General features: G+C 48.1%; 1 protein-coding gene and 1 long non-coding RNA gene across 2 annotated transcripts; both read left to right on the top strand.

Annotated features, from left to right (window-relative positions):
* The first annotated feature begins 3,545 nt into the window (after nt 1–3,545).
* On the top strand, nt 3,546–5,617 carry LOC144489284 (uncharacterized). Its single transcript, XR_013496963.1, has 2 exons — nt 3,546–3,662; nt 5,327–5,617. It is a non-coding gene; the product is annotated as an uncharacterized LOC144489284 (long non-coding RNA).
* A 10,758-nt stretch (nt 5,618–16,375) lies between these two features.
* LOC144489285 (beta-2-syntrophin-like) lies at nt 16,376–58,533 on the top strand. The gene is made up of 7 exons (XM_078207151.1): nt 16,376–16,912; nt 31,776–31,980; nt 36,291–36,486; nt 38,955–39,097; nt 40,631–40,827; nt 46,933–47,123; nt 57,053–58,533. Exons 1-7 carry the CDS (start codon nt 16,378–16,380, stop codon nt 57,143–57,145), a joined length of 1,560 nt encoding a protein of 519 aa, XP_078063277.1. The 5' UTR covers nt 16,376–16,377; the 3' UTR covers nt 57,146–58,533.
* Nucleotides 58,534–64,938: the final 6,405 nt, after the last annotated feature.

Below are 64,938 nucleotides of genomic sequence, written 5' to 3'. Positions count from 1 at the left end.
CCTCCCCCCTAACCTCTCCCCCTCCCCCCTACCCTCTCCCCCCTCCCCCTCCCCCTCTCCCCCCGCTCTCCACCCTCTTCCCCCCCCTCTCCCCTCACCCCCCTCCCCTTCTCCCCCTCCCACCTTCTCCTCCCTCCCGATTCTCCTCCCGCCCCCCCCTCTCCTCCCCCTCCTCCCCCGCCCCCCCCCTCCTCCCCCGCCCCCCCTCTCCTCCCCCGCCCCCCCTCTCCTCCCCCGCCCCCCCTCTCCTCCCCCGCCCCCCCCTCTCCTCCCCCGCCCCCCTCTCCTCCCCCGCCCCCCCTCTCCTCCCCCGCCCACCCTCTCCTCCCCCGCCCACCCTCTCCTCCCCCGCCCACCCTCTCCTCCCCCGCCCACCCTCTCCTCCCCCGCCCACCCTCTCCTCCCCCGCCCACCCTCTCCTCCCCGCCCACCCTCTCCTCCCCCGCCCACCCTCTCCTCCCCCGCCCACCCTCTCCTCCCCCGCCCACCCTCTCCTCCCCCGCCCACCCTCTCCTCCCCCGCCCACCCTCTCCTCCCCCGCCCACCCTCTCCTCCCCCGCCCCACCCTCTCCTCCCCCGCCCACCCTCTCCTCCCCCGCCCACCCTCTCCTCCCCCGCCCACCCTCTCCTCCCCCGCCCACCCTCTCCTCCCCCGCCCACCCTCTCCTCCCCCGCCCACCCTCTCCTCCCCCGCCCCACCCTCTCCTCCCCCGCCCACCCTCTCCTCCCCCGCCCCACCCTCTCCTCCCCCGCCCCACCCTCTCCTCCCCCGCCCCACCCTCTCCTCCCCCGCCCCACCCTCTCCTCCCCCGCCCCACCCTCTCCTCCCCCCCCCTTACCCACCCTCTCCTCCCCCGCCCCACCCTCTCCTCCCCCGCCCCACCCTCTCCTCCCCCGCCCCACCCTCTCCTCCCCCGCCCCACCCTCTCCTCCCCCGCCCCACCCTCTCCTCCCCCGCCCCACCCTCTCCTCCCCCGCCCCACCCTCTCCTCCCCCGCCCCACCCTCCTCTCCCCCGCCCCACCCTCTCCTCCCCCGCCCCACCCTCTCCTCCCCCGCCCCACCCTCTCCTCCCCCGCCCCACCCTCTCCTCCCCCGCCCCACCCTCTCCTCCCCCGCCCCACCCTCTCCTCCCCCGCCCCACCCTCTCCTCCCCCGCCCCACCCTCTCCTCCCCCGCCCCACCCTCTCCTCCCCCGCCCACCCTCTCCTCCCCCGCCCCACCCTCTCCTCCCCCGCCCCACCCTCTCCTCCCCCGCCCCACCCTCTCCTCCCCCGCCCCACCCTCTCCTCCCCCGCCCCACCCTCTCCTCCCCCGCCCCACCCTCTCCTCCCCCGCCCCACCCTCTCCTCCCCCGCCCCACCCTCTCCTCCCCCGCCCCACCCTCTCCTCCCCCGCCCCACCCTCTCCTCCCCCGCCCCACCCTCTCCTCCCCCGCCCCACCCTCTCCTCCCCGCCCACCCTCTCCTCCCCCCGCCCCACCCTCTCCTCCCCCGCCCCACCCTCTCCTCCCCCGCCCCACCCTCTCCTCCCCCGCCCCACCCTCTCCTCCCCCGCCCCACCCTCTCCTCCCCCGCCCCACCCTCTCCTCCCCCGCCCCACCCTCTCCTCCCCCGCCCCACCCTCTCCTCCCCCGCCCCACCCTCTCCTCCCCCGCCCCACCCTCTCCTCCCCCGCCCCACCCTCTCCTCCCCCGCCCCACCCTCTCCTCCCCCGCCCCACCCTCTCCTCCCCCGCCCCACCCTCTCCTCCCCCGCCCCACCCTCTCCTCCCCCGCCCCACCCTCTCCTCCCCCGCCCCACCCTCTCCTCCCCCGCCCCACCCTCTCCTCCCCCGCCCCACCCTCTCCTCCCCCGCCCCACCCTCTCCTCCCCCGCCCCACCCTCTCCTCCCCCGCCCCACCCTCTCCTCCCCCGCCCCACCCTCTCCTCCCCCGCCCCACCCTCTCCTCCCCCGCCCCACCCTCTCCTCCCCCGCCCACCCTCTCCTCCCCCGCCCCACCCTCTCCTCCCCCGCCCCACCCTCTCCTCCCCCGCCCCACCCTCTCCTCCCCCGCCCCACCCTCTCCTCCCCCGCCCCACCCTCTCCTCCCCCGCCCCACCCTCTCCTCCCCCGCCCCACCCTCTCCTCCCCCGCCCCACCCTCTCCTCCCCCGCCCCACCCTCTCCTCCCCCGCCCCACCCTCTCCTCCCCCGCCCCACCCTCTCCTCCCCCGCCCCACCCTCTCCTCCCCCGCCCCACCCTCTCCTCCCCCGCCCCACCCTCTCCTCCCCCGCCCCACCCTCTCCTCCCCCGCCCCACCCTCTCCTCCCCCGCCCCACCCTCTCCTCCCCCGCCCCACCCTCTCCTCCCCCGCCCCACCCTCTCCTCCCCCGCCCCACCCTCTCCTCCCCCGCCCCACCCTCTCCTCCCCCGCCCCACCCTCTCCTCCCCCGCCCCACCCTCTCCTCCCCCGCCCCACCCTCTCCTCCCCCGCCCCACCCTCTCCTCCCCCGCCCCACCCTCTCCTCCCCCGCCCCACCCTCTCCTCCCCCGCCCCACCCTCTCCTCCCCCGCCCCACCCTCTCCTCCCCCGCCCCACCCTCTCCTCCCCCGCCCCACCCTCTCCTCCCCCGCCCCACCCTCTCCTCCCCCGCCCCACCCTCTCCTCCCCCGCCCCACCCTCTCCTCCCCCGCCCCACCCTCTCCTCCCCCGCCCCACCCTCTCCTCCCCCGCCCCACCCTCTCCTCCCCCGCCCCACCCTCTCCTCCCCCGCCCCACCCTCTCCTCCCCCGCCCCACCCTCTCCTCCCCCGCCCCCCCTCTCCTCCCCCGCCCCCCCCTCTCCTCCCCCGCCCCCCCCTCTCCTCCCCCGCCCCCCCCTCTCCTCCCCCGCCCCCCCTCTCCTCCCCCGCCCCCCCCTCTCCTCCCCCGCCCCCCCCTCTCCTCCCCCGCCCCCCCCTCTCCTCCCCCGCCCCCCCCTCTCCTCCCCCGCCCCCCCTCTCCTCCCCCGCCCCCCCTCTCCTCCCCCGCCCCCCCTCTCCTCCCCCGCCCCCCTCTCCTCCCCCGCCCCCCTCTCCTCCCCCGCCCCCCCTCTCCTCCCCCGCCCCCCTCTCCTCCCCCGCCCCCCTCTCCTCCCCCGCCCCCACTCTCCTCCCCGCCCCCACTCTCCTCCCACGCTCCCCACTCTCCTCCCACACCCCCCCTCTCCTCCCCCGACCCCCCTTCTCCTCCCCCGACCCCCCTTCTCCTCCCCCGACCCCCCTTCTCCTCCCCCGACCCCCCTTCTCCTCCCACGACCCCCCTTCTCCTCCCACGACCCCCCTTCTCCTCCCCCGACCCCCCTTCTCCTCCCCCGACCCCCCTTCTCCTCCCCCGACCCCCCTTCTCCTCCCCCGACCCCCCTTCTCCTCCCCCGACCCCCCTCTCCTCCCACGCCCCCCCTCCTCCTCCCACCGCGCCCCCCCCCTTCCCGCCGCCCCCCCTCGCACCTCGCCTCCTCCCCCCTCCACCATATCACCATACTTTGAAGTATTTCTGCTCGATATGACTTTTTGGGATTTTTCTTTCCAGCGTTTTCCGACCGAACCCTCCAAACTCTATAACCAGGCGTTACTGAGAGGTTTGTCTGGACAAGCTCGCCAGGTGGAGCAGCATGCGTTCAAAATCTGTAAGAAATTCAAGGTGAGATTGTGGAAATTGTACAACATTCCTCTGTGCATTTAGGTCAACAGTCCCAGCTGCTGGAGATTGAATAAACTGGGATTGTTTTCCCTGGAGGCTGAGGGGTGACTTGATAGGAGTTTATAAAATTATGAGGGGTGAACAGTTGGAAGCTTTTTCCCCCGGGCAGAAATGACACTTACAAGGGGCACAAGTTCAGGATAAGGGGGGAAAGGTTCAGGGGAGATGTGCGGGGGAAGTTTTTTTACACAGAGGGTGGTGGGGGCCTGGAATGCGCTGCCAAGTGAGGTGGTTGAGGCAGTTACGTTAGCCACATTTAAGACTTATCTTGATAGGCTCATGAACAAACATGAGGGATACAGGCGGTTGGTCTAGATAGGACAACGTGATCGGCGCAAGCTTTGTGGGCCGTAGGGCCTGTTCCTGTGCTGTACTGTTCTTTGTTCTCCAGTCCCTCATTCCTGGTACATTTCTAATCCATCTCCTTGGCATCTCTCCAGGGTGTTGATATCCTTCCTGGACTGTAATGCCGAGAATTGGACACAATACTTCAGCTGAGGACTCTGCATCAGGGTTCGGCGCAGCATCCAGAGCCCGGCGCACTGACCAGGACGTGTCCGGGGCCCGGCGCACTGACCAGGACGCATCCGGGGCCCGGCGCACTGACCAGGACGCGTCCGGGGCCCGGCGCACTGACCGGGATGCGTCCAGGGCCCGGCGCACTGTCCGGGACGCGTCCGGGGTCCGGCGCACTGACCGGGACGCGTCCGGGGCCCGGCGCACTGACCGGGACGCGTCCGGGGCCCGGCGCACTGACCGGGACGCGTCCAGGGCCCGGCGCACTGTCCGGGACGCGTCCGGGGCCCGACGCACTGTCCGGGGCCCGGTGCACTGTCCGGGACGCGTCCGGGGCCCGGCGCACGCCCCCGGGGCCCGGCGCACTGACCGGGACGCGTCCGGGGCCCGGCGCACTGACCGGGACGCCTCCGGGGCCCGGCGCACTGACCAGGACGCGTCCGGGGCCCGGCGCACTGACCGGGACGCGTCCGGGGCCCGGCGCACTGACCGGGACGCGTCCGGGGCCCGGCGCACTGACCGGGACGCGTCCGGGGCCCGGCGCACTGACCGGGACGCGTCCGGGGCCCGGCGCACTGACCGGGACGCGTCCGGGGCCCGGCGCACTGACCGGGACACGTCCGGGGCCCGGCGCACTGACCGGGACGCGTCCGGGGCCCGGCGCACTGACCGGGACGCGTCCGGGGCCCGGCGCACTGACCGGGATGCGTCCGGGGCCCGGCGCACTGACCGGGACGCGTCCGGGGCCCGGCGCACTGACCGGGACGCCTCCGGGGCCCGGCGCACTGACCGGGACGCGTCCGGGGCCCGGCGCACTGACCGGGACGCGTCCGGGGCCCGGCGCACTGACCGGGACACGTCCGGGGCCCGGCGCACTGACCGGGACGCGTCCGGGGCCCGGCGCACTGACCGGGACGCGTCCGGGGCCCGGCGCACTGACCGGGACGCACAGACAAGCGAAGGAATGAGGCTTTTATCTGTTTTGTGTTGCGCTGAGGCTGTTTTCCTGTTAAATTCCTTCCTCAATGAGCTGTCAATGTGTTCCACATATCGTCAGATTCCCTGAACTTTCCTCTATCTCTCTGCAGCCTCTGCTGTATGTTGAACTCCTCTGTGACGGTTGTCTCGTGGTAGTGGAACGTCCTGTGATGGAGATTAATGCACATCTGCCTGCACCCATCCGACAGAAGAAATTTGCCACGTAACTGAATCGTGTGGCCGAGTTAGTGCTGGTTCCGATCGTTATTCCTTTACCTTCAAGGTCTTTCTGTTTGCTCACTGAGCTGTTCTTATAAATTCCATTGGAGCTACGAACTTGTAATATTTTATATGGAATAATTTTATATGGAATATATGTATTAAACTCCCGCTGCACCTATTGTCCAGTATAACCCCTTTATTCTCCCCACTTCCACAAATGGTCTACATCTCGTCTCAGGGGGCAAAGGTCACTGAATTGAACCTGACCTTTCATCGTTGCCATGAAATCCTCCCCAAGGAACCTGCTGCATTTGGGGATTTTGTGGAGTCACTGCCATGGAGAGCCTTAACTCCTCCTGTTCCCAAGTTGGCTGTTCCATTATACTGACCTATGAGTCTTTCAGTGGCTAACCTCCAATGTGATATGTCCATCACAGGATGATGTATATACAGCCTGGTTACACTTCTGCACAGCACCAATATTAAGGATGCAAAATCTGGGATCTGCGTTCCCTCAGATCATTATATAACAAAACTGAGCTTGTGGGGTGCAACAGCTGAGCCATGGTGTGACCCAGTGAGATTGGGAATTGCAAATTGTATCTAGACTGTCTAGAATCATAGAGGTCACAGGGTCATAGAGGTCAATGAGTCTAAGATGAACAACATTTAGCTGTTAAAATGAGAAGTCAGGTTGGGAATGGTTTAGGATAATGCGACTGAAAAGGGCTGCTGAGGGTGGAATTGGGGGAGGGGGTGTGATAGCTGGAATACAACTTGGGGCTGAATGTGGATAATGAGGTAGGGGTGTACCGGCTATTGTGATCTGCTGGGTACTGGAGGGAATGACCTGATAGACCAGTATAATAGAACATAGAACATTACAGCGCAGTACAGGCCCTTCGGCCCTCGATGTTGCGCCGACCAGTGGTACCAATCTAAAGCCCCTCAAATCTACACTATTCCAATATCATCCATATGTTTATCCAATAACCATTTGAATGCTCTTAATGTTGACGAGTCCACTACTGCTGCAGACAGGGCATTCCACGCCCTTACTACTCTCTGAGTAAAGAACCTACCTCTAACATCTGTCCTATATCTATCACCCCTCAATTTAAAGCTATGTCCCCTCGTGCTAGCCATCACCATCCGAGGAAAAAGGCTCTCACTATCCACCCTATCTAATCCTCTGATCATCTTGTATGCCTCTATTGAGTCACCTCTTAACTTTCTTCTAACGAAAACAACCTCAAGCCCCTCAGCCTTTCCTCATACGATTTTCCCACCATACCAGGCAACATCCTGGTAAATCTCCTCTGCGCCCTTTCCAACACTTCCACATCTTTCCTATAATACGGCAACCAGAACTGTACACAATACTCCAAATGCGGCCGCACCAGAGTTTTGTACAGTTGCAGCATGACCTCCTGGCTCCGAAACTCAATCCCTCTACCAATAAAAGCTAACACACCGTATGCCTTCTTAACAACCCTATCAACCTGGGTGCCAACTTTCAGGGGATCTATGCACATGGACACCCAGAACCCTCTGTTCATCCACACTACCAAGTATCTTACCATTAGCCCAGTACTCTGTAATCCTGTTACTCCTTCCAAAGTGAATCACCTCACACTTTTCCACATTAAACTCCATTTGCCACCTCTCAGCCCAGCTCTGCAGCTTATCTATGTCCCTCTGTAACCTGCCACTTCCCTCCGCACTGTCTACACCTCCACCGACTTTAGTGTCATCCGCAAATTTACTAATCCATCCTTCCACGCCCTCATCCAGGTCATTAATAAAAATGACAAACAGCAGTGGCCCCAAAACAGATCCTTGCGGTACACCACTAGTAACTGAACTCCAGAATGAATATTTCCCATCAACCACCACCCTTTGTTTTCTTACAGCTAGCCAATTCCTGATCCAAACCACTAAATCACCCTCAATCCCATGTGTCCGTATTTTCTGCAAAAGCTTACCATGGGGAACCTTATCAAACGCTTTGCTGAAATCCATATACACCACATCAACCGCTTTACCCTCATCCACCTCTTTGGTCACCTTCTCAAAGAACTGGATGCATTACATTAACAGGGAGCCAGGAAGAAAGAATGAGATTGCAGCATTGATGATGGACATTACCATTTTGGACAGACTGCACTCCAAAGGGCAGGACTGCTTACGTCATAGAGTCATTGTCATTACTGCACAGAAAGAGGCCATTCGGCCCATTGAGTTCATGTCAGTTCTCTGCAGAATAATCCACTGCGTTCCATTCCCCTGTTCTCTCCCATAGCTCTTCAAGCTTATTTCCTTCATGTACCCATCCAATTTCCTAAATCATTCATCACCTCCAATTCCATTACCCTCGTAGGCAGTGAGTTCCAGGTCAGTACCACTCCCTGCATTAAAAATGTTGTTCCTTACATTCCTGCTGTATCTCTTACCCAAAAATCTTACATCTGTATCTCATTAGTCCTTGTACCGTACTATCAGCTTTACTTTATCAGCCTTATCTAAAACAGTCATAATCTTGTACACATTTATCAAATTCCTCCTCGACTCCTTTCTGCTTCCTGAATGATCCCAACTTCTCCAACCTAACCTTGGAGCTAAAATACCCAATCCCTGGAACCATTCTGGTGAATTTCTGCACCTTCGAACCATAGAACCATAGAAAATTACAGCTCAGAAACAGGCCTTTTGGCCCTTCTTGTCTGTGCCGAACCATTTTTTGCCTCGTCCCACTGACCTGCACTTGGACCATATCCCTCCACACCCCTCTCATCCATGAACCCGTCCAAGTTTTTCTTAAATGTTAAAAGTGACCCCGCATTTACCACTTTATCCGGCAGCTCATTCCACACTCCCACCACTCTGCGTGAAGAAGCCCCCCCTAATATTCCCTTTAAACTTTTCTCCTTTCACCCTTAACCCATGCCCTCTGGTTTTTTTCTCCCCTAGCCTCAGCGGAAAAAGCCTGCTTGCATTCACTCTATCTATACCCATCAAAATCTTATACACCTCTATCAAATCTCCCCATAATCTTCTACGCTCCAGGGAATAAAGTCCCAACCTATTCAATCTCTCTCTGTAACTCAGCTTCTCAAGTCCCGGCAACATCCTTGTGAACCTTCTCTGCACTCTTTCAACCTTATTTACATCCTTCCTGTAACTAGGTGACCAAAACTGTACACAATACTCCAAATTCGGCCTCACCAATGCCTTATATAACCTTACCATAACACTCCAACTTTTATAGTCAATACTCCGATTTATAAAGGCCAATGTACCAAAGGCACTCTTTACGACCCTATCCACCTGTGACGTCACTTTTAGGGAATTCTGTACCTGTATTCCCAGATCCCTCTGTTCAACTGCACTCTTCAGAGTCCTACCATTTACCCTGTACGTTCTTCTTTGATTTGTCCTTCCAAAGTGCAATATCTCACACTTGTCTGCGTTAAATCCCATTTGCCATTTTTCAGCCCATTTTTCTAGTTGGTCCAAATCCCTCTGCAAGCTTTGAAAACCTTCCTCACTGTCCACTACACCTCCAATCTTTGTATCATCAGCAAACTTGCTGATCCAATTGACCACATTATCATCCAGATCATTGATATAGATGACAAACAACAATGGACCCAACACTGATCCCTGCGGCACACCACTAGTCACAGGCCTCCACTCAGAGAAGCAATCCTCCACAACCACTCTCTGGCTTCTTCCATTGAGCCAGTGTCTAATCCAATTTCCTACCACCCCATGTATACCTAGCGACTGAACCTTCCTAACTAACCTCCCATGAGGGACCTTGTCAAAGGCCTTGCTGAAATCCAGGTAGACAACATCCACCGCCTTCCCTTCATCCACTTTCCTGGTAACCTCCTCGAAAAACTCTAATAGATTGGTCAAACATGACCTACCACGCACAAAGCCATGTTGACTCTCCCTAATAAGTCCCAGTCTATCCAAATATTTGTAGATCCTATCCCTTATCACACCTTCCAATATCTTGCCCACCACCGACGTCAAACTTACTGGCCGATAATTTCCCGGATTTCTTTTGGAACCTTTTTTAAACAACGGAACAACATGAGCCACCCTCCAATCATCCGGCACCTCCCCCGTGAATACTGACATTTTAAATATGTCTGCCAGGGCCCCTGCAAGTTCAGCACTAGCTTCCCTCAAGCTCCGTGGGAATACCCTGTCCGGTCCTGGGGATTTATCCACTCTGATTTGCCTCAAGACAGCGAGCACCTCCTCCCCTTTAATCTGTAATGGTTCTATGGTTCTATATAGGACAGATGTTAGAGGTAGGTTCTTTACTCAGAGAGTAGTAAGGGCGTGGAATGCCCTGTCTGCAGCAGTAGTGGACTCGTCAACATTAAGAGCATTCAAATGGTTATTGGATAAACATATGGATGATATTGGAATAGTGTAGATTAGAGGGGCTTTAGATTGGTATCACTGGTCGGCGCAACATCGAGGGCCGAAGGGCCTGTACTGCGCTGTAATGTTCTATGTTCTATTATACTGGTCTATCAGGTCATTCCCTCCAGTACCCAGCAGATCACAATAGCCGGTACACCCCTACCTCATTATCCTTCCAAGGACCTTCTCAAGGACTCTCACATTCTTCCTAAAATATGGTGGCAAGAAATGGATACAATACTCTAGTTGTAACCTAACTAGAGCTTTATAAAGAATCAGCCTAAACACCCTGCTTTTCTATTCAATACTCTAAGTTATGGAGCCCAAAATTCCATTTGCTTTGCTAAACGCACTATCCTACCATGTTCAAGGATCAGTGCACATGATTCCCAAGGTCCCTTGTTCCTCCGCACACTTTAGAATTGTAGCATTCAACCTATATTGCACCTCCCTATTCTGCCACTCCTCTGCATTAAATTCCATGGCCAGGACTTTACAGCCCCTCCTGCCCGGTGGGATATTACGGTCCCACTGCATATGCCACGGTGGGGGGGGATGGGGATGCATGCTGTGGCAGGGCCATAAAAACCTAACCCATCTGTGACTTGCCTGCCTATTCTGCCAGCCCATCTTTGTCCTACTGCTTGATTGGTATTATCCTCTGTGCCATCAGCAATGTTTGAAATTCTATATATTCCCATATGCAAGTTATTTATGTATATCAAAGAACAGTGATCCAAGCATGGATCCTAGGAACTCCACCATCTAGCGAATTGCAAAATGACCATTTAGTACAAATCGCTGTTTTGATTTGTCCTTGAGCCAATTTTGTACTGTAAAGAAAATTATCATTTTTCCCACTATTACTGGAGGGTTCTGTGTAAATGTTTGTGTGTGAATAAGTTAATGAGGTAGAAGACAGTCAGAATGCAATGTGTAAATCATCAGAGTAAAGTGTAACCCCAGCAGGCTATTTGAAATGGAGATGAGCAAAGTTAAAATGGGATACAAGTAAATACAATATGGATGGAAATTTACATGAGGAGATAAAGAATCTTTGCGTTCACTTGGTGAATTTCTAAAGAGAAACAAAAGGAAGGTTTAAAACTGGCAAAGATCATAAATTAACAAAACAATGATATTTAGTTCCCAAAAGTAGTGGCCAGAAAAATAACATGAAAGATTTTTATATCTTGGGAACAGTAACTTCCAAAGAAACATTAAGAGCAATGGGTTTAAAGACGAAAGAGAGAGAGCATGTTTAAGGAAAAATGGAGAGAGGCTATGTGTTATCCTGAAGAATGTGCTATACGCAGGTCAGAGATGTGAAGTAAGCAGCCTCCAGCCACCTTTAGAGAAGTGTTTGTTCCAGAAAGCAAGGTTTTGTACAAACCTTGGATTTTCATTGAGAGGGAGAGACAGAATCTCTACAGTGCAGAAGGAGGCCATTTGGTCCATCAAGCCTACACTGACAACTATCCCACCCAGGCCCTATCCACTTAATCCCTCGTATTTGCCTTGCTAATGCAGAGATTAGAAGGGTTTGGCGGCTGGAAGAGGGTGACAATGGCATGGAGGGAATGCAAAGGATGACATTTTAAAATCAAAGCATTTCTTTACTGGCCAGGGGTTTGTTAGAATAGTCATGTCTGGGGGTAATAAAAGCAGAAATGAGGGTTTCAGCAGCAGAACAGCTGTCACAGTTGTAATTGGTAAATAGGCCGTGTTAACATTGGTACAAATATGAGATTGGAAGTCCATCCGAGGTCAGATATGACACCCAGGTTGGAAACAGACTGGCTTAATGTCAGACTGTTGCCAAGGAGAGCGATGGAGGTGGAAGCTCAGGAATAGTGGTTTAGGGCGGGACCGAAAACAATGCCTTCAGTCTTCCCAATATTTAATTGGAGGAAATTTCTGCTGATCCAGTATTGGATGTTGAACAAGCAGTCTGGTCATTTCGCAATGGCTGAGAAGTCGAGACATTCGTCCAAAGAGGCGGCAGTGAGGTACAAAGAACAATACAGCACAGGAATAGGCCCTTCGGCCCTCCAAGCCCGTGCCGCTCCCTGGTCCAACTAGACCATTCTTTTGTATCCCTCCATTCCCACTCCGTTCATGTGGCTATCTAGATAAGTCTTAAACGTTCCCAGTGTGTCCGCCTCCACCACCTTGCCCGGTAGCGCATTCCAGGCCCCCACCACCCTCTGTGTAAAATATGTCCTTCTGATATCTGTGTTAAACCTCCCCCCCTTCACCTTGAACCTATGACCCCTCGTGAACGTCACCACCGACCTGGGGAAAAGCTTCCCACCGTTCACCCTATCTATGCCTTTCATAATTTTATACACCTCTATTAAGTCTCCCCTCATCCTCCGTCTTTCCAGGTAGAGCAGTGTATCATTCATCTACATCATAGAATCCCTACCGTGCAAAAGAGGCCATTCAGCCCATCGAGTCTGCACCGATTCTGACAGAGAATCCTATCCCTGTAACCCCACACATTTACCAGGGCTAACCTAGACATCTTGGGGCACTGAGGGGCAAATGTAGCATAGCCAATCCACCTAAGCTGCACATTGTTGGAGGAAACTGGAGGGCCTGAAAGGAACCCACACAGACACGGGGAGAACGTGCAAACTCCACACAGGCAGTGACCCTAGCTGGGAATCGAACCTGGGTCCCTGGAGCTCTGAAACAGCAGTGCTAACCACTGTGACACCGTGTGAAAATTAGTGCTGTGTTTTCAGATGGCGTCTCTTTGACAAGGTACCATATGGTAGGTTGTTGCATAAGGGTTAAATCTCATGGGATCCACGGTGAGGTAGCTAAATGGATACAAAATTGGCTTGATGACAGAATGTGGAGATGTCGGCATTGGACTGGGGCAAACACAGTAAGAAGTCTCACAACACCAGGTTAAAGTCCAACAAGTTTATTTGGTAGCACAAGCCACTAGCTTTCGGAGCACTGCTCCTTCATCAGGTAAGTCCTGATGAAGGAGACATTCTCTAGAGCATTCACACACACATCCCTGACCTCAACATCTATCTTGTCCTTCTCCTTGGTGAATACTGATACAAAGTACTCTTTAAGGATTTCACCCACTTCTTGTGGCTCCACGCATAACTTCCATCCATTGTCCTTTCTCTTGCTACCTTTTTGCTCCTAATATATGCATTAAAAGCCTTGGGATTCTCCCTGACCCTGTTTGCTAAAGACATCTCGTGGCCCCTTTTAGCCCCCTTAATTCCACATTTAAGTTCCTTCCTACTTTCACTGTACTCAAGGACTTTGTCAGTTTTTAGATGCCAAGACCTATCATATGCTTTTTTCCTTTTGACTAAGCTTACAAGATCTCTAAAGGTTGCCACTCAAGTGGATAGAGCTGTGAAGAAGGCCTATAGTGTGTTAGCTTTTATTAACAGGGGGTTGGAGTTTAAGAGCCGTGGGGTTATGCTGCAACTGTACAGGACCTTGGTGAGACCACATTTGGAATGTTGTGTGCAGTTCTGGTCACCTCACTATAAGAAGGATGTGGAAGCGCTGGAAAGAGTGCAGAGGAGATTTACCAGGATGCTGCCTGGTTTGGAGGGTAGGTCTTATGAGGAAAGGTTGAGGGAGCTAGGGCTGTTCTCTCTGGAGCGGAGGAGGCTGAGGGGAGACTTAATAGAGGTTTATAAAATGATGAAGGGGATAGATAGAGTGAACGTTCAAAGACTATTTCCTCGGGTGGATGGAGCTATTACAAGGGGGCATAACTATAGGGTTCATGGTGGGAGATATAGGAAGGATATCAGAGGTAGGTTCTTTACGCAGAGAATGGTTGGGGTGTGGAATGGACTGCCTGCAGTGATAGTGGAGTCAGACACTTTAGGAACATTTAAGCGGTTATTGGATAGGCACATGGAGCACATCAGGATGATAGGGAGTGGGATAGCTTGATCTTGGTTTCAGATAAAGCTCGGCACAACATCGTGGGCCGAAGGGCCTGTTCTGTGCTGTACTATTCTATGTTCTAATTTCCCTTGTCACCCATGGTTCCCGAATCCTGCCATTTCTTTCCTTCATTTTTGCAGGGACATGCCTGTCCTGCACTTCAATCAACTGGCCTTTAAAATCCTCCCACATGTCAGACGTGGATTTGCCCTCAAATAGCCGCTCCCAATCCACATTCCCCGGTTCCTATTTAATTTGGATGGAATTGGCCCTCGCCCAATTAAGCCCCTCACCCGAGGGCCACTCTTGTCCTTTATCCATGACTACCTGCAATCTTATGGAATTATGGTTGCTAAGCCAATAATGTTCCCCCACTGAAACATCGATCACCTGGCCCGGCTCATTCCCCAATACCAAGTCTAGTATGGCCCCCTCCCTGGTTGGATTGTCAACACCCTGTATCAAAAAGCTCTCCTGGACACATGAAACAAATTGCTCTCCATCTGAGCCCCTGGCAGTAAGGGAGTCCCACTCGGTATGGGGGAAGTTAAAGTCACCCATCACAACTACCCTGCTTTTAGATAGGTTTTAAGAATGGAATGAAATGAGAACCATTCCACCCAGTAGGATGACAGTGGAGAGGTATTGGAGGAGGATGGTGTGATCAACCTGTTATAGGCAGGGTTCAGAGTGTCACTTTGAGCAGGGAGTGATCTTATAAGCCTTTCTCCTGTAATTGTTTTACTGGTGCCTGATGAAGGTTCTGAGCATGTGCGAGCTTTGGAGGGTTTTTCAGTCTGTAGAGTGTGTTCTGTAAGCAAGACCTGTTTTACGAGTGCTCCTGTTTTCATAGTTATTACTGTTCAGTTGAATTACTATTATTGTTAAAGTTTATTTATTTATAAGAAGAAGATCATTCTTTAAAATCCACTACCTTATTTGTGGTCTCAAATGATCACATCTTATTGACGATGAGGAGAAAGCAGAAAGTGAAGAGAGAACAAAGTTTATCGAGGGTTAGCGTGGCAACACAAGGTTGCGTACAGTTAGTTGCTAGTTTACATCACAATTTTATTCAATGGAATTTCAAGTTAGCAGCACCATGGCTACATCCGGGGTGGTCGGTGAGTTTGATGAGAGAAGCAAGGATTAGGCTGAATACGTGGAGAGGTTGCAGCAGTTCTGTTTAGCAAATGGAATAGAAGATGAGACGAAACAGCACTCGATTGTCCTGAGTGTGTGTGGGGTGAAAACGTATAAGTTCATGAGGCCATGCCATGAAACCAGGGGAGATTTCAGATTTATTAGTATTAACCCTCCATTCTCTTCATTGCCCTTGGCCTGTTCTAGAATCATAGAAGAATCATAGAAACCCGACAGTGCAGAATGAGGCCATTTGGCCCATCGAGTCTATACCGACCACAATCACACCCAGGCCCTATCCCCATATTCCTACATATTTACCCGCTAATCCCTCTAACCTGCGCATCTCAGGACACTAAGGGGCAATTTAGCGTAACCAATCAACCTAACCCGTACATCTTTGGACTGTGGGAGGAAACCGGAGCACCCGGAGGAAACCCACGCAGACATGAGGAGAATGTGCAAACTCCAAACTGACAGTGACCCAAGCCGGGAATCGAACCCAAGTCCCTCGAGCTGTGAAGCAGCAGTGCTAACCACTGTGCTACTGTGCCGCCCAATGTTCTCATTGGTTGCCCATTTCCCACTCCCATTGGTTGTCCTTTGCCAATTGTCAGCCCACATTCCATAACCATTGGCCATGCCCTATTCCCATTGGCTGTCCATGCCCAGCTCCTATTGGCTGCCTATGCCCCATTCCCATTGCTGTCTGTGCCCTATTCCCACTGGCTCTGTGTTCTCCATTCCCATTGGCTGGTAGTACACCACTCCCATTGGCTGCCCATGCCCTGCTGCCATTGTCTGCTCATACTCCATTCCATTGGTTGCCCATGCCTCACTTCCATTGGCTGTTTCGGCCCCATTCCCATTGGCTGTCCATGCCCTGTTCCCATTGGCTGTTTGTACTCAATTACCATTAGTTGTCCATGCCCCATTCACATTGGCTGTCTGTGCTCCAATTTCCATTGGCTGTCCACGTCCAGCTCCTATTGGCTGCTCATGCCCCCGTTCCCATTAGCTGTCTGTGCTCCATTCCCATTGGCTGATTGTGCCTCGATCCCATTGTCTGCTTCTACCCCATTATGTGGAGACTACCATCGACACCGCAAACCGCCGGCTCCAAGGGGAGAGGATCTCCAAGAAGATCGCGCATATCGACACAGACATCAAGTTTCTACAACTGTGTCTACCCCATTCCCATTAGCTGCCCATGCTCGGCTCCCATTGGCTGTTTCTACTGCAACCCATTGGTTGTCCATGCCCCATTCCCATTGGCTCCTTTTAGTCCATTCCCATTGGCTGCCCATGTTTAGCTCCCATTGGCTGTTTGTACTCCATTCCCATTGGCTGCTCATGCCCCATTGCCATTGGCTGTCCGTGCTGCGCTCCCATTGGTTTCCGCGCCCCGGGGAAGATGGCGGCTGTGCAGTGCAGTCGGGCCGGGCCGCTGGAGCTTTTCCTCCGGGACCGCGGCTGGCTCCGGGTAGCGGCCGAGCTGCGAGCGGAGGGGCTGAAGCTGAGCAGCGAGGAGCCGGGGCCTGAGGCCTGGGCCGGTCTGTCCAATGGTTCCCCGCGGAGCCCCAGCCCCAGCCCGGTGCACATGAGCCCGGCGGGGCCTGGAGGCGGCAGCCCGGCCCGAGGCCTCCCGGCGCTGCTGCCTCCCGAGGCCGGCAGCCCGAGGCCGGGCCCGGCGCTGGCCGAGCGGCTCCGCACCGTCCGGGTGGTGAAGCAGGAGGCGGGCGGCCTGGGCATCAGCATCAAGGGCGGCCGCGAGAACCGCATGCCCATCCTCATCTCCAAGATCTTCCGCGGCCTGGCGGCCGAGCGCACCGGCGCGCTGTATGTGGGAGACGCCATCCTGGCGGTGAACGGAGCTGACCTGCGGGAGGCCACACACGACCAGGCGGTGCAGGCCCTGAAGAAAGCCGGCAGGGAGGTGACCCTGGAGGGTGAGCGGGGAGCGGGAGCCCGGGGGAGGGGGAGGCTGCCCGGCCTAACTCGGATTAGTTGGGCCTGAGGGCTGGGTAGAGCGCCAGGAAACCATGCTGATATACCGACCACTCGGCCCATCCAGCCTGCTGCACCATTCAACATGATCTTGAGTATCAATTCCATCCCCTCCCAAAGATCTGTCAAATCTTAAACGGAGCATCGACAGCCCCCGGGCAGAGATTTCAAAAGATTCATAACCCTCTGAGTGGAGTCATCTCTCCTCATCTCAGTCCGAAATGACCATCAGTCAGCCCCCATCCTGGGACTGCGCTCCCATGTTTTAGATTCCCAACCAATCTCAGAATCCACCCTATCAAGCCCCCTTCAGAATTTTGTATGTTTCAATGAGATTGCCTCTTCTAAACTCCTGAGGGCATGGACCCAATTTACTCCCTCTCTCATCACAAGACAACCCCCTCATTCCAGGGACCAATTTCGTGGACGTTTGCTGTACCATCTTGATTCAGATAGATCCTTCCTTCGATGTGGAGATGAAAGCTGCGGACTGCACTCCAGATGTGGCCTCGCCAAAATCAGTACAACTATAGCAAAATTTTATTCTTAAACTCCAATCCCTTTGCAACAAAGGACAGCATGCCATTTCCCTTTTTATTTCTTTAAGCCAGCACTTATTGCTCATTCCCTATTGCTCGTCAGAAAGAGGTGGTGAGCTACCTTCTTGAACCACTACAATCTCTGAGGTGTAGGTACATTCTCAGTGCTGTTAGGGAGGGAGTTCCAGGACTTTGACCCAGTGAAAGAACAGTGATATACTTAAGGGCAACACAATGACACAGTGGTTAGCACTGCAGCCTCAGTGCCAGGGACCCAGGTTCAATTCCAACCTTGATTAACTGTTTGGAGTCTGCGCATTCTCCCCGTGTCTGCGTGGGTTTCCTCCTGTTGCTCTGGTTTCCTCCCACACTCCAAAGATGTGTGGGTTAGGTTGATTGGCCATTCTAAATTGCCCCCTAGTATCAGGGGGATTAACAGGGTAGATAGGTTGGGTAATGGGGATAGGGTTTGGTGGGTCATGCGGGCTCGACGGGCTGAGTGGCTGCCTCCTGCGCTGTAGGGATTCTATACTTCAATATCAGAGAAGTCATGAATGGTGCTGAATGTTGTGCAGTCATCAGCAAACATCCCCACTTCTGACTTTATAATGGAAGGAATGTCATTGAGTTTTCCCCTGGTTCTCATTGATTCCAGTTTTGCTAGGGCTCCTTGATGCCACGCTCAATCAAAGGCAGTCACTCACATCACCATTGAAATTCAGCTCTTTTGTCCATGTTTGAACCAAGGCTGTAATGAGATCAGGAGCTGAGTGGCTCTGGTGGAAACTGACCATCAGTGAGCAGGTTATTGCTGAGTAAATGTTGCTTGATAGCACTGTTGATGACCCCTTCCATCATTTCACTGATCAAGAGTTCACTGGGGCAGTAATTGGCCAGGTTGCAATTCTGTTTCTTGTGTACAGGACATACCTGGGCGATTTTCCACATCGCTGGGTAGATGCCAGTGTTGTAGCTATACTGGGAAGCTTGGTTAGGTGAGCACAAGTCTTCAGCACTCCTGCCGAAATGTCATAGCGGCCCATATGCAGTGCCTTCAGCTGTTTCTTGGTATTGCATTGAAGACTGACATCTGTGATAATGGGGACCTTGGAGGAGGCCGAGATGGATCATCCATTCAGCACTTCTGGCTGAAGATTGTTGCAAATGCTTCAGCCTTATCTTTTGCACTGATGTGCTGGGCTCCTCCATCATTGAGGATGGGAATATTTATGGCTGCGCCACTTCCAGAGAGGTATTTAATTGTCCACAACCATTCACGACTGATGTGGCAGGACTGCAGAGCTTAGATCTGACCCACTTGATGCTTATTCGGCAAGATGTTGGAAAAAATTATAAGGGATAGGATTTATAGTTATTTGGAGAGTAATGAATTGATAGGTGATAGTCAGCATGGTTTTGTGGCAGGTAGGTCGTGCCTTACTAACCTTATTGAGTTTTTTGAGAAAGTGACCAAGGAGGTGGATGGGGGCAAGGCAGTGGACGTGGTATATATGGATTTTAGTAAGGCGTTTGATAAGGTTCACCATGGTAGGCTTCTGCAGAAAATGCAGATGTATGGGATTGGGGGTGATCTAGGAAATTGGATCAGGAATTGGCTAGCGGATAGGAAACAGAGGGTGGTGGTTGATAGTAAATATTCATCATGGAGTGCGGTTACAAGTGGTGTACCTCAGGGATCTGTTTTGGGGCCACTGCTGTTTGTAATATTTATTAATGATCTGGATGAGGGTATAGTTGGGTGGATTAGCAAATTTGCTGATGACACCAAAGTCGGTGGTGTGGTAGACAGTGAGGAAGGGTGTCGTAGTTTGCAGGAAGACTTAGACAGGTTGCAAAGTTGGGCCGAGAGGTGGCGGATGGAGTTTAATGCGGAGAAGTGTGAGGTAATTCACTTTGGTAGGAATAACAGATGTGTTGAGTATAGGGCTAACGGGAGGACTTTGAATAGTGTGGAGGAGCAGAGGGATCTAGGTGTATGTGTGCATAGATCCCTGAAAGTTGGGAATCAAGTAGATAAGGTTGTTAAGAAGGCATATGGTGTCTTGGCGTTTATTGGTAGGGGGATTGAATTTAGGAGTCGTAGCGTTATGTTGCAACTGTACACAACTCTGGTGCGGCCGCACTTGGAGTACTGTGTGCAGTTCTGGTCCCCACATTACAGGAAGGATGTGGAGGCTTTGGAGAGGGTGCAGAGGAGGTTTACCAGGATGTTGCCTGGTATGGAGGGGAGATCCTATGAGGAGAGGCTGAGGGATTTGGGATTGTTTTCGCTGGAAAGGCGGCGGCTAAGAGGGGATCTTATTGAAACATATAAGATGATTAGAGGTTTAGATAGGGTGGATAGTGATAGCCTTTTTCCTCTGATGGAGAAATCCAGCACGAGGGGGCATGGCTTTAAATTGAGGGGGGGTAGTTATAGAACCGATGTCAGGGGTAGGTTCTTTACCCAGAGGGTGGTGAGGGATTGGAATGCCCTGCCAGCATCAGTAGTAAATGCGCCTAGTTTGGGGGCGTTTAAGAGATCCGTAGATAGGTTCATGGACGAAAAGAAATTGGTTTAGGTTGGAGGGTCACAGTTTTTTTTTTAACTGGTCGGTGCAACATCGTGGGCCGAAGGGCCTGTTCTGCGCTGTAATGTTCTATGTTCTATGTTCTATTCTGTTTGGCATACAAGTAGTCTGTGTTGTGGCTTCATCAGGTTGACACCTCACTTTTCGGTATGCCTGGGGCTGCTCCTGGCATGCCCCCCTGCGCTCTGCATTAAACCAGGGTTGATCCATTGGCTTGGTGGTAATAGTAGAGTGGGGGATATGCCAGGCCATGAGGTCACAGATTGTGCTGGAGTACAATTCTGCTGATAGCCCACAGCGCCTCATGGATGCCCAGGAGGTTTCCTTGGAGTCCGTAGTCCATGTTGAGGACTCGCCAGCTCTGTACCACTAATTGCTTGCTGCACCTGCATTTCTGCAGTTAAAAACAGAATATGCATGTAAAACCCACTTTCTATGTTCCTTGTGCAAACACACACTAGTCTCTTTGAACATCAACACTTGCAAGTTCCTCGCCTTGTAAAATATACTCTACTTTCCTTGCCAACAAAGTGAATAACACTTCCCTATATTATACTCCAGCTGCCACTTTGCACCCCAACCACCCAACCTGTGTGTATCTCTGAAGCCTCATTGTGTCCTGCCCCCTAGCTTACTTTCTCACCCAGTCTTGTGTCATCAGCAAATATCGATACATTACTCTGCCTTTTCATCGAAGTCATTAATGTAGATTGGAGCCTCATCTAAATCTACCATGGGAACCCTTTGTTTTCTTCTTCCTTGTATACTTTTCTAGCTTCCCCTTAAATGCATCTAATCTATACATTTTAACCACTCCCTATTTAATGAGTTCCACATTCTCATCACTGTGGCTAAAGGATTTTTTTCTGAATCTCCTATTGGGATTTTTTTGTGGCTATCTTATGATAGCCTCCAGTATGCTGTTCCCTACAATAGGAAATAGTCTCTCTCTATCTGCTCAATCAAAACTTTTCAGAATTTTAAATATCTGTTATGTTATCCCTCGGCCTTTTTTTCAAAGGAAACTTGACCTAGCCTGTCAGCACTTCCTGATGTGTATACCTGTACATTTCCCGTTTCAACTGTGTACATCTTTGCATCTTCTCCAGTATGTAGTCAGTGTTTTGAGAAAGACGGTGGAAAATGTCAGTGAAATCAGAAGGCAATTTGTTGGAATGTTTGCTGAAATATGATAGTTTAGTCTGATTGTATAATCTTGTTTCCTTGAGCAGCTTCCTGCATCAACAGGATTTAGACATATTTAGACTGACCTAGATGCTGGGATCGTGTTTCATCTTTTGTGCCTTTAAATTCTCATTGGGGGCAGCCTGGCAGGCAATGCTCCTTGGGTGCAGGTCAGTGTGAAAGCTTTTGTTCATTTCCAATCTTGTGACCAGGTCCCTTGGTCAAACTATTATTGCTGAATTTTCGGCAGGGCAAACTTGGTTTTGAGGATTAAACAAAGTAGAGTGGCAGCCTTTTATTATTGACCCGTGCACTGGCGTTGCAATACTGAGGAATTCTGCCCAGCTCTGCATCGGATGTCACTATTCTTAGTGTGATGATATCACTTGCTGCTCAGGAATTAAAGATACAACAGCACCAGTATCAATCGCCATCATAATAGATTGTCCACTAAATTTCAGAACCACCCAGAATCTGAGAGATTCATCCTGCGTGGATAAGATGTTCTGTTGGAGCTCTTCATCATATTTCTGAACATTATATTCTTCACAGTTGTAAAATGCAGACTGACATCTCAAACAGTTGGCAGTTTCAAACTCCAAGTCTGTGTTCTAGCCTGGGAACTGTATTGTAAGAGAACAAGGATATTGTTATATATTTAAATAGTTGCATGATTGCTGTAAGAGCCAGTCACATGATTTCATGGTGATGTCATTAGTGTTGCACAGGCTGCTGTTTTAGTTTGTTTCTGTTCTGTGCAGAGAACATCTCTTTCAATAAATCTGTTGTGTTGCTTTGAATCTACATGTGCAAACCACATTTTTTTCCGTTTAAAACCCACAACGCCTAACATAGGTTACAAAAAAAATTGGTGACGATGGGATTTTATTTAATCGAGAACATCGAGAAAAGATCCTAAGTAGAAGAAAAAAACATTGTGGATCTTCACCCTTCGAATATTAGAAGGCTGGGGAAAAACAGCAGGGTTTAAAGTTTGATGTGCCAGTGCCGGAAGACCATTAAAGGAAAAAGCTCACTGGGTGGTTTTAAAAGACGGGGTTTTCCCAATCCAAGAAGATTAAGATTCCAGGCTGGTTCTGGTATATCTGAAAAGAAGGAATGCTTTGCTTATGGCTAAGGCCGTTTGGAAAAAAAAGATCAGGTCAATGATCTCCAGGGTAAAAAGAGAATACTGGGAAGACAGTTAAAAAGAATCTATACTGTGTAGTCTCGAGTCACTAGTGCCTGTAAGAGAAATGGCGAGTCAATTAGAATTCATGGGGCCTTTCGATGAAGAAAATGAATCATGAGGCTCCTATGCTGAGCTTTTTCCATATTTTATACAAGCGAATAAAATTGAAAATAAGTTGCTTGTACCAGCTTTTCTCAGTGCAATAGGAAATAAAACCTTCAATTTGCTCTGGAACTTGACTCATCCAGCAAAGCCAGGAACCAAAACTTACAATGACTTGTCAAAGATCCTTGAAGAGCATTACTCTGCAAAGCCAGACCATCACGGAACGGTTCAGGTTCCACCGAAGGAATCAAGTAGAAGGCAAATGCATTGCCCAGTTTGTGGCATCTTTTAAAAGGCTGGCACAACGTTATGAGTTTGGTGAGTCATTAGAAGATAATCTTTAAGATCTAGTTTGTGGTCTCTAAAATGAGCCTATCCAAAGAAGATTGCTTACTGAACATGCTTTGGCTTTGAAGACAGCAGTAGAAATTAGTGACGATGGAACTGGCTGCTACAGAGGCTTTGCAATTGGTGCAGGAATGAAGATCCACAAGTTGGGAATAGCCCATCAGAAGTCAAAACAGCAACGAGCATGTCACAGATGTGTCAAAATGGGCCCTTCAGTGAGTGAATGCTGGAGCAAGGATAGTCAATGCAAGAATTCTGGCAAAATGGGTCACATTGCAAAAGCTTGTTGAGCTAGACCAGCTTCCCCTGAGAAAAATATTCAGAAGAAGAATCTGGGTACCTTCAAGAAGAATAAAGAAAATTACAGCTCAGGAACAGGCCCTTCGGTCCTCCAAGCCTGCACCAACCATTCTGCCCGACTGCACTAAAACCCCCAATCCTTCCGGGGACCATATTCCTCTATTCCCATCCTATTCATGTATTTATCCAGATGCCCCTTAAAAGTCATTTTCGTATCTGCTTCCACTACCTCCCCCGGCAGCAAGTTCCAGGCACCCACCATCCTCTGTTTAAAAAAAAAACTTGCCTCGTGCATCTCCTTTAAACCTTGTCCCTCACACCTTAAACCTATGCCCCCTAGTAATTGACACTTCCACCTTGGGGGAAAGAGCTTCTGACTATCCACTCTGTCCATGCCTCTCCGCATAATCTTGTAGACTTCTGTCAGGTCGTCCTTCAACCTCTGTCGTTTCAGTGAGAACAAAGCAAGTTTCTCCAACCTCTCCTCATAGCTAATGCCCTCCATACCAGGCAACATCCTGGTAAATCATTTCTGTGCTCTCTCCAAAGCTTCCACATCTTTCTGGCAGTGTGGCGACCAGAATTGAACAATACAACATGACTTGCCAATTTTTAAACTCAATACCCCGGCCGATGAAGGCAGGCATGCCGTATGCCGCCTTGACTACCTTCTCCACCTGCATTGCCACTTTCAGTGACCTGTGTACCTGTACAAGTAAGAAAAAAATTACAACTGTGAAGAAGGCAATGGTCAGAAATATGAAGAGCTCCAACAGAACATCTTATCCACACACAGTGAATATCTCAGATTCTGGGGGATTCTGAAATTAAGTGGACAATCTATCAGGAGGGTCGTTGACACTGGTGCTGCTGTATTTTTAATTCCTGAGACAACATGTCGTCAAAAGCTGGAGCATCTTCCTTTTTCCCGATTTTCCTTTTAATTCCATTCTTTATATTTTGACCAAATCATCTGGACCTACCACTCATCTTTGTTCAGTTGTATGCTTTTTCCTTGCATTTTATGCTTTCCATAATTAACCCAAGATGGTGGGTCTTTCCCTTAGAATTTTTCTTTGTTGTAGTAATATTCTTCTGAGTATTCTGAAATATCCCCATAAATGTCTGTCACTGCTTCTCTATTGATGTATCCTCTTGCCTAGTGGCCCAGTTTACGACAGTTAGCTCAGCTTTCATGCCTGCATAGTTCCCTGTGTCTCTGGATGACCAGTCTGTTGACAATACCACCCTGGCACCCCTCCCTGTGTACTGAAGACTTGTGCTCCAGGGCTTGCCACGCCCCCTAGCTAAGCTCCAAGTACAGCTCCAATACTGGCATTTACCTGGCAATGTGGCAAATTGCCCACGTGTTCTGTACTCAGAAAACAGGATAAATACAACTGTCAATTACAGTTCCATCAGTCTATTACTGATTATCAGTAAAGTGATGGTTATCAACAGTACACTTGCTTAGCAATAACCTGCTCACTGAGGCTCAGTTTGGGGTCTGCCAGGGCTGCTTAGCAACTGACTTCATTATAGCCTTGGTGCAAACATGGACAAAAGAGCTGAACCTGAGAGCTGAGGTGAGAGTGACTGCCTTTGACATCAAAGCAGCATCTACTGATTAAGTAGATTAAGAAACCCTAGCAAAGCTGGAGTCAATGGGAATTAGGGGGGAAACCCTCCACTTAGAAACATAGAAAAACTACAGCACCAACAGGCCCTTCAGCCCCACAAGTTGTGCTGAACATATCCCTACCTTCTAGTCCTACCTATAACCCTCCATTCTATTAAGTCCCATGTACTCATCCAGGAGTCTCTTAAAAGTCCCTATTGAGTTTGCCTCCACCACCACTGACGGCAGCCGATTCCACTTGCCCACCACCCTCTGTGTGAAAAACTTCCCCCTAACATTTCCCCTGTACCTACCCCCCAACACCTTAAACCTGTGTCCTCTCGTAGCAGCCATTTCCACCCTGGGAAAAAGCCTCTGAGAGTCCACCCGATCTATGCCTCTCGACATCTTATATACCTCTATTAGGTCTCCTCTCATCCTACGTCTCTCCAAGGAGAAAAGACCAAGCTCCCTCAGCCTATCCTCATAAGGCATGCCACTCAGTCCAGGCAACATCCTTGTAAATCTCCTCTGCACCCTTTCAATCTTTTCCACATCCTTCCTGTAATGAGGTGACCAGAACTGAGCACAGTACTCCAAGTGGGGTCTGACGAGTGTCTTATATAGCTGCATCATTATCCCTGGACTCCTAAACTCAATCCCTCGATTGATAAAGGCCAGCACACCATACGCCTTCTTAACCGCCTTCTTAACCACCTCCTCCACCTGCGGGGCCGATTTTAGACTCCTATGGACCCGGACCCCAAGGTCCTTCTGATCCTCTACAGTACTAAGAGTCTTTCCCTTTATATTGTACTCCTTCATCCCATTTGACCTGCCAAAATGGATCACTACGCATTTATCTGGGTTGAAGTCCATCTGCCACTTCTCCGCCCAGTCTTGCACCCTATCTATGTCCCTCTGTAATTTCTGACATCCCTCCAGACTATCCACAACCCCACCAACCTTCGTGTCATCGGCAAACTTACCAACCCATCCCTCCACTTCCTCATCCAAGTCATTTATGAAAATGACAAACAGCAAGGGTCCCAGAACAGATCCCTGGGGCACACCACTGGTGACCGACCTCCATTTAGAAAAAGACCCATCTATACCCACTCTCTGCCTCCTTTGGGCAACTCAGTTCTGGATCCACAGGGCAGCAGCCCCTTGGATCCCATGCCCTCTCACTTTTTCGAGAAGCCTTGCATGGGGGACCTTATCGAACGCCTTGCTAAAATCCATCTAAACCACATCTACCGCTTTCCCTTTGTCAATGTGTTTAGTCACATTTTCGAAGAACTCCACCAGGCTCGTAAGGCACGGTCTGCCCTTGACAAAGCCATGCTGAGTATTCTTGAGCATAGTAAACCTCTCTCAATGTTCATAAATCCTGTCCCTCAGGATCTTCTCCATCAGCTTACCAACCACTGAGGTTAGACTCACCGGTCAGTAATTTCCTGGGCTATCCCTATTCCACTTCTTGAAAATAGGAACCACATCCGCAATTCTTCGGCACCTCTCCCGTCTCCATCGACGACGCAAAGATCATCGCCAGAGGCTCTGCAATCTCTTCCCTCGCCTCCCACAGTAACCTGGGGTACATCCCATCCGGACCCAGCGACTTATCTATCTTGATGCCATTCAAAGATTCCAGCACAACTTCTTTCTTAAAGTCCACGTACTCAATCTTTTTAGTCCACCGCAAGCCCGCAGTACTTCCACCCAGGTCCTTCTCCTCAGTGAAAACCGAGGCAAAATACTCATTAAGCACCTCTGCCATTTCTATTGGTCCCGTACAAACTTTCCCGCCTTCACCTTTTATGGGCCCTATTCCTTCACGTCTCATCCTTTTACTCTTCAAATATTTATAGAACGCCTTAGGGTTCTCCTTAATCCTACCTGCCAAGGCCTTCTCGTGACCCCTTCTGGCTCTCCTAATTTCCTTCTTTAGCCCCTTCCGACAAGCCATATACTCATCCAGATCCCTATCTTCGCCAAGCTCTCTGAACCTTTTGTACGCTTTCCTTTTCTTCTCGACTAGGTCCCGCACAGCTTTCATGCACCACGGTTCCTTTAACCTACCAACTCCTCCCTGTCTGCTCGGAACGTTGTCCTGTAGAACTCTAGACAGACATTCCTTGAAAAACTGCCACCTCACTTCAGTACATTTCCCCGAGAATACCTCCTTCCAATTTACTCCTCTAATTTGCTGCCTTATGTCTTCATATTTCCCCTTACTCCATATAAACGCTTTCCTAGCTTGCCTGATCCTCTCTTTTTCCAATGCAAGCATAAAGGAGATAGAGTTATCTGCCACTCTTGTCCTTGTTAGAGTGATACCTAGCACACAGACAGGTGGTTTAGTTATTGGAAGGTCAATCATCTAAGTTCCAGGACATCACTGTAGGAATTTCTCATGGTAGGCCCAACCATCTTCAGCTGCTTCAGCAATGACCTTCCTTCCGTGAAACGGTCAGATGTCCACTGCAGATTGCACAATGTTTACCGTTCGTGACTCCGCAGATACTAAATCTGTCCATGTCCAAATGCAGCAAGATCTGGATATTATCCAGGCTTTTGCTGACATATGGCAAGTAACATTCATGCAATATAAGTGCCAGACAATGATCATCTCCAATAAAAGAGGATCTAACCATCGTCTCTTGAAGTTCAATGGCATTACCATTGCTCAGTCCCTCACTATTAACATCCTGGGGGTTGACATAGACCAGAAACAAACCAGAACTAGTCGTGTAAATACAAGAGCAGATCAGAGGCTAGGAATCCTGTTATGAGTAGTTCACATCCAGACTCCCCAGTGTTTGTCCACAAGGCAAAAGTCAGGAGTGTGATGGAATACTCTCCACTTGCCTGGATGGGTGCAGCTCCAACAACACTCAAGAAGCTCAACACCATCCAGGGCAAAGCACCCCCCCACCCCCTTGATTGACACAACATTCATTCCTATCACCAATGAACAGTGGCAGCTGTGTACCCCATCTACAAGATGCACTGCAGAAACTCGCCAAGGATCCTTAAGCAGAGCATCTTCCAACCCAAGACCACTACCATCTAGTAGGACAAGAGAGGCAGATATCTGGCAACACCAGCATCTGGAGGTTCCCTTTCAAACTACTCACCATCCTGACTTGGAAATATGCCTTTGTTCTTTCACTGTCGCTGGGTCAAAATCCTTGAACTCCCTCCCTAATAGGACTGTGGGTGTACCTACACCTAGGACTGCAATGGTTCAAGAAGGCAGCTCACCATCATCACCTCAGGGCAACTAGGAGTGGGCAATAAGTGCTGGCCACAGCCACGTCTACATCCTTTGAATAAAGAAAAGCACTCAGGCATTCACACTCTGTCACACGTTCTTGAGCTCACTTGCATGCAAGCGCTCCCTCCCTCTCGTGGCTTGTCCTATGTGGCATCCTGCCTCCAGCCAGACCATTAGAAGCTAGAGCTATGGATCACAGTTTGCGAATGTGAGGTCCCCCATATAATTTGGAGGCGAGGAATTTATTTTCCAAGTAAATCTTTAAATTTTGCCTCTTCAGAAAGCTGTAAAGACTGGGTCATTGAACATGTTTAAGACTGAGAAACACATTTTGATCTACAAGTGAATTAAGGATTATGGGGAACAGGCAGGCAAGTGGAACTGAGGCCAAGAGCATTTCAGACATTGAATGGCAAAGCAGGTTCAAGTAGCCAAATTACCCACACCCGCTATGTCCTGTCAGGATCCCCAGATTTCTTTGATCATGCTTGCCTATTTTTTTCCAGGGAGGCAGAAAATGTTAACACAAGGTTGGATTCAATATTGGATGAGGAAAGGGTTCTGGAAGCCGTGTAAATTATTCAAACTACCTGCTGACAGGGAGGGTCAATGCTGACATCGAGTGTTTGGGCTGAATGGCTTATTTAATCTTTTTCTCCCAAATTATTTCTGGCATAGCATCTGAAAACTGAGCCTTTGGCTGCGAATGTTAAATTAGTATGTCCCACAGAAAATTGCAATTGAACACAAACAAAGAACAAACAAAGAACAACACAGCACAGGAACAGGCCCTTCAGCCCCCCAAGCCCGCGCCGCTCCCCGGTCCAGGATTGAATCCTGAATCCAGGATCCCCGCCCAATTTTCCAGCCTATCTACATACCAATATCCTATCCACCGAGCTGTCCCTCACAGCTACGATGCTTTGTTCATTACAACCTATTAGCTCACCCCCACCCCCCCATTCCAGACCATGTGATCTCCAGGGAGAGGCGAAAACCCAGAGTGAAAAACCCCAGGGCCAATATGGGGAAAAAAAAAATCTGGGAAATTCCTCTCCGACCCCCTGAGGCGATCGAAACGAGTCCAGGAGATCACAATGGCCCCGATCGGAAAATGCTTCCCAACCCTAGTCATTTCCACTTCCACGAACACCATATGAATTCCCTGCCCCCGAGACAGGTTCCCAACTATCCGCAGTCTCACTCTGTACTGGCACCAGCAAGATGATCATAGAATGAAGCCTTGAAACGAGAAACCAGGAACAATTAGCCCGCGCCGCTCCCTGGTCCAAACTAGACCACTCTTTTGTATCCCTCCATTCCCACTCCGTTCATATAGCTGTCTAGATAAGTCTTAAACGTTCCCAGTGTGTCCGCCTCCACCACCTTGCCCGGCAACACATTCCAGGCCCCCACCACCCTCTGTGTGAAATATGTCCTTCTGATATCTGTGTTAAACCTCCCCCCCTTCACCTTGAACCTATGACCCCTCGTGAACGTCACCACCGACCCGGGGAAACGCTTCCCACCGTTCACCCTATCTATGCCTTTCATAATTTTATACACCTCTATTAAGTCTCCCCTCATCCTCCGTCTTTCCAAGGAGAACAACCCCAATTTCCCCAATCTCTCCTCATAACCAAGCCCCTCCATACCAGGCAACATCCTGGTAAACCTCCTCTGTACTCTCTCCAAAGCCTCCACGTCCTTCTGGTAGTGTGGCGACCAGAACTGGACACAGTATTCCAAATGCGGCCGAACCAACGTTCTATACATCTGCAACATCAGACCCCAACTTTTATACTCTATGCCCCGTCCTATAAAGGCAAGCATGCCATATGCCTTCTTCACCACCTTCTCCACCTGTGACGTCACCTTCAAAGATCTGTGGACTTGCACACCCTGGTCCCTCTGCGTCTCTACACCCTTTATGGTTCTTCCATTTATCGTGTAGCTCCTCCCTACATTATTCCCACCAAAATGCATCACTTCGCATTTATCAGGATTGAACTCCATCTGCCATTTCCTTGCCCAAATTTCCAGCCTATCTATATCCTTCTGTAGCCTCTGACAATGTTCCTCACTATCTGCAAGTCCTGCCAGTTTTGTGTCGTCCGCAAACTTACTGATCACCCCAGTTACTCCTTCCAGATCATTTATATAAATCACAAACAGCAGAGGTCCCAATACAGAGCCCTGCGGTACACCACTAGTCACAGGCCTCCAGCCGGAAAAAGACCCTTCCACTACCACCCTCTTTCTTCTATGACCAAGCCAGTTCTCCACCCATCTAGCCACCTCCCCCTTTATCCCATGGGATCCAACCTTTTTCACTAGCCTACCATGAGGGACTTTGTCAAACGCTTTACTAAAGTCCATATAGACAACATCCACGGCCCTTCCTTCGTCAACCATTTTGGTCACTTCTTCAAAAAACACCACCAGGTTAGTGAGGCATGACCTCCCTCTCACAAAACCATGTTGACTATCGTTAATGAGTTTATTCCTTTCTAAATGCGCATACATCCTATCTTTAAGAATCTTCTCCAACAACTTCCCCACCACGGACGTCAAGCTCACTTTGTGAATGTATATTTGAGACCTTCATCCTGTAATAGTCACATCCTGTTTGTGCATTCCTGAGATGTGGACAGTGCCTGTGGTTATTAGTGGCAGCACAGAGCTCTCAGCTTCATTAAGGGATTTCAGTCACCAGAATGGATTGGAAAAGCTGAGCATGTTTCCTGTGTCGTCATTGGTGACTGAGAATGGATGTTGCTGGCTTGTTTTTGTGAGAGACTGAATTAGATAAATACCTGTAACTTTGTATAACTATCTTGGTCATAGCTAAATCCTTGCAGCTGTTCAGATAGCAGCTTGTGGTGGTGTGGTTCCATGGTATTAGCAGCTTTGCTTGCTCATCCTGTTTGATTTGCATCATTGCAATTGTTTGGCCTTGTAACCAAGGCTGCTTTTTGGTGGTTAGGCAGAAAAATCAGGTCGGGGTTAGGACCACAGTAACTTGATTCATCTGACGTTACATGCAATGAAAATTTCTCCCCAAGATGAGTATGTCTCTCCCTGAACCAACATCACATGCTTGCTATTTCTTTCTCTCCCTGCTTCTCCCTCTCTGTGGCCCTTTTTCTTTCACTCACTCTGCCTCCACCCCTGCCCCCCCCTTCTGCAAAGCTGGTTGCCTCATTTTATACATCAGTATTCTTGGGATATATATAGATGGGACCCAGATATCAGCAGAATGTTACTAGAAATGGCTATGAATTATAAACACTGAAGGTTGAACTTGTGCTGGGGGTTGAGGGAATGGTGGAGAAATCTGTCAGAAGCAAGATTCCGAGTGGGTCTTTACCTATCGTGCGCACACCGATAAAGCACAACGTATACAAATCCCCTTTTATCTTGTATCCTGTCCAAGCGGATCAATGTTGACGAGGTTTAAAGCCATTTTGCTTAATTATGCTAGGAAAATAGGGTGTGTGCTAGTAACTGCAGTGTAAACTTCCATAGAATTAGTATCTTGTGATTGTTCATGTGCTGACTTGTACAGTGTTTAGCTCATGCGAATTGAGCAAAGAATGGGTTGAATGGTTGCCTCTGCTTGACCTGTGACCTTTCCCTTGCAGTCACTTACATCCAGGAAGTGACACCCTACTTGAAAAAGCCCTCATTGATAGCAGACCTGGCGTGGGATAGTCTGCCGCCTCATTCTCCACATCTTGGAACTGCTGGCTCCAGTTCTCCAAATCACAGTGCCAAAGACAGCAAGATTTTTCCACTGAAGATGTGTTATATCACAAGGAATTTGAGTATGCCTGATCCAGATAGCAGGTTGAATGCTTAATCCAATAAATATCAAAAATATCCGTTTTAATTAGGCTAGTGAAAAGTATAAATGAGAATTCATTCTGTTTGTTGCTCTGATATGTCCCGCACCTTTGCTGAGGCACCTTTTGCTGTAACTATTCAGAAAAAGCAAGGAGATAGAAAGCGGAACCGGTCCGTTAATTGTCCAGAAAATGTTGGAACTTGTTGTTAAGCGAGTTGTAACAGCGTACTTAAAAACATGATTAGGCAAAGTTAGCATGGTATTTTTATGAAAGGAAAATTTTGTTTGACAAATCTTGAATTTTGGGGGATGTAAGCTGGGTAAAGTGTAACCATTTTCAGCAGTTTAGGTGGAAGCATAAAATTACAGTAATACTATTGATGAAATGAATGGGTAAAATTTGAATTTCCGTGTCAACAAATGTGAGGTTATCCACTCTGGACCTAATAAGGATAGAACAGGGTACTTAGTGAAATGGGGCAAGCAGTGGAGTCTAAATAGTCTTTAAGGTGGCGGTTCCAGGTATGCAGACAATTAAAATGTCATAAGGCCATCGAAATAGAAACAGGAGTAGACTGTTCAGCCCCTCGAGCCTACTCTGCCATTTAATAGGATCGTGGCTGATCCGACATTCCTCGCATCCACTTTCCTGCCCTTTCCCCATAACCCTCGATCCCCTTACTGATCAAAAATCTATCTACCTCAGCCTTAAATATACACCAAGACTCTGCCCCCACAGCTCTCTGTGGCGAGGAGTTCCAAAGACTCACAACCCTCTGAGAGAAGAAAATCCTCCTCATCCCAGTCTTAAACTGACACCTCTTTATTCTGAGACTGCTCTCTGGTCCGAGACTCTCCCATGAGGGAAACATCCTCTCAGCATTTACCCTGTCAAGCCCCTGGAGAATCCGATGTTTCAATGAGATCACCCCTCATTCTTCTAAATCCCAACCTGTTTAACCTTTCCTCATAAAACAATCCCTCCATGCTGGGGATCATCCTGGTGAACCTTCTCTGAACTGCCTCCAATGAAATAATATCTTTAAGGGAATCAAAACTCCTCACAGTGCTCCAGATGTGATCTCATCAATACCTTGTACAGTTGCAGCAAGACTTCCCTACTCTTATCGGGTGGAATGGTGGCACGGTGGTTAGCACTGTTGCCACGGTGGTTAGCACTGTTGCCACGGTGGTTAGCACTGTTGCCACGGTGGTTAGCACTGTTGCCACGGTGGTTAGCACTGTTGCCACGGTGGTTAGCACTGTTGCCACGGTGGTTAGCACTGTTGCCACGGTGGTTAGCACTGTTGCCACGGTGGTTAGCACTGTTGCCACGGTGGTTAGCACTGTTGCCACGGTGGTTAGCACTGTTGCCACGGTGGTTAGCACTGTTGCCACGGTGGTTAGCACTGTTGCCTCAGTGCCAGAGACCTGGTAACTTCATTGCAGTGTTAATGTAAGTCTACTTGTGACACTAATAAATAAACTTTACTCCAACCCCCTTGAAATAAGGGACAACATTTCGTTAACCTTCCTGATTAACTGCTGCACCTGTACTAGCTTTTTGTGCACAAGTACCCCCAAGTCATTTTCTGTTGCAGCTTTCTGCAGTTCTTTCCATTTAAATAATACTCTGTTCTTTTGATCTAAAATGAGCAACTTCACATTTTCCCACATTATAGTCCATTTGCCAACTTCTTGCCCACTTCCTTAACCTATCAACATCTCTTTGTAAACTATTTGTACTCTTCTCGCAACTTGCCTTTCCACCTATTTGTGTTGTCTGCAAATTTGACTCCAATACATTCACTTCCTTCCTGCAAGTCATTAACATATATTATAAACAGTTGCGGTCTCACTGATCCCTGTGGAATTCCACTGCTTACAGGTCAACAACCTGAAACAGAACCTCATCCCCACTCACCGTTTCCTGGCCATTTGCTAATCCTCTCTCCATGCCAATATACTACCTCCAACACCTTGGGCTCTTATCTTATGACTGAACCTATTGGGAGGTACCTTGTCAAATGGCCTTCTCGAAGTCTAAATACAACACATCTACTGGTTCCCCTCTATCCACTCTGGTTGAAACTTCCTCAAAAAACATCAGGTTCAAAAATTAATCAAAAAAGTTAACGAAAAACTAGTTTTTATATCTGGAGGAACAGAAGATGAGGGAATTTAAGTCATGCTTCAAGACTCTAGTTAGAAGACAGCTTGATTACTATAAACAGTTGTGGGCACCACATCTTCGGAAAGATATATTGGCCTTTAAAGGAATGCAGATGGATTTACTAAAATGATATTTGAACTACAAGGATTAAATTACAAGAAAAGTTAACACAAACTAGGTTGCATTCTCTTGAATTTTGAAGGTTAAGGAGTGGCTTGATCAAAGATTTCAAGATATTACGAGAAACAGGCAGGCTGGATGAGAAACTGGTTGGGAAGTCTAAGATACGGGACGGAGCCTAAAAATTTGAGTCGTAACTTTCAAGAGTGGAATTAGGAAACACTTCTTCACACTAAAGTGGAGTAGAAATAAATCAATTGTTATTTTTAACTTTAATATATTTAGTTAACCAAACTTAAGTCATTGAGGAGATAATGGGCAAGATGGATAAAGGGGAGCTATTAGATGTAATATATTTGGATTTCCAAAAAGCATTTGATAAGATAACACTGACATACCCACACCCCTCGCTCTCACCCTGATACACTCCACACCACTCACTCACCCTGATACTCCCAACACCCCTCACTCTTAGCCTGATACTCCCGATACTCCCCTCCCTCTCGTCCCGATACTCCCCTCCCTCTCGTCCCGATATTCCCCTCCCTCTCGTCCCGATACTCCCCTCCCTCTCGTCCTGATACTCCCCTCCCTCTCGTCCTGATACTCCCCTCCCTCTCGTCCTGATACTCCCCTCCCTCTCGTCCTGATACTCCCCTCCCTCTCGTCCTGATACTCCCCTCCCTCTCGTCCTGATACTCCCCTCCCTCTCGTCCCGATACTCCCCTCCCTCTCGTCCCGATACTCCCCTCCCTCTCGTCCCGATACTCCCCTCCCTCTCGTCCCGATACTCCCCTCCCTCTCGTCCCGATACTCCCCTCCCTCTCGTCCCGATACTCCCCTCCCTCTCGTCCCGATACTCCCCTCCCTCTCGTCCCGATACTCCCCTCCCTCTCGTCCCGATACTCCCCTCCCTCTCGTCCCGATACTCCCCTCCCTCTCGTCCCGATACTCCCCTCCCTCTCGTCCCGATACTCCCCTCCCTCTCGTCCCGATACTCCCCTCCCTCTCGTCCCGATACTCCCCTCCCTCTCGTCCCGATACTCCCCTCCCTCTCGTCCCGATACTCCCCTCCCTCTCGTCCCGATACTCCCCTCCCTCTCGTCCCGATACTCCCCTCCCTCTCGTCCCGATACTCCCCTCCCTCTCGTCCCGATACTCCCCTCCCTCTCGTCCCGATACTCCCCTCCCTCTCGTCCCGATACTCCCCTCCCTCTCGTCCCGATACTCCCCTCCCTCTCGTCCCGATACTCCCCTCCCTCTCGTCCCGATACTCCCCTCCCTCTCGTCCCGATACTCCCCTCCCTCTCGTCCCGATACTCCCCTCCCTCTCGTCCCGATACTCCCCTCCCTCTCGTCCCGATACTCCCCTCCCTCTCGTCCCGATACTCCCCTCCCTCTCGTCCCGATACTCCCCTCCCTCTCGTCCCGATACTCCCCTCCCTCTCGTCCCGATACTCCCCTCCCTCTCGTCCCGATACTCCCCTCCCTCTCGTCCCGATACTCCCCTCCCTCTCGTCCCGATACTCCCCTCCCTCTCGTCCCGATACTCCCCTCCCTCTCGTCCCGATACTCCCCTCCCTCTCGTCCCGATACTCCCCTCCCTCTCGTCCCGATACTCCCCTCCCTCTCGTCCCGATACTCCCCTCCCTCTCGTCCCGATACTCCCCTCCCTCTCGTCCCGATACTCCCCTCCCTCTCGTCCCGATACTCCCCTCCCTCTCGTCCCGATACTCCCCTCCCTCTCGTCCCGATACTCCCCTCCCTCTCGTCCCGATACTCCCCTCCCTCTCGTCCCGATACTCCCCTCCCTCTCGTCCCGATACTCCCCTCCCTCTCGTCCCGATACTCCCCTCCCTCTCGCCGCCGCGCGCCCCCCCCCCGGTTCCGCTCCCTCCCTCCCCCCCGGTTCTGCCCCCTCGCTCTCGCCCCGTGTACATTTTGGTTACCTTGTTTTTGTTCACAAAGTCGGGTAACTGCCTCCTTTTTCCTGATCCACTCTTTCCTTTTTGTTTGCAGGTTATTTGAACTCCACTCCCCTGGTGGCAAACATGTAATTATTTTGCGGAGCAAGGATTCTGTTGCAGCACATACCTGGTTCACGGCAATTCACACGAGTATCACAGCACTGATTCCTCAGGCAGTGTCTGAGCTGAATGGGATGCTTGGCCTCAGTGGCAGGGCCATACAACACCTCAGCTGGCTTGCAGAGCAGGTAGAGAATTCTCTCAACTCATGTTAGCTGTTGGTTTCTGGAGGCAAGCGCCTTATGTAAGACCATGAGATAGAGGAGCAGAGTTAGACCATTCAGCCCATCGAGTCTGCTTCACCATTCAATCATGGCTGATAAATTTCACAACCCCATTCTCCTGCCTTTTCCCCGTAACCCCTGATCCCCTGACCAATCAAGAACCTATCTATCTCTGTCTTAAAGACACTCAATGGCCTGGCCTCCGCAGCCTTCTGTGGCAAAGATTCACCACCCTCTGGCTGAAGAAATTCCTCCTCATCTCGCTTCTAAAGGGTCGTCCCTTTACTCTGAGACTGTGCCCTTGGACTCTAGTCTCTCCTACTAATGGAAACATCTTCCGCACGTCCAGCCTATCCAGGCCTTTCAGTATTCTGTAAGTTTCAATGAGATCCTCCTCATCCTTCTAAACTCCACGAGTACAGACCCAGAGTCCTCAGATGTTCCTCATACGAAAAGCTCTATATTCCAGGGATCATTCTTGTGAACCTCATCTGGACCATTTCCAAGGCCAGCACATCTTAGGTACGGGACCAAAATTGTTCGCATTGCTCTAAATGTGGTCTCACCAGAGCCTTATAAAGCCCCTCAGCAGTAAGTCCCTGCTTTTGTATTCTAGTCCTCTCAAAGTTGAAGTTTAAGTCGCTGTATCTTTGTTTATAATTCTGTTTAGGAACTTTTATAAAAATTCCAATAATTTAATGGCGCACGCTGAATCTAGCCACTTTGTGATCATTTGACTCAGGGTTACCTTAGAACATAGAACATTACAGCGCAGAACAGGCCCTTCGGCCCACGATGTTGCACCGACCAGTTAAAAAAAAAAACTGTGACCCTCCAACCTAAACCAATTTCTTTTCGTCCATGAACCTATCTACGGATCTCTTAAACGCCCCCAAACTAGGCGCATTTACAACTGATGCTGGCAGGGCATTCCAATCCCTCACCACCCTCTGGGTAAAGAACCTACCCTTGACATCGGTTCTATAACTACCCCCCCTCAATTTAAAGCCATGCCCCCTCGTGCTGGATTTCTCCATCAGAGGAAAAAGGCTATCACTATCCACCCTATCTAAACCTCTAATCATCTTATATGTTTCAATAAGATCCCCTCTTAGCCGCCGCCTTTCCAGCGAAAACAATCCCAAATCCCTCAGCCTCTCCTCATAGGATTTCCCCTCCATACCAGGCAACATCCTGGTAAACCTCCTCTGCACCCTCTCCAAAGCCTCCACATCCTTCCTGTAATGTGGGGACCAGAACTGCACACAGTACTCCAAGTGCGGCCGCACCAGAGTTGTGTACAGTTGCAACATAACGCTACGACTCCTAACTTGTGTACAGTTGCAACATAACGCTACGACTCCTAACTTGTTTCCAAGTTCAATGTTATACTGGTAAATGCATAATGCTGGAGGAAGCCGTGGCCAACAGTGGGAAGGCTGAGGTAACACTGGAAACATAGGATGGGAGGAGGACAGGAGAAGGCCATTTGGGCCGTCATCTCCTTGCCAGCTTTGCTGGAGCAACTCATCTCGCCCCACTTTCCTGCTCCTCCCTTGTAGCCCTGCAATTTTTTTTATCTTCAGATAATTATCCAATAACTTTTTGTAAATAATTAAATCTGCCTCCACCAAACTGTCAATGCATTTCAGATTCTAACTACTTGCTGTGTATAAAAAAAATTGTTATTTTTGATGTTTACCACAGAGGGCTGCAGTGCCTGATATGTTTAAGGCTGAGATAGACAGATTTTTAATCAGTATGGGAACCAAGGGTTACAGGGATAAGGAGGGAAGTGGAGTTGAGGATTATCATATCAGACCAGTCATGATCTCACTGAATGGTGGAGCAGACTCGATGGGCCGAATGGCCTAGTTCTGCTCCTACATCTTATGGTCTTGTGATCTCATGGATCCTTTGCCAGACTCCTTAAATTGGTGTTTTTGGTTTCTGGACCATTTTGGCAAACATAAGTTTCTATTCTGTCCAGACTGTTCCTAGCTTTGAACATTTCTATCAAATCTCCTCTCAGCCTCCTCTTTAAGGAGGACAATGCCAACTTCTTCAGTTTATCCAGATAACTGAAGTCCCTCATTTTTGAAATCTTGCTTGTGAATTTTTTCGGCACCCTCTTTAAAGCCTTCACATGCTTGCAAAAGTGTGTTGCCCAGAATTGGAAACAATATTAAATTAAACAAACTGCCCCTGACTAATCTCCGGGATCAGTGTTGGAGCCTCAACTCATTACAGTTTATATAAATGACTATAATGAATGATTGCTAAATTTGCTAATGACACAAAGGTAAAGGAATAAGTTATGAAGTGGACATAAGGAGGCTCAGAAGGATATAGATAGGTTAGGTGAGGGGTCTGGGTGTCAGTGTCAGAATCTGGTACTAATGCAGCGATGAGACCTTTTTTCTGTTCTGCAGCTGAAAGTTGAAGGTGGAAGGGAGCACTGGAAGCCAGTGGTGGTTGTCCTTACTGATAAAGACATGCTGCTTTACGACAGCGTGCCATGGAACAGAGATCTGTGGTCATCACCCGCTCAAAGCCACCCACTCCTTGCAACCAGGTATAAACAGAATGCATGAAAGGATGTATCTAATGCTAATTCGCCCTCCATCCTCTCTCTCCTTTCTCCCCCTCCTACCTTCTGCCCATAGAACCATAAAAAAGTTACAGCACAGGAGGCCATTTGGCCCATCTGTCCATGCCATCTGTCCTGGCCCATAGCCCTGTTGCTTACAGCACTAAAGGTGCAGATCCAGGTACTTTCTAAGAGTTTAGGGTCTCTGCCTCCACCACCAACTTGGCAGCAAATTCCAGATACTCACCACCCTCTGCGTAAAAATGCTCTTCCTCATATCCCCTCTACATCTTATCTTGAATCTATGTCCCCTGGTTCTAGAATTCTCCACCAAATTAAACAATTTCATCCGGTCCATTCTATCTCAGCCCCTCACAATTTTGTACACCTCAATCAAGTCACCCTTCAGTCGTCTTTGTTCCAAGGAAAATAATCCCAACCTCTCCAATCTCTCCCGTAGCTACACTTTTCTGGCCCTGTCAAGATTCTTGTAAACCTCAGCAATTAGATCCCTCCTGTAATGTGCTGACCAGAACTACACTCAATACTCCAGTTGTGGCCTCACCGGTGTTTTATACAATGCAAGGAGATGATGATGACAGATGTTGAGGTCAGGGATAGGTGTGTGAATGCTCTAGAGAATGTCAGTATATCGAAGGAGGAAGTGTCGAGTATCCTATATTGCTTTAAGGTAGACAAGTCCCCGGGGCCGGATGGGATCTATCCCAGGTTACTGCGGAAGGCAAGGGGAGAAATAGCTGGGGCCTTAATAGATATCTTCACAATCTCTTTGACCACAGGCGAGGTTCCAGAGGATTGGAGAATAGCCAATGTTGTTCCCTTCTTTAAGAAAAGAAGCAGGAATAATCCAGGAAATTATAGGCCGGTGAGCCTGATGTCAGTGGTGGGGAAGCTTTTGGAGAAGATACTGAGGGACAGGATACATGCACATTTGGAGGAAAATGGACTAGTTAGTGACAGGCAGCCTGGTTTTGTACGGGGAAGGTCATGTCTCACCAACTTGATTAAGTTTTTTGAAGAGGTGACAAAGATAATTGATGAGGGAAGGGCTGTGGATGTAGTTTATATGGACTTTAGTAAGGCGTTTGAGAAGGTCCCACACGGCAGACTGGTACAAAAACTAAAATCACATGGGATTTGGGGTGGGCAGGCTAGATGAATACAGAACTGGCTTGGTTATAGAAGACAGAGTAGAGGTGGAAGGGTGTTTTTCAGAATGAAGGTCTGTAGCTAGTGGTGTTCCGGAGGGATCAGTGCTGGGACCTCTGTTGTTTGTAGTATATGTAAATGATCTGGAGGAAAATGTAGGTGGTCTGATAAGTTTGCGCATGACACGAAGATTGGTGGTGTTGCTGATAGTTACCCCTTGTGTTAAGGCAGGCGTGTGTATGTATTAACAGGACCGATGGAGAGCTCGTATTCTTGTGGATTGGGCGAAGTTTCCAGGATCTAATTCACTGTCTTGCTGATGTGTCTTTTTTTTTACTGGCTTTTCAGGCTGGTTCACTCAGGGTCAGTGAGAGGATCCCCGGCCATTAGTTCAGAACTAATGTTTGCCACAAGGACTGGGTCACGACAAGGTATCGAGATGCACGTTTTCCGCGTGGAAACTCACCGGGACCTATCAACGTGGACACGGATGCTTGTCCAAGGCTGCCACTGTGCTTCCGAACTGATTAAGGAGGTGACGTTGGGTATGTGTTGTGTAAGGTGATCATAATGTGTCTGTCAGCAGTGCAGGAGCTTTGGGTGTGTTCTGATATCATTGTATGGCAGAAGGGGACAGTGTTTCTATGGATACCTTCTGAACCTTGGGCCATTTGCTTTGAGCGACGCATATTCAGTGGAGGTTTTGACTAAGTGACAGAGGGCATAATTTTGAATTATCTTGTGTGACAAAGGCTGGAATGCAAGTAGCTTTCAAAGTGTCTGGGTCAGATTTACCCCATCACTCTTTGTCGTAAATCCAAGATCTTGGGTTCATGTCACACTATCAGTAACCCCCACAGCTTGCCTCCTGGACTTGCAGAATCTCAATGGCTGTCCTGTCTGGAGACAATACACATCTCTTTAACCTGTGCTTAATGCTCCCTCCACTCACATTGTCTGTATCTTTAAGACCTGATTAGCTGTAGAGATTCGCATTCTAATCAGTATTCTGTAACTTGATTTTGTGTCTCTGTATGCCCTGTTTGAGAGCAGATATCCACTCCATCTGACGAAGGAGCAGCGCTCCGAAAGCTAAAAGCATTTGCTACCAAATAAACCTGTTGGACTTTAACCTGTTGTTTTTAAAACTCTTACCCAGCTCTGAGAACCATTGTCCACAGAACATTAGTTTGGGCCTCTGGATTACTTGTCCACCACGTGGCTTTCTTCCCCAAAGGTGCAGCAATATGTAGTAATGACCTTTCTTAGCCCTGTGAAGACTAGATTTTCACGCAAATCCAAACTCTAATTGGGTGGTATCCAGGCTCGTTATGGAATTCTATTTGTGCAATGTTTCCTATTTGTTTCAGAAACTTGTTTTAATTACCATATTTATCTGAAATTGAACATTGGTTACCTGGTTCAGAATCTACTTTTTTTGCTTGTCTCCAAGCTTGCTAACTATCAGCAGCTCCTCCCCCCAAAACCCTAGATATTTTTATTCCCTCCATTCCTGTCTTAACACCCTTAGTCATTGATTAAATCTTTCTGCTCTGGTTTCTGCCACTCGTGCAGTACTTATTTGACCCCTACCAGTCACACAGAATATCCTGTATGAAATGGAGTCTGGATTTATCTTTCCCAAAACCAACACTGCTTGCTTCCACTTCCATTACATCTCTCCACTACCACAGCCCCTCTGCTGAAAGCCTTATTTATGCCTTCATTGTGTCCAGATTCAAGTATTCTGTTGCTATCCTGGCTAGCCTCCCATCTTTCTCCTCCCTAAACTTTTGCTCATGCAAAATGTTGCTGCCAGTATCCTCATTCATACCAGGTCCTGCTCACCCAGCACTCCTGTGCTCAAGTTTAAGTTGTTTCACAAGTAGGCAATGAAATCCCCTAGTCGCCACACTCCGGTGCCTGCTCGGGTAAACTGAGGGAGAATTTAGCATGGCTAACGTACCTAACCAGCGCGTCTTTTGGACCGTGGGAGAACATAAGAACATAAGAAATAGGAACAGGAGTAGGCCATCTGGCCCTTCGAGCCTGCCCCGCCATTCAACAAGATCATGGCTGATCTGAAGCGAATCAGTTCCACTTACCCGCCTGCTCCCCATAACCCCTAATTCCCTTATCGATCAGAAAACGATCTACCCGTGATTTAAACATATTCAACGAGGAAGCCTCCACCACTTCAATGGGCAGAGAATTCCAGAGATTCACTACCCTCTGAGAGAAGAAGTTCCCCCTCAACTCTGTTCTGAACCGGCCCCCCCTTATTTTGAGGCTGTGCCCTCTAGTTCTGGTTTCCCTTCTAAGTGGAAAGAATCTCTCCACCTCTACCCTATCCAGCCCCTTCATTATCTTATATGTCTCTAAAAGATCACCCCTCATCCTTCTAAACTCCAACGAGTACAGACACAATCTGTTTAATCTCTCCTCATAAGCCACACCCCTCATCTCCGGTATCAACCTGGTGTACCTTCTCTGCACTCCCTCCAAGGCCAATATATCCTTTCGCAAATAAGGGGACCAAAACTGCACACAGTACTCCAGTTGCGGCCTCACCAGTGCCTTGTACAGTTGCAGCAAGACCTCCCTGCTTTTATATTCTATCCCCCTCGCGATAAAGGCCAACATTCCATTCGCCTTCTTGATCACCTGCTGCACCTGCAGACTGAGTTTTTGCGATTCGTGCACAAGGACCCCCAGGTCCCTCTGCACAGTCGCACGATGTAATTTTTCTCCATTTAAATAATATTCCAATTTACTATTATTTCTTCCAAAGTGGATAACCTCACATTTGCTAACGTTATATTCCATCTGCCAGATCCTCGCCCACTCGCTCAGCCTATCCAAATCTCTCTGCAGACTTTCCACGTCCTCCACGCAATTCGCTTTCCCACTCACCTTCGTGTCATCAGCAAACTTGAATACCCTACATTCAGTCCCCTCCTCCAGATCATCTATGTAAATGGTAAACAATTGAGGCCCCAGCACCGATCCCTGCGGCACGCCACTGGTCACCAACTGCCAACCAGAAAAGCACCCATTTATCCCAACTCTCTGCTTCCTGTTAGATAGCCAATCCCCAATCCACGCCAACACCTTACCCCTAACTCCGTGTACCCCAATCTTCTGCAGCAACCTTTTGTGAGGCACCTTATCGAACGCCTTCTGGAAATCTAAAAACACCACATCCACCGGTTCCCCTCTGTCAACCGCACTCGTGACATCTTCATAAAAGTCCAGTAGATTCGTCAAACACGACTTTCTCTTCATGAATCCATGATTTTCCCTTCATGAATCCATGAGGGAGAGGAAACCAGAGCACCCAGAGGAAACCCGTGCAAACTCCACACCGACAGTGACCCAAGCCAGGAATTGAATCCGGGTCCCTGGTGCTGTGAGGTGGCAGTGCTAACCACTGTGCCACCGTGCCATCCCCTTTACCAGCATTGAGGTGTTGTTGGATCAGGAGCCAGTTTTAAAATTGTCATCCTTGATTTAAGATCTACCCAAGACCTCATAATTTCCTACAAGCTCCAAGATATGAACACCCCATCAATCCTGGTTTTGAATTCTGCCCCCACCTCCATTTCAATTGCTTCGCAATTGCCGAATGTCTTCAGCTGTCTAGGTCCTAAACTCTGATATTCCCCTCCTAAACCTCTCTTTTTTCCACCTTTAATTGTTCCTTCATTATTATCACTACTCTTTCCTACCTTCTCGTCAATTATTCAAGCCAACATCAATTCCATGAAATCTAAGTCTGACTTCAGAATCACAGATAAAAGCACAAAAACAGGAAATGTTGGAAAATCTCAGCAGGTCTGACAGCCTCTGTGGAGCGAGAATAGAGCCAAAGTTTCGAGTCTGTTCGTATCCTTCCTATAGTGTGGCACCCAGAACTGTACACAATATTCCAGCTGAGATCTCAACTAGTGTCTTGTATAAGTTCAGCATAACCTCCTTACTTTTGCACTCTATGCCCCTATTAATAAAACTTAGAATACTATATGCTTTACTTACTGCTCTCTCCACCTGTCCTACCACTTTCTCTGATCTATGCACATTGACACCCAGGTCCCTATAGTCCTTGAAGAATTTTAGCCCTGATTTTATATTGTCTCTCCATGTCCTTCCTGCCAAAATGCATCATGTCACATGCCTCCACATTGAACCTCACCTGCCACCTATCTTCCTAACTGTTCTGTGTCCTTTTGAAGTTATACACTTTCCTCTTCACCGTTTACAATACTTCCAAGAATCGCATTGCTGAACTTAACTTTAACATTTGGAGTAAGTCCAAGAAAATGAAAAGCACAGAATTTTACATTACTGCCGTTCTGTTTCTGGGAAATAGCTTTTCTTTTTTGAAATACAGTGGAACCCCAGTTTTACGCCCCCCGATTTAGCGCGAAATCGGATATGATGCGATCGTGCGATGGACCCTTTTTTTGCTATTTCCTGTTTAGTGATTTAGCGTGACCCCGATAACATTCGCGATAACATTTTATGGACCCCAACCATCACGTTAAAACGGGGCTGTACTGTATTTATTCATTTCTGTTTTACCAGCTATTCTGGATTTTGTTTCCCTCATTGTTTGTGATCAGACCTCCTGAATCCCAACAGCTCTCCACATAAAATAATTATCCCAAACTCTCATAAGAACATAAGAAATAGGAGCAGGAGTAGGCCATCAAGCCCCTCGAGCCTGCCCCACCATTCAATAAGATCATGGCTGATCTGAAGTGAATCAGTTCCACTTACCCGCCTGATCCCTATAACCCCTAATTCCCTTACCGATCAGGAATCCATCTATCCGTGACTTAAACATATTCAACAAGGTAGCCTCCACCACTTCAGTGGGCTGAGAATTCCAGAGATTCACCACCCTCTGAGAGAAGAAGTTCCTCCTCAACTCTGTCCTAAACTGACCCCCCCTTAATATTGAGGCTGAGGTTTCCTTTCTAAGTGGAAAGAATCTCTCCACTTCTACCCTATCCAGCCCCTTCATTATCTTATATGCCTCTATAAGATCATCCCTCAGCCTTCTAAACTCCGAGTACAAACCTAATCTGCTCGATCTCTCCTCATAATCTACACCCCTCATCTCCAATATCAACCTGGTGAACCTTCTCTGCACTCCCTCCAAGGCCAATATATCCTTTCGCAAGTAAGGGGACCAAAACTGCACACAGTATTCCAGCTGCGGCCTCACCAATGCCCTGTACAGATGCAGCAAGACTTCTCTGCTTTTATATTCTATCCCCCTCGCGATAAATGCCAACATCCCATTTGCCGCCTTGATCACCTGTTGTACTTGCAGACTGAGTTTTTTCGACTCATGCTCAAGGACCCCCAGGTCCCTTTGCACAGTCGCATGTTGTAATTTTTTTCCATTTAAATAATCCAATTTGCTATTATTTCTTCCAAAGTGAATAACCTTGCATTTGTCAACGTTATACTCCATCTGCCAGATCCTCGCCCACTCAGCCTATTCAAATCTCTCTGCAGACCTTCCGCTTCCTCCACACAATTCACTTTCCCACTTATCTTCGTGTTGTCAGCAAACTTTGTTACCCTACACTCAGTCCCCTCCTCCAGATCATCGATGTAAATAGTAAACAGTTGAGGCCGCAGTACCGATCCCTGCGGCACGCCACTAGTCACCATCTGCCAACCAGAAAAGCACCCATTTATTCCAACTCTCTGCTTCCTGTTGGATTGCCAATCCACGCTAACACCCTACCCCCAACTCCGTGTGCCCCAATCTTCTGCAGCAACCTTTTGTGAGGCACCTTATCAAACGCCTTTTGGAAATCCAAAAATACCACATCTACCAGTTCCCCTCCGTCAACCGCACTAGTCACATCTTCATAAAAATCCAGTAAGTTCGTCAAACATGACTTTCCTCTCATGAATCCATGCTGCGTCTGCTTGATCGAACCATTCTTATCCAGATGGCCTGCTATTTCTTTAATGATGGTTTCCAGCATTTTCCCAACTACAGACGTTAAGCTAACCGGCCTGTAGTTACCCGCCTTTTGTCTACTTCCTTTTTTAAACAGCGGCGTAACAGTAGCCATTTTCCAATCAGCTGGCACGATCCCAGAGTCCAGTGAATTTTGATAAATAACTACTAACGCATCCGCTATTACCTCTGACATTTCTTTCAGTACGCTGGGATGCATTCCATCCGGGCCCGGGGAATTGTCCACCTTCAGTCCCGTTAGTCTACCAAGCACTGCCTCTCTAGTAACAATAATTGTATTGAGTACCTCTTCTCCTACCAACACTCGATCGTTAATATTCGGTAAACTATTTGTGTCTTCCACCGTGAAGACCGACACAAAAAACCCATTTAAAGTCTCAGCCATTTCCTCGTTTTCCACTATTAAATCCCCCCTCTCGTCCTCCAAGGGTCCAACATTCACACGAGCTTCACACTCCCTTTCTTCTTTTGCTAATGACCTTAAAAGTTGAACTAGTTAGTAATTTATGGACCAGTGTATTAATTATCCCTACTTAGCTGTTGAATCCACGCACTTCTCCTGTCCGATCAGTGGCATTGACAGATAGTAGTCCTGACACCTCATATAACACCAATTAATGGGAACATTTTAATTTTGTTTTAACAGGATGTACTTGGAATGGACAAGACGTCACGCTGCTCATTCACTATGAAAGTGGTTTTGTCATGTCTCAGAACAGCTCAACCGTAGACTCATCCAGTACCCTTTTCCAGTATCCGTTTGAAAGGTTGAAAATGTCAGCTGATGATGGGATCAGGATGCTCTATTTGGACTTTGGGGGGCCAGAAGGAGAGCTGGTGAGTGTGGAATTTGTAAGATCTGATTTTTGAAACTCATTCTTGCAAATGGTGAGACTGGATGCTCCATTTTTATGCTTCCCCTCTTCTCATTCCTAAGCTAAAGTAATTATCAGCCCCTTAGAGGCAGGCACAGGATAAATTATTACAGTGAATGAGGGAATGGAAGAGACATTAAACAAATATTTTGTCTCTGCTTTAATGGTAGTTGATATCAATTATACAACAGAAATAGAACGGAACCTTGGAGTTAATAAGAGTGAGGTAGTTGATACCAGCAGAGAAAAGTGTTGGAGAAAACTAAGGGAGTAAAATCCAGCAAATTCCCAGAACCTAATGGTCTACATCCTATGGTTAAGAAAAGAGATAGCTGCAGAGATATAGTAAGTATATGGTTATGATTTTCCAAAATGTTATAGATTCTGGAACGTCACAGCAGATTGGAAGTTAACAAATAACACCGCTATTCGAGTAAGGAGAGAGAGAAAATGGAACTACAGACCAGTTAGTCTAACATCAGTCCTCAGGGAAATGCTAGAATCTATTGTTAAGGAAGTCTCAACAGTGCGTTTAGAATATCATAATATGAACAGACAAACTCAGCTTGGTTTTATGAAGTGAAAATTGTCATATAATTTCATCAGTGTTTTTTTTAAGGATGTAATTAGAGTAGAAAAGGGGGAACTAGTAGATGTAGTATACTTGGATTTCCAAAAGGGATTCAATAAGGTGCCACGTAAATGGTTAATACACAAGATGAGGGCTCATGGAGTTGGGGGAGAGACATTCGCATAGATAGTAGATTGGTTAATGGACGGGAAGCAGAGAGGAGGGATCAATGATGTATTTCTAGTTGGCAGGCTGTGACAAATGGAGTGCTGCAGGGTCAGTGCTGGAGCCTCAGCTGAATATAATCTATATTAATGACCTAAGGTGAAGAGACAGTAATGTATCCAGGCTTTCTGACGATACAAAGCTAGGTGGAAATGTAAGTTGTGAGGGCTGCAAAGAGATATAGACGGGTTACATGAGTGAACAAGGTGGCAGGTGGAGTATAATGTGAGCAAGTGCATGATTATTCACTTTAGCCATTAGAATAAAAAAGAATATTTTTAAAAGATGGAAACGTGTAAATATTGATGCTTAAAGGAACTTGGGTGCACTCGTCTATGGAATAAAGCAGGTTGGCATTCAAATACTGCAAACAATTGGAAGGCAAACAGAATGTTAACCTTTGTTACAAGAGGATTGGAGTATGGAAATAAAGTCTTACTACAATTGTATAGGATTTTGGTGAGACCACACCTGGAATGCCATGTGTGGTTTTGGACTCCATATATCTGGAACAATATTCTTAACTTGGAGGCAGTACAGCAAAGATTCATAAGATTGGTCCCTGGGAGGGTTGTCCTATGATGGTTGAGTAAATTAGATATATACTCTGGAGTTCAGAAAAATTAGAGGAGATTTTATTGGAACATAAGATTCTGAAGGGACTTGATGAACTTCATGCAGAGTTTGTTTCCCCTGGCTGGGGAATCTGGAACATTGGGGCACAGTGTCAGGATAATGAGTCAATCATTGAGGACTGGGCTTATAATGTCTTCACTCAAATGTTGAGAATGTTTACAATTGTCTACCCCAGGTTATGGATGTTTCATTGTTGAATATATTTAAGGCTGAGAGAGGCACCGTTTTGGTGTCTCGGGAATCAAGAGCGTGAGGTGCAGGCAGGAAAATGGAGTTGAAGCTGAAGATCAGCCGTAATTGGAATGAATGGTGGAGTGGCTCGAGGGCTGAATGGTCCCGTCTCATTTCTTGTTTTTTGAATGGTTAGACTCGCACCACTTACTGCCAGAGAAGCAGCAACAGATTTCCCAATCCGTGTTGACTGAGGTATAAGTGACAAGTAAAGATGCTGAGTTAGATTGTGCCACATTAACAAGGTTCGAGAGTTCCCTTCATCAGTCTTGGAATGGGTATGATGGGCCTCCTTTGCACTGAAATGCTGAATTTTCTTTGCATGCTCCACTTCCCCATGTGTACTGAAACACTTGACTCTCACCGAAGTCTAGCTCTGCAGGTGCCAACTGTCTCCTGGTTTCTCACTCAGATGACTACACTTCATATGGGAGACTGGGCTATTTCAGCGGTGAGGACTATTTCTGTTCAGTCCTGTTGAGTCATTTTCCAAAATTCTTTGGACTCTGGACAGGTTTCTACAGATTGGAGGGTGGTGAATGTAAGCCCGCTATTCAAAAAGAGAGGTAGAGAGAAAACAGGAAACTATAGACCAGTGAGCCTAACGTCGGTACTGGGGAAATTGCTAGAGTCTATTATCAAAGATTTCGTAACTCAGCATTTGGAAGGCTGTGGTATATCAGACAAAGTCAGCATGGATTTATAAAGGGGAAATCATGCTTGACGAATCTATTGGAATTCTTTGAGGACGTAATGAGCAGAGTTGATCAAGGAGAGCCAGTGGATGTGGTTTATTTAGACTTTCAGGAGACTTTCGACAAGGTCTCGCATAACAGACTACTATGTAAAGTTAAAGCACATGGGATTGCAGGTAATGTCTTGAGATGGATACAAAGTTAAAGTTTATTTATTAGTCACAAGTAGGCTTACATTCACACTACAATGAAATTACTGTGAAATTCCCCTAGTCGCCACACTCGGTGCCTGTTCGGGTACACTGAGGGAGAATTTATCATGACCAATTCACCTAACTAGCACATCTTTGGACTGTGGGTGGAAACCGGAGCACCCGGAGGAAACCCATGCAGACACGGGGAGAATGTGCAAACTCCGCATGGACAGTAACCCAAGCCGGGAATCGAACCCAGGTCCCTGGCGCTGTGAGGCAGCAGTGCTAACCACTGTGCCACTGTGCCGCTGGTTAACAGATAGGAAGCAAAGAGTTGGCATAAATGGGTCTTTTTCTGATTGGCGGTCAGTGACTAGTGGAGTTCCGCAGCGATCTCTGCTAGGTCCCCAACTGTTCACATTATATGTTAATGATTTGGACGAGGGAACTGAATGTATTATCTCCAAATTTGCAGGTGGTACAAAGTTGGGTGGGAGGGTGAACTGTGAGGAGGATGCAGAGATGCTTCAGTGTGATTTGGACAAGCTGTGTGTGTGGGCATCTACATGGCAGCTGCAGTATAATGTGGATAGATGTGAGATTATCCACTTTGTAGCAATGATAGGAAGACAGATTATTACTTGACTGAGAGGTGGATACCCAACAGGACTTTGGAGTCCTCATGCATCAGTTGCTGAAAGTAAGCCTGCAAGTACAGCAGGCAGTAAAGAAGGCAAATGGTATGTTTGCCTTCATAGTGAGAGAATTTGAGTATATATAGACACAAACTCAATTGTAAGATAATGGTTGGAATACAAATCTTAACTGGTAATCAAGCCTTTACAGGTGCAGACAGTGTGAGTGGAGACAGGGTTAAGCACAGGTTAAAGAGGTGCGAATTGTCTCCAGCCAGGACAGTTAGTGAGATTTTGCAAGCCCAGGCAAGTCCTGGGGGTTACAGATAGTGTGACATGAACCCAAGATCCCAGCTGAGGCCGTCCTTGTGTGCGGAACTTGGCTATCAGTTTCTGCTCAGCGATTCTGCGTTGTCGTGTGTCATGAAGGCCGCCTTGGAGAGAATGGTTACCGAAGATCAGAGGCTGAATGCCCGTGACTGCTGAAATGTTCCCGACGGGAAGGGAACACTCTTGCCTGGTGATTACTGAGCGCTGTCCATTCATCTGTTGTCGTAGCGTCTGCATGGTCTCGCCAATGTACCAAGACTCCGTACATCCTTTCCTGCAGCGTATCAGGTAGACAATGTTGGCTGAGTCACAAGTGTATGTACCGTGTACCTGGTGGATGGTGTTCTCACATGAGATGGTGGCATCCGTGTCGATGATCCGGCACGTCTTGCAGAGGTTGCATGGTGTCATGGTCACTGTTCTCCTGAAGATTTGCATTCCAACCATTATCTTGTAGTTGAGTTTGTGTCTATATATGCCCTGTTTGTGAAACAAATCCTGCACTCACCTGATGAAGGGGCAGCTCTCCGAAAGCTCGTGCTATCAAATAAACCTGTTGGACTTTAACCTGGTGTTGTGAAACTACTTACTGTGCCCACCCCAGTCCAACGCCGGCAACTCCACATCACTGTCATATGAGGAGAGACGAAGTCGGTTAGGATTTTATTCACTGGAGTTTAGAAGAGTGAGAGGGGATCTCATAGAAACTTAGAAAGGGTAGATTCAGAAAGCATGTTCCCAATGGTGGGGAGTCCAGAACTGGGGGTCATAGTTTGAGGATAAGGGGTAAACCTTTAGAACTGAGGTGAGGAGAAATTTCTTCACCCAGAGGGTGGTGAATGTGTGGAATTCACTCCCACAGAAAGTAGTTGAGGCCAAAATATTGTCTGATTTCAAGAAGAAATTAGATATAGCTCTTGGGGCTAAAGGGATATGGGGAGAAGGAGGGATCAGGATATTGAATTTGATCATCTATGATCAAAATGAATGGCGGAGTAGGTTTGAAAGGCCGAATGGCCTCCTCCTGCTTCTAGTTTCTATGATCCTATTTACACTTGATACACCAATACCACTGTCTGATTTTTTTTCTCTCTGGGAGATGAAGTTGTTTGATGTACTTCAAAGTCGAGGACCAGCAGGTGGGGTGGAACTCGATGGGAAATGTGGCTTATTGAACCAAACAACCAGATTGTAGAAATCCATTCTCAATTCTTTTACTCAGTCCCACTCCATTGATGCATGCATTTGTGTGATAGTGGAACCACAGAACCATTGGAAAGTTACAGGCAGAAATAGACCATTCAGCCCATCATGTTCTCACTAGCAAAAAAGAGCAAAAAGAATCAAGCCGCTCATTTTAATGGCATTTTTCAGCACCTGGTCCATAGCTTGGCAGGTTCCAGCGCTTCAGATGCAGATCCAGGTCCTGAAGCAGCGAATCATGCTGGGACCTGGTAAATCACAGAGCTAGGCCAGTGGATAGGGCTTTATTACACACAATCGCACAAGACTAGGAAAATTTGATAATCAAACAAATTTAACGGCTGTCTGAAACATTCGGAATAATGAATTAACAGCGCAGAGACAAATGAGTATGATTTGGTGGCGATTACTGAGACATGGTTGCAGGGAAACTAGGTTTGGAAATTGAATATCCAAGGGTACCGTGTTTCAGGAGGATAGACAGAGAGAAAAAGCTGGTGGTGTAGCTTTTGATGGTAAAAGGAAGAGCTCAGTGCTGTGGTGAGAAATGATATAAGCATTGGACATCATGACGTTGAATCAGTCTCGATAGAAATAAGAAATAGCAAAGGAGCCACTGGTGGGAGCAATCTATAGGTCCTCAAACAATAGTTCCACACGGGCACAGTACAAACCAGGAAATACTGGGGGCTTGTAAGAAAGATACGGCAATAATCATGGATAACTTTAATATGTATATAGACTGGATTAATAAAATTGGCAGGGGTAGCCTTGAAGGAGAGTTCATTGAATGGATAGAGATTGCTTCTTGGGGAATATGTTGGGGAACCAACCAGGAAGCAGGCTATTCTGGATTTGGTATTGTGTAATGGAGAGGAATTAATTAATGATTTGATTTGATTTATTATTGTCACATGTATTAGTATACAGTGAAAAGTATTGTTTCTTGCGTGCTATGCAGACAAAGCATACCATTCATAGAGAAAGAAAGAGTGTGGAGAATGTAGTGTTACAGTCATAGCTAGGGTGTAGAGAAAGATCAACTTAATGCAAGGTAAGTCCATTCAAAAGTCTGATGGCAGCAGGGAAGAAGCTGTTCTTGAGTCGGTTAGTACGTGACCTCAGACTTTTGTATCTTTTTCCCACTGGAAGAAGGTGGAAGAGAGAATGTCCGAGGTGCGTGGGGTCCTTAATTATACTGGCTGTTTTTCTGAGGTAGCGGGAAGTGTAGACGGAGTCGATGGATGGGAGGCTGGTTTGCGTGATGGATTGGGCTACATTCATTATCTTTTGTAGTTCCTTGGGCAGAGCATGAGCCATACCAAGCTGTGATACAACCAGAAAGAATGCTTTCTATGATGCATCAGTAAAAGTTGGTGAGAGTTGTAATGGACATGCCAAATTTCCTTAGTCTCCTGAGAAAGTAGAGATGTGGTGGGTTTTCTTAACTATTGTGTCGGCATGGAGGGGTCAGGACAGATTGTTGGTGATCTGGACACCTAAAAACTTGAAGCTCTTGACCATTTCTACTTCGTCCCCGTTGATGTAGACAGGGGCATGTTCTCCTTTACGCTTTCTGAAGTCGATGACTATCTCCGTTGTTTTGCTGACATTGAGGGAGAGATTATTGTCATCGCACCAGTTCACCAGATTCTCTATCTCATTCCTGTACTCTGTCTCGTCATTGTTTGAGATCCGACCCACTACAGTGGTGTCATCAGCAAACTTGACGAACGAGTTGGAGGGGAATTTGGCCACAGTCATAGGTGTATAAGGAGTATAGTAAGGGGCTGAGGACACAGCCTTGTGGGGCACCGGTGTTGAGGATGATCGTGGAGGTGGTGTTGTTGCCTATCCTTACTGACTGCGGTCTGTGGGTTAGGAAGTCTAGGATCCAGTTGCGGAGGGAGGAGCCGAGCTCCAGGCCACAAAGTTTGGAGATGAGTCTCGCAGGGACAATGGTGTTAAAGGCTGAGCTGTAATCTATGAATAGGTGTCTGACAGAGGTGTCTTTATTATCTAGGGGTTCCAGGGTTGAGTGTAGGGCCAGGGAGATGGCGTCTGCTGTGGACCTGTTGCAGAGGTAGACAAACTCTAGTGGATCCAGGCAATCTAGGAGGCTGGAATTGTTTTGTCCATGACTAAACTTTCAAAGCATTTCATAATGGTGGTTGTCAGAGCCAAGAGACGAATAGCCATTATTGGCACGCTGCCTGGCTTTTCTTTGATACCAAGATAGGGACCTCAGATTGGTGTAAAAAGAGATTGAAGATGTCTGTGAATACCCCCTCCAGCTGGTCTGTGCAGGACCTGAGTGCTTGTCCGGGTCCCCCATCCGGATCAGTCGCTTTCCGTGGGTTGATTTTTGAGAAGGCTGCTCTGACATCGGCAGTGGTGACCTCGGATACAGCTTTGTCCGAGGCTTCCAGGGTGGAGGGCATGCTCTTGCTGACTCTTGCTTAACATGGGCGTAGAATGTGATGAGCTCATCAGGGAGGGGTGCATTGGAGCCGGCGATTTTACCTGCCTTCATCTTGTAGCCTGTTATGTCTTGCAGACCTTGCCATTGTCGGCGGGGGTCTGTGTGGCGAGCCTGGGACTCTAGCTTGGTACGGTACTGCCTTTTGACACCTTTGATGGATCTCCTTAGATCATATCTGGCTTTCTTGTATAGGTTAGTGTCGCCTGACTTCAACGCCTCAGACCTGGACTTCAGCAAGCAGTGGATATCCCTGTTTATCCATGGTTTCCGGTTGGGAAACATGTGATTTGCTGCTTTGGCACACAGTCTTCTACATAATTACTAATGAAGTCAGTTATTGTAGTCGCATACTCGTTCAGGCTGGTCGCAGAGTTTTTAAATACTGACCAGTCTACTGACTGAGCAATCTCGTAGGAAATTATCCAATTCCTCAGACATTAAGGATCCTCTGGGGAAAGAGTGAACATAGCATGCTAGAATTTCAAATTCAGTTTGAGGGTGAGAAACTGGAGTCTTACACCAGTGTTCTGGCGTTAAACAAAGGAAATTACGTAGGCATGAGGATAGATTTGACCCTATTGAACCAGGCAGGAAGACTACAAGTTAAAACGGTAGGTGAGCAGTGAAAATAGAACATAGAACAGTACAGCACAGAACAGGCCCTTCGGCCCACGATGTTGTGCTGAGCTTTATCTGAAACCAAGATCAAGCTATCCCACTCCCTATCATCCTGGTGTGCTCCATGTGCCTATCCGATAACCGCTTAAATGTTCCTAAAGTGTCTGACTCCACTATCACTGCAGGCAGTCCATTCCACACCCCAACCACTCTGAGTAAAGAACCTACTTCGGACACCCTTCCTATATTCAATTTTTCCCAACATTCCAATATTCAATATTGGAATTATATTCAATTACTCCCAACTAAACTGTATTCTAGAGAGGAAGGAAGATTGTAAGAGGGGAGAAAACATCCATGGCTAAGCAAGGAAGTTAAAAATAACATGAAGACAAAAACTAAGGCATACTATATTGCAACGGCCAGCGGCAGGCTGGAGGATTGGGTAACTTTTAAAGATCAGCAAAGGGTTACTAAAAAAAAAGGTAAATTATGAAAGAAAACCAGTGCAAAATGTAAAAAAGGAGAGCAAAGATTTCTATAAGAATATGAAAAAGAAGAGAGTAGCTAAAATGAAAGTTGATCCCTTGGAGAATGAGGCTGGGGAGTTAGTAGTGTGACATAGAAATGGTGGAGATGCTAAATCAGTATTTTGTTTCCATTTTCACGGTGGAGGACACTAATACCATCCCAATTGTAACAGGTAATGCAGAGGTTATAGAAAGGAAGTTACTTAGAACAATCATCACCACTTGGAAAAAGTACTGCACAAACTATTAGGATTGAAGACAGACAAGTCACCAGGATCTGGTGGCCTACATCCTAGGGTCTGAAAGGAAGTGGCAGTGGAGATGGTAGATCTATTGGTTGCAATATTCCAAAATTCCCTAGATGCGGGAAAGATTCCAGTGGATTAGAATATAATGCACTTATACAAAATGGGAGGGAGGCAGAAAGTAGAAAACTGTAGAACAGTTAGTTTCACTTCTGTCATTGAGAAATTGTTAGAATCCACTATTAAGGAAATAACAGAACATTTGGAATAAGGAAGGCAAAAGGAATTTTGGCATTTATTACTAAAGGGATAGAATATAAAAGTAGGGAAGTGTTGCTGCAACTGTACAAGGCATTAGTGAATCTAGAACGAGGAGCCGATGTTTAAAAATACAGGGTTGCTCGAGACAGATGAGAACTTTTTGGAAATTGTCACAAACCCTTGAACAAGGAGAAGCGGGTTCAAGATCTGAAATAGGTTGGCGCAAAGGCAAACTTTATTTTCACTCGATGGAAGTAATTGAGTGGAACTGAGCGTGAAGGGAGATGATTTGAAAAAACTGGATAATTGGATAGATAATTGTGGAAATGGGAAAAACAGGATTTTAGTTTTTTGGATTAGTGAGATGGGCTGCACAAACTGTCTTGTTAACAATCTAAGGAAGCAACTCTGTGAATACTAAGACCCAGCAACAAATACCACTTCAAAATTCAATAAAGCCCAACTTGTATCTGAGCGACAGGGTAGAATACAAAGATGCAGATGATGGAGAACGATTTGGACTTCCAGGTTCAGATGATTTTCAAACTAGTCCTGAAGAGTGCGAATCTTTGACCTGGCAACAGCCTGTCAATGCCAACTTAATGTTCATCCAACATACTGATTTGTGGGATAAGTACAGCCCTTACTGCAGTATGGTGCATCGATCACCCCACCTCATTTAATAGCAAAATTATAGGCTATCAATATAAGATGCAAGTCACCAAGAAATAAATAATTTAATGACCCAAAGCGCACTGAGAGTATGTAACACATTGAGTGGTTGAGGCAAATAGCATAGATGGATTTAAGGACAAGTTAGATAAGTATTTGAGGGAAAAGGGAGTAAAGGGTAATGTTGATTGATGAGGCAGACGGATGCTTGGATAGAGCATTAGTGCCAGGAGAGACTGGGCCGAATGGCCTGTTTCTGCACTGTAGCATCATGTACTTCGATGTATTGATCAGTTCCTGACATTTGTTGTAGGTTTTCTCTGTGCTTTTTGTATATATCTCAACTTTCTCCATCTTTTCCAGCACCTGGACTTGCATTCATGCCCAAAGCCTGTAGTCTTTGTTATACATTCATTTCTCTCTGCCAAAGTGACCCGGATGGGACTCCTAGTGTGAGGAAGGGAGCAATTACCAGGAGAGATCTTTAGATCACTGCACTCATCAAATCCAAAGACCATTGCTGCATCTCGGGAAATGTAACCTGCAAGAGCACAAAGACTAGGATTGGTGGGAGGCCGCAGCTCTTGTAAGACTGGAAGGAATCTCACGTATGATTATTCTGAGTATTATCCTGTAACAGACCTCTCGCTGTTTGTTGCCAAATGTGCCTTTTTGTTAACTGAACTTCACAGAATTTTTATGATTGTACATTGTACTGTGAAGATATAACAGTTTTAACTTTGGAGCATATAGTTTTGTAATTTGGTTCAAAAAATATTGGTAACGTGATGCTAGTTGGTTCTGGTGTTATCCCTGTTATTGGTGCAGTATCTCCCAATCCTGGGGTAACGTTGCCATTGGAACAAAAGAGCTAAAGTGAGCACAGCGTTGCGTCACTTAAACCAGCACAAAGGGTAAGTGACCTGAAACTGTTCCTGTCACTGTGTTAGTCTAACTTTATGATTGAAGTGTTACATCTCTGCTTGTACTGGGCAAATGTTATTGGATAGGTCTTTCATTTGATTATAAAACTTTGGTTGTATAGCTTAGCTTCAACTTGCTGTACGTGTCCTTGGGCAGCCTGATGGTCAAGCTATTCTCACACTTATCTGATGTGAACTGATTGGCCCACTGCGTGAGGAGGCTTGAAAATCCAGCATTTTTATCTTCACTGCTAAACAGTGAAATTTTGGCACTCGAAAGGTCTCCATGTAGTCCGTGGTGTTTCCTTACACTTAATGTATGGTATGCTTAAAATCTCATCTGTCAAAGTGTGTCTGGCATCTCAGTACTGTCCAACTGTAGGGGTCTAGTCTCACAAGTCTGTTAGAGTTGCTAACCATTGGTCATGAGGCTGCAGTAACTTTACCTAAAGCAGATGTGCAGGCTGTGATTGGCCCACCTGGTGAGGAGTAAAGGTCCCCTCCTGCCCTCCCCCCTCCTCGGGGGCAACTGCTTCCAAAAGATTTCCCTGCTTTTCCCATCACAATGTCATCCTCTGATCAACATATCCCTATCTGCCATGGATTGGAAATGGAACCTGTCCCTTCACACTGTTCTAGCCCTGCCTGTTCTCTCCGTTCCCTGCTCTTCTGCCCCTTTCCCACTGCTCCTCTGCCCTCTTCCATAATGCCAAATGTTGATGCTAACCGTACCTGATAGATGTCTCATTCTGGCTTGTGGCTGTTTTTTAAACTGAGAGCAGTGGTCAACTTATGGGTCATTGGATTTTTGTTCTGTGTTGGCCCCGAGGGAGAAGAGCGTGGTGCTGTGTGAAAATCTTCAATCCAGCCTTTTGTTTTCAGCATTACACAAGACCTTATAAATCATGCTACAGAATTTGAGCTGGGTGGGGGGGAAGGGGGGAGTGTTGGGGAAGAAAGCTGGGTGGCCCGGGGCGGGGGGGGGGGGGGGGGGGGGGGCGGCTGGGTGACCACCTGTGCCGTAAAGTTTGTGTTTCTAAAGAGAATTGAAAATAAGATTCTGAGCTTCCACTGTTGAGTGGATTGATGCTGAAATTCTATGGCAAAGTGTGCTGACTGGAGGATTTTGAGATTGCCGAAGTGTTCTGAATATCTGTGTATTTTAGCACTGGTTTCAGAGAGATCGAGTTACAGCTGGTCCTGTCTGTGACCATTCTTTTAAGCCATGTTTGTAGAATATGCAGATTTGAACAATTCAGATACGCATCAATGTGATAAATCCTGGCCATACTCGGCCCACTAACCGTGCAGTATTATTGGAAAGGGTGTGTGTGCTCGAGGCCAGGAAGGAGGGCTGGGACAAGGGGGCAGGAGCTTGGCGTGGGGAAAAGGGATCTCTGATTTCTTTTAACATTTCCACCAGAGTTTCTGGCTCTTCAGGGAAGGGTAATTTTTCTGGTGCTGGTTTGAAATTTCTAAGTATTTTTAAAATATTTATCCTAAGACCTGCTTTGTATTTTGTCTTAAATGGAGTTATAGTATAAATATATTGCAGAAGAAAATGTAAAGCTACCCCAGTTACACGTGAAACTGTGCACAGTGTACGAGTGATAGCTAAATACTAGTTTACCTACTTAATGAAAACCTGTGCTTTTGCTGCTTGATTTCCTGGCTGTTTGCGCTGATGTGCTCACTTTAAATTTGAGCTTTTTTCATTAAGATTGGGAGGAAACTTGGGCATTGATCTTATTAGCAAAATGGGCCTAATATTGGATGTAATTTCCAATGTGTGCCCCAAGCAGGAGCCTGTATGTTCCAGGTCCACTCCAGCTCCTTCCTGTATCCTGATGGCTGGGTTTGCACCATGAGGTTAACACTACATTGACTCTGCACTTTACATGTCTCCTGACCTGCTTTGTATGCTTGAACTGTTGACTGCTGTTATTGAACAGTTTGGTTTCATGCTATCACATCCCTTATCACTCAGGTAACTAACCCAGACTCACTTTAAATGTGTTGGCTGCAGAAACTCAGCTTTAGCCCACAGTTACAAAGTAATTTTCAGTTCAGAGTATAATCTCCTGCTTCACATCTCAAAGCAACAGGTTCATTGTAAATTATCTGTACAAGTGTGGACTGCTGAGTGAATAGAAACAGCCTGCCTATGTGCTAATGAATAGAACAACAGCAGCAAGACACCGTCCAGTTACATAGCACCTTTAATATAGGGGAAAAAAATGTCCCAAGGCATTTCAAAGACGTGTGTTTAGTCAGAGGGTTGTGAATTGAAAGGTGACTCTGGGAGAAGGCTGCTTTGTTCTTGTATGTAAACTGATTGGTTAAAAACTTCATATTCATTTCAAATGTAATCAGTTCCTGAGAATCCAGGAGCAATCTCTTCATTGCCAACAAAATTCTATTTTTGTAACTGTTGCCAGCGATTCCCTTCAATTGCAGTTTAAAATACCAAAGTGAAAGGGTGAGAATCTCCACCAGAGAGAGCTTTCCTCAGGCATTACCCTACCTGTATTATAGACAAAGGATTGTATCTGCACTGGATCTGCAGTGGTGCTTCTCTGTACATGTATATAAATAAAATTATCCATTTTACATATTGTGCCTTTATTGTGTTTATTCATGATTATTGAAGTAGTTTGTGCTGATAGAGGGTGACAGTGTTCCAGTGTGACTGGGGAGGGGGGGTGTCAGAGTATTGGGGACATTTTCTATTCATTGGATGTGGGCTTCACTGGCAACACCAGTAGTAGTACACATCCATAGTTTATTCGTGTCACAAGTAGGTTTACATTAACACTGCAATGAAGTTACTGTGAAAATCCCCTAGTCACCACACTCCGGCACCTGTTCAGGTACCTTGGCCATGCTAAATTCTCCCCCAATGTACCTAACCTGCATGTGTTTCGGCCAGTGGGAGGAAACCGGAGCACCTGGAGGAAACCCACACAGATACAGGGAGAACGTGCAAACTTCACACAGTGACCCAAGCTGGGTCCCTAGTGCTGAGAGGCAGCAGTGCCAACCACTATGCTACTGTGCCACCCCATAATTGCCTTTGAGAAGGTGGCAGGGAGACATTGACATTATCTTGAACTACCACATTCTCAGTGTTGCAAATGCACCGTTAGAGAGTTCAATGATTTTACTTCAGTGATGGTGAAGAATGGCAATATAATTCCAAGTCAGGATGTCTTGCAACTTTCAGGAGAATCTGCAGGTGGTTGTGTTTCCATGCATTTGCTTCCCTTCACCTTCTAGGTGAAAGAGGCAATGGGTATATGGGAGGTGTTGCTGTGTGTGCATCTTGTACTTGCTACATAATGCAGCCACAGTGTGGGTGTGAATGTTTAAGGTGGTTGATGGGGTGCTAATCAAAATGACTGCTTTGTTCTGGATGGTGTTGAGCTTCTCGAGTGTGGTTGGAGCTGCACTCATCAAGGCAAGTGGGGAATGTTCCATCACTCTCGTGTCTTGTACATGGTGGACAGGCTTTGGGAAGTCAGGAGGTGAATTACTTGCCACAAACTTCAATCTTTCACAAGCTGCTCTTGCTGCTGTGTGTGTGTGTGGGGTCGGGGGGAGGGGGTGGTTCGTTCGTGTGTGTGAGTTTGTGTGTACGTGTGGAGGGGTTTATGTTCCAGTTAAGTTTCTGGTCAATGGTAATCCAAGGAACATAACAACGAGGACTAGGCCATCTGGCCCCTCGAGCCTGCTTCGCCATTCAATAAGATCATGGCTGATCTTTTTGTGGATTCAACTCCACTTAGCCGCCCGCTCACCATAACCCTTAATTCCTTTACTGTTCAAAAATCTATCCTTGCCTTAAAAACATTCAACGAGATAGCCGCAACTGCTTCACAGGGCAGGGAATTCCACAGATTCACAACCCTTTGTGTGAAGAAGTTCTTCCTCAACTCAGTCCTAAATCTACTCCCCCTTATTTTGAGGGTGGGCCCCCTAGTTCTAGTTTCACCTGTCAGTGGAAACAACCTCCCTGCTTCTATCTTACCTATTCCCTTCATAATTTTATGTTTCTATAAGATCCCCCCTTCTGGCTGATGAAGGCAAGTGTGCTAAGCGCCGCCTTCACCACCCTATCTGTGACGCCACTTTCAAGGAACTATGTAGAACATAGAAAAACTACAGCACAAACAGGCACTTTGGCCCACAAGTTGCGCCGGTCATGTCCTGACCTACCTAGGCCTATAACCCTCCATCCTATTAAGTCCCATGTACTCATCCAGAAGTCTCTTAAAAGACCCTATCGCGTTTGCCTCCACCACCATTGACGGCAGCCGATTCCACTCACCCACCACCCTCAGTGAAAAACTTACCCCTGACATCTCCTCCGTACCTACTCCCCAGCACCTTAAACCTGTGTCCTCTCGTAGCAGCCATTTCAGCCCTGGGAAAAAGCCTCTGAGAATCCACCAGATCTATACCTCTCAACATCTTGTACACCTTTATCAGGTCACCTCTCGTCCTTCGTCTCTCCAAGGAGAAAAGACCGAGCTCCCTCTACCTATCCTCATAAGGCATGCCACCCAATCCAGGCAACATCCTTGTAAATCTCCTCTGCACCCTTTCAATAATTTGTACATCCTTCCTGTAATGAGGTGACCAGAACTGAGCACAGTACTCCAAGTGGGGCCTGACGAGGGTCTTATAAAGCTGCATCATTATCTCCCGACTCCTAAACTCAATCCCTCGATTGATGAAGGCCAGCACACCATACGCCGCCTTAACCACCTCCTCTACCTGCGAGGCTGATTTCAGAGTCCTATGCCCCCGGACCCCAAGGTCCTTCTGATCCTCTACACTGCTAAGAGTCTTACCCTTGATATTATACTCCTTCATCCCATTTGACCTGCCAAAATGTACCACTATACATTCATCCGGGTTGAAGTCCATCTGCCACTTCTCCACGCAGTCTCCACTGGTGACCGACCTCCATTCAGAAAATAACCACTTTCTGCCTTCTGCAGGCAACACAATAAGAAGTCTCACAACAGCAGGTTAAAGTCCAACAGGTTTATTTGGTAGCAAATACCATAATGCAGGCAAGCCAGTTCTGGATCCACAAGGCAACAGCCCCTTGGATCCCATGCCCTCTCACTTTCTCGAAGTCTTGCATGGGGGACCTTATCGAACGCCTTGCTGAAGTCCATATAAACCACATCTACCGCTTTTCCTTCGTCAACGTGTTTAGTCACATTTTCAAAGAACTCCACCAGGCTCGTAAGGCACGATTTGCCTTTGACAAAGCCGTGCTGACTACTTTTGAGCACTAAACTTCTCTGAATGTTCATAAATCCTGTCCCTCAGGATCTTCATCAACTTACCAACCACTGAGGTTAGACTCACCGGTCGGTAATTTCCTGGGCTATCCCTATTTCCTTTCTTGAATATAGGAACCACATCCGCAATCCTTCGGAACCTCTCCTGTCTCCATTGACGACGCAAAGATCATTGCCAGAGGCTCTGCAATCTCTTCCCTCGCATCCCACAGTAACCTGTACTTGCACTCCGAGATCTCTGTTCGACAACACTCCCCAGGGTCCCACCATTAACCGTCTAAGTCCTAGCTGCAGAGCTGGGCTGAGAGGTGGCAAATGGAGTTTAATGCGGAAAAGTGTGAGGTGATTCACTTTGGAAGGAGTAACAGGAATACAGAGTACTGGGCTAATGGTAAGATACTTGGAAGTGTGGATGAACAGAGGGATCTGGGTGTCCATGTGCATAGGTCCCTGAAAGTTGGTACCCAGGTTGATAGGGTTGTTAAGGTGTATGGTGTGTTAGCTTTTATTGGTAGAGGGATTGAATTTTGGAGCCAGGAGGTCATGCTGTACCCTCTGGATATCCATGCTGGATAGTGAGAGCCTTTTTCCTCGGATGGTGATGGCAAGCACGAGGGGACATAGCTTTAAATTGAGGGGTGAGAGATATAGGACAGATGTTAGAGGTAGGTTCTTTACTCAGAGAGTAGTAAGGGCGTGGAATGCCCTGCCTGCAGCAGTAGTGGACTCGTCAACATTAAGAGCATTCAAATGGTTATTGGATAAACATATGGATGATATTGGAATAGTGTAGATTAGAGGGGCTTTAGATTGGTAACACTGCTCGGCGCAACATCGAGGGCCGAAGGGCCTGTACTGTGCTGTAATGTTCTATGTTCAACTCAGTCCTAAATCTGCTTCCCCTTATTTTGAGGCTATGCCCCCTAGTTCTCGTTTCACCCACCAGTGAAAGGATATTCCTGATGGTGGGGGAGTCCAGAACCAGGGGCCTGAGGATTTAGGGCGGACCATTTAGGACGGAGGTGAGGACATTGAATGTATTCAAGAGGCGGCTGGATATAGCACTTGGGGCAAATGGGATCAAAGGTTATGGGGGAAAAGCAGGATTAGGCTATTGAGTTGGATGATCAGCCATGATCTTAATGAATGGTGGAGCAGGCTCGAAGGGCTTAATGGCCTCCTCCTGCTCCTACCTTCTATGTTTCTACAACTATTCCACCTTTGACCTTCAGTTGCCTACGGTCACCGTGGTTAGCACTGCTGCCTCACAGCGCTAGGCACCTTGGTTCGATTCCAGCCTCGGGTGACTGTGAGAAGTTTGCACGTCCTCCCTGTGTCTGTGTGGGTTTTAGATAGATTAGCCATGCTAAATGTGTGGGGTTATGGAGATAAGGCGGGGGGAGGGCCTTGGTAAAACACTGTCAGAGAGTCGGTCCAGTCTCGATGGGCTGAAAGGCCTTTTCTGCACTCGTGATTCTGTGGTTCTGTAACTATTCCACCATTGACCTTCCATTGCCTAAGTCCCAAACTCTGGACTTCTCTTTACGATTCCCTGCTACTACCTTGCTTCACTTTTAAGACACTTCTTAAAAGCTGTATCTTTGACAAATACTTTCCAATATCTCAAAGAACAAAGAAAATTACAGCACAGGAACAGGCCCTTCGGCCCTCCAAGCCTGCACCGACCATGCTGCCCAACTGAACTAAAACCCCCGACGCTTCTCGGGACCATATACCTAGATTCCCATCCCATTCATGTATTTGTCAAGAAGCCCCTTAAAAGTCTCCTGTGGTTCACTGTTATACTTTGTTTCTTAATGTTGCTGTGAAAGGACATTTCATTACGTTAAGGGGCTATTTAAATTGCTAAAGGGGATGAATTTACAACGGTGTGGGAAAAGGTTGGTCTGCACTGTTGGTTCTGAACTGGGAGCGGCGCTGTCTGTGGAATGAATGCAGTGGCGGCGCCGAGCCCGGAGGTAGCGCTGTCTGTGGAGTGAGTGAAGTGGTG

The sequence above is a fragment of the Mustelus asterias genome, unplaced genomic scaffold, assembly GCF_964213995.1.
Source record: "Mustelus asterias unplaced genomic scaffold, sMusAst1.hap1.1 HAP1_SCAFFOLD_2092, whole genome shotgun sequence".
In the NCBI taxonomy this organism is placed as follows: domain Eukaryota; kingdom Metazoa; phylum Chordata; class Chondrichthyes; order Carcharhiniformes; family Triakidae; genus Mustelus; species Mustelus asterias.
The sequence above is the reverse complement of the archived record's forward strand: the minus strand, read 5'-3'. Positions and strand labels throughout refer to the sequence as shown.

Bases quoted from the DNA above. Each gene is read 5' to 3' on its own strand.
- LOC144489285 (XM_078207151.1), top strand. From the start codon at position 16,378: ATGGCGGCTGTGCAGTGCAGTCGGGCCGGGCCGCTGGAGCTTTTCCTC. The intron at 39,098-40,630 runs GTATAAACAGAA...CTGGCTTTTCAG, and splicing joins CACCCACTCCTTGCAACCAG to GCTGGTTCACTCAGGGTCAG. The intron at 40,828-46,932 runs GTATGTGTTGTG...TTGTTTTAACAG, and splicing joins GATTAAGGAGGTGACGTTGG to GATGTACTTGGAATGGACAA.